Source organism: Primulina eburnea, chromosome 11 (assembly GCF_022965805.1).
Source record: "Primulina eburnea isolate SZY01 chromosome 11, ASM2296580v1, whole genome shotgun sequence".
NCBI lineage: Eukaryota > Viridiplantae > Streptophyta > Magnoliopsida > Lamiales > Gesneriaceae > Primulina > Primulina eburnea.
In genome coordinates, this window is record NC_133111.1 from 23,949,111 (window position 1) to 24,021,199 (window position 72,089).

General features: G+C 38.1%; 1 protein-coding gene across 1 annotated transcript; it reads right to left on the reverse strand.

Annotated features, from left to right (window-relative positions):
• Positions 1-5,749: 5,749 nt before the first annotated feature.
• LOC140804649 (histone-lysine N-methyltransferase ASHH2-like) lies at positions 5,750-47,771 on the reverse strand. Its single transcript, XM_073160729.1, has 18 exons — positions 47,526-47,771; positions 36,869-38,483; positions 36,408-36,615; positions 35,386-35,543; positions 35,188-35,267; positions 18,032-18,163; positions 17,830-17,946; positions 17,456-17,548; positions 16,322-16,399; positions 15,790-15,846; positions 14,616-15,510; positions 14,478-14,533; positions 14,137-14,216; positions 13,936-14,018; positions 13,765-13,844; positions 12,722-12,801; positions 8,136-8,181; positions 5,750-7,017 (listed from the first exon to the last, which is right to left on the reverse strand). The coding sequence occupies exons 1-18, from the start codon at positions 47,589-47,591 to the stop codon at positions 6,061-6,063; spliced, it is 4,881 nt and encodes a 1,626-aa protein (XP_073016830.1). The 5' UTR covers positions 47,592-47,771; the 3' UTR covers positions 5,750-6,060.
• Positions 47,772-72,089: the final 24,318 nt, after the last annotated feature.

The window sequence follows — 72,089 nt, forward strand, 5'->3', positions numbered from 1 at the left end:
ATGATATTGGACTTTGTTTGGTTAATTATTTTCTTCAGATTGCCATTTTGTTTAGCCCAATGTTACCCTATAGGTCCTGTTGATTTGTGAAGGTAAATGTGCCTCAATGGTTTTGCTAATTACATGTGTGTCGAGGAGTCCAGAAATTTTTGAGATAAAAATTTATGAACTTATCGTGCCATTTGGATTGGGTAAACGAGAATAGCAAAACACACACGCACGTGAACTGTGAGTAATGTGGCATGTGTTTGATTCAATATGATGGGGACTGTAATCTCTGAGGCTAGTGGCTATCCTTTTATTCCACAATTCTTGTTCGTTCAGTTACATTCTTTAGTATGTGTTATGTTTAGACTAGATAATGTTGTATTTTATATTATTTTGCTCGAGACTAGCAAATGTTCAAGTTTGGGGGGATTTGATAAGTGCAATTTTTGCACATAAATTATCCTCATAATGCATATAGATTGTTATTTTTCTTGGGCAGAATTATGCGGTATTGTTATTTTTGATGTACTTGCAGGAATATAGGGAAAGCTACTACATGGGTTTAAAAACGATCAAAAATGACGCTTAGAAGAAAATGGTGAAAATGGCCCTCTATTGAAGACAGCAAGACCCGCACATTTGCGCGAGTCAAAGTCGCGCATATGCGCCGGTCTAGGGCATGCATATGCGTGCAAGAAGAAATTTCAGGCGCACAAGACAGAGAGTCTCGCGCATATGCGCGAGAGAAGGAAAGGCCCCAGAAGGTGCATGCTTGGTTTAAAAGAAAAAACAAAATTATGTGAAACGTCCTCATCTTTTATTGCTTTAAAAGTACTAAAAAAAAATTTTTTTTTTAAACCTCCCATAGTATTCGGCCGAACCATAAAATTTCATAAAATATTTTTGACATCTTTTTAAAATAAACAACCAACCAACATTTTTCCAAATCTAAAAATAACATTTGAAAAGTATAGCTCATACTATAACCTCTCCAAAAACCACTCATAATCATGAATAAAAAGTCGTACAATCTTTTAACATAAATCATAACATATATGCGGAAACTAGCGTCGGTACTCGGGTCATGTCCACCTTCAGTCCAGTCGGATCAACCATCAAGACCTCCATTAGCATTATCATGATAACCTGCATCCATCACACCTAGTGAGTCTAAAGACTCAACAAACCATAATCTTGATAACGAGTAATACATAATACAGTCAACATATAACGGTGAAAAATACTTGTACTTAAAATATCGTTTTCATGAAGATGCATAAACATAAACATTTTCGTAAAATACTTTTTTTTTCATGATGCGTAAACTGTAAATAAAAATACTTTCATAATGATGCATCAACTTTAAACATATACATTTTCATGACATGCATAAATAAACCTTAATCTTTTTCTTTTTCCTCAACATGACATGACATAAAACCTTTAACATGATCGTAAACGTTTTCCTTTTCCTTTTCCTTTATTGAATTCAGATCGTTAATTGTGACTTTCCTCACATGACATGACATGACGATGGATCCATCAGAAATATAACCACAGTACTGGGCGGTGGGGGACACCAGCAACACTCTCACCGGTCAACTGGGCCTTGGCCTATCATTATCGAATAGAAATACGATCGTCGGGGCTCCTTCTGGGGCCTTTTCCCATGAATGGGCTCCCTCTGGGGCCTTCTCCCCTCACGATATTCCTATTCTTACCTCAAAACCTCATAACCTCTTAACCTCTTGTTCGTAATAATGGAAACACGATCGTCGGGCTCCCACTGGGACCATCACCCTCACGATATCGCCACTATTAACGAACTAGTCACAATCACTTCACTTCCTTCAACGTATTTCATTCACATCACTTATGAAAATCGTGCATAACATAACATTTTCATTTTGAAATCAAGCATGCAACATGTATTTTAAATGTCTTCTTAAATCATAAAAATCCCATGGACATTTAAAAATCGTAATTTAATCATGAGCATTTCATAAACATTTAAAATGACATTTTAACCTCAAAACATGAAAAATAACATTTTGACATTTTAAATCATAATCATATAAAATTCCATAAATATTTAAAATACCATTTTAACATATAAAATCTCATAAACTTTTAAAATATCATTTTAACATAAAAATTTCATAAACATCCATAACTATAGAAAATAATCATATTAGCACATAAAACAGCCTTTAGGGCACTGCCATGACGTTTACTAATTTCTAGGTGTAAAATGACCGTTTTACCCCTGGCCTCGACATTTTACGTTTCGATTATTTTCTTGATTTCATGACTCTAACATGTCCCAAATAATTATTTAAGCTTACATGAATTTTCTCATATTTTTATTTAGCTTAATTCGATGACTTTTAAATTTATCTTTAAATGTGACGTATTAATGCGTTTTAATCCCGAATTAAACCAAACTTTCATATAAGATTCCCAAATTAAAAAATTAGACTTAGAATAATTAATTAAGCTTAAATCTAATTTTTCATGATTTTATGAAGCATAAAACTAGACTTTTCAATTAACTCGTTAATTAGCGTTTCGTGCGGCGATTAAATTCCGAATAAATCTAAAACTCGTCATTTTGACCCCAAATTTTAAACATAACCTTTTTATGATTTATTCTACCCTTCCAAGTTTTGAGCCACCCCCGTGGACCCTTGGATCAATTTTTCCTTCTTCAATTTCGAAATATGACACCTAAGCGAACCACCCGAGCCATCTCCCAAAATACTCGAGCCGCGCCCGAGCCACCTTGAACCAAAACCTAGCCAACCCATCTATGGACTCTACTGACCAAGCCCAGACCCAAAAACCAGACAATATCTCGCTCAAAAACCTCCTGCCCGTGACCCTTTTTCATGCATGTGTGCAAGTGTGAGACTCCTAAGCACATGAGGACTCCTAGCCAACCTAGGACGCTTCGAGCCTTTAACCACCGAGCCCACACGACCCTAACCTTCCCTAGCCCACGCCCAGACCAAGCCCAGACCGACCCATGTCCTGAAACCAGCACCCCATGCACCAGAATCAGAAAAGCACATGCACGCTCAAACTTTCTGTCATGCACTTTCCTCTCGTTCCTTGGACCAGCAGCCAACCCATCCGTCCCAGCCCTTGAACCCTCATGTTAAGCACTCACCTAGGACCCCAAGGAGTCGACCTAACCCAGCCCAGACCCCCTGGCCGAGCCCCTCTCTTCCCTGCACCAGCAGCAAACCTGCGCTGCTCCTCTTGAAATCTTACGGGTTGGAGTCCTAGCTTGCAAGGACTCCTTCCCAGCCCTGGTGTTCGAGTCCTAGCGTGGCTAGGACTCCACCCAGACTCATACACACTCTTAGCCAAGCCCTGGTCCGAGCTGAACCCATGCCCAGTGGTAAAACCCTTTTGACAGCAGAATCGGGTTCCCCTGATGTGTTGCCTGTTCTGCTGGTTCTTATTTCGTTTTTAGTGAGTAAGGTGAGTAATATAGGGCCTTAACTCATGTATAGACCCACTGGTTCCAACCTAAGTTCATGGCAGCCCCCTTTTTCATAAAAACTTTAAGGATTTTCAACAAGATAACATGTTTCCTCAATGGTGCAAGTAATATTACGAAAATTTCTGAAAAATATTTCATGTTTTCATGCATACAATAATTCAAATCATAATATGATATGATGGATGAGAAAAGGAAGATTTAGGCGTGCCTTTGCGTTTTAAACGCTAGAAAAACCGTTGACGACGAAGAACGGAGAAGAAACTTGGCTAGCTTTTCCTTTAACCCCTTCGAATAATCCTTCCACCTTGCAGTGAGTTTGTGCCGTGTGTGTTGTGCTTTTGGGAGAGAGTTTACTGAATTTAAGATTGTGTGGCCGTGTCTTGTTTGCAAGGTGTAGGGTTTTAACTTTTAAATAATGCTTAGAATCCTAATTAAATTCTAATTGCTAGTTTAGGCCCATTAACAACTTAATTAAGCCCACTTAACCCATTAGTATTTAATTAAAAATATTTAAAATAATTTTGCTTAAATAAGTTTGTGAATTTATTAGCCGGGTTGCCAAAAAGCTCGTATTTTAGTTGAAAAACCAACACCGATAAAATTTACGTCCCGGCGTATAAAATCACCTCAAAACCCTATATTTTCAAAAATTACTTAAAAGCATCACCCATACTTTAAATAATTAAAAAAAATTATTTATTAAAAACATTTTCTATTTTTCCGCCATCGGGCTCCGTTCCTCGATCGCAGCTCGAATAATCCTTAAAAATACATTTTAATGCAACCATGTTGAAAATATAATTTAAACATGCCAATATGCACAACATAATTAATTCAAGCAATTAAAACATTTAATTAAAATACAAGAGAATTTAATAATTGCATGCATGTGGTTTGCGTAGACTTTAAAATTTTCGGGGCGTTACATTATGTATATGCATGATTTTATTAAGTGATGAATATGATGACACGTTTTGAAGGAAGTGATTTAGTTGTGACTAACACGATGACATGATGATATGATTGGAGATATCGTGAGGGAAAAGGCCCCAGAAGGAGCCCGTTTACGGGAGAAGGCCCCAGAGGGAGCCCGACGATCGTATTTCCATTGACATGGTATGATGATATGATAGGCCAAGGCTCAGTTGACGGGTGAGAGTATCGCCTGTGTCCCTGCCACTCAGTACTGTGGTTATACGTAGATGGATCCATCGATAGAGCTGATACGAAAGTCACGACTAATGAACTGAATTCAATTAAAAAGAAAATATATACATATATGTTGACATGAGATGACATGCTTTGAGACGATATGATTTTACACGACACGTATAAGTATATGATGACATGAGATGACATGCTTTGACACGATATGATTTTAAAATACACGTTTACATTGTGCTTTTAAGTTCATGAAAGATATGTTGAGTATGATATTTTTCACTGCTGTGTGTTATGTATATGTACTTGTTATTCCTGGTACAGGTGTGTTGAGTCTTTAGACTTAGTAGGCGTGTTTGATGCAGGTGAGCTTCATGATTAGGAGACTGGAGGTGATGGACTCTGAGTCAGCAGACCTGGTGGACGACACGACCCGAGGACCACATGTTTTCCACATTATGATTTATGAGATTGAGAGGAAATGAATATTTTCATACGTTGATGTTTTAAAGATTTTTACTCATTTATGTTTACGTATGATTTTTGGGATGAGTTTGGGTAATTTAAACTCCATTGTTTTTACTGTCAAATAATTACAATCATTTTTTAAATGTTATTTAAAAAATACGAGCTTTAAAAAAAATATCCAGTACAATTCTAAAAATTAGTAGACGTCACATAAAGTATTGTTAAATAGCAAATCATGTTGGTTGGAAAAATTATCATAAAGATTTGAAATAAAATATTCTCTGTTATATTATAATATAATACAACTAAAGTAGTTCTGAAAAATAATGAAAAGTTTAATTAGTCAGTCATTATATTAGAAGATACGAAAAAATCAAAAATTCCAAAGACACGGCAAGGGAGCATCGTGTTTGCTATTTATTGAATTTTGTAGTAGAATTTGAAAAATTAGTAAAAGAGAATTTTAATGCCTAATGTTATCAATAATTTTTGAAATGTAAAAACAACCAAATAAGAAACCTAAGAACAATTTTCGACCAATAATTCCAAGTCAAAAATCAACTTAAATTTTAACCGATGAAGTTTACATCAAATACAACAAAATCTTAGAATTTTCTCTAGTGGAGAGAGAATATAAATGGCAGATGAAGACCACCATATCCACAAATTAAATTATAACCAATGGAATTAACAAATATTTCAATATTAGTACAACTGTGACTTAAGAATGGTTTCGATAAAGGAGCATCAGAAAATGCAGAAGCTCCAAATAAAAGGCACTACTTTTTCATAAAATACGTTGAACTGCTTGTTTTTTAATTCTCTTCTCCAGTTAACTGACCCTCCAATTAAATGCATGAATTCCTACACCAATGAGCTCCAATTCCTAAACCTAAACTCTAAATTGCACTATTTCTGGTAAAGTTCCCTGCGTATCACCGGCCATTTCTCATTTGAATCCATGGTGGTGGAATGACCTTCGAATTGTTCCACTTTTGCTGCCGGAAGTACTTCCTTCCCATGTTATAAGAATTCCCTCCTTGCATGAAATCAGGTCGCCCATTTGCAAAGGAAATGTTCATTTCTGGTGAGTCAATGTCGGGCGTCTTTGAATGTTTTTTATCAGAGTGAGGAGGGGCATACTTAAGTCTATATTGTCCTGTTTTTCCCTCGGATTCACTCAATGTGGCAGATACAGCAGTACATGATGGCGGGTGTAAATTGCTACGAGGGTATGGGGGTAATGGAGGAAACGGATGGAAAGGCACACCTGGAGCTATAGTCCAACCGTCTGAAGTTTCTGCGCAGACCCCAAATTGATGCATAACAGAAGAGGGAATTCCATAGGAGGTCGACATATATGCATTATATCTCTGCTGAGAACCGCTTAATACCATGTCATACGGTTGCTTTACGGATGCTTCTCTTTCTTGGCGAATAATGAGAGTTGAAGATGGATCAGATGGAACCATAGGACCATTACAGGGAGAAGAAAATCCAGGAGGGATACCATCATCAGTATTAAGCTTTCCATCACATTCCAAGTTGGTCCTAAGACTTGGATTCGGTCGCTCATCCGCAGGATTGTCCCATCGGCTCTTGCGCTTGCGCGTTTTTGTCCGGTCAGTTACACTGCTAACTGAATCAGATATGGGTTCTGGGACAGAGAGATCAATTGTACAGGATGCAGCAACAGGCTGCTCGATACGACAATTTGTTGCTTCTGACAGTTTCCCGCCTTGATTGCTCCAAAGATCATGCGACGTAGAAAGCCTATCATTGCTTGAAGGCAAAGGATATTCCATCCTTGCATCGTCTCGTTCTGTGCAGCTATTTTTTCTGAGAGATCTCGGAATCCATTTATCCCTGAAACTTCGTGCACTTTGATGGACCTGAGAGCAGTAAAGATCAAACTTCAGCCAGAATAAAAAAATAAGCGCTCACTCTAAGTGCAATTTTCTAAACATCTCGCTCACTTTGATGGACCTGAGAGCAGTAAAGATCAAACTTCAGCCAGAATAAAAAAATAAGCGCTCACTCTAAGTGCAATTTTCTAAACATCTCGCTCACTCTGAGTGCAATTTTCTAAACATCTACGGTTGGATAATATTCAAACAGCCATCCAAACACCCAGATAATTAGAAGGGTATCCACTTGCTTGATGGATGCTTGGTAGTTCCTGGATGCAGACAGATGCAGCACACCATAGTCCACAAATACGGTGGAAACCACAAAACATGAAATTAACAATTGAAAGACAACTATATGCAAGTAGAGAAAGAGCCTAGCTTTCTGATTTAAAAAAAAAGGAAATAGCTTAGCTTTTGCCGCCAATCACACGTTGTACCATCATCAGCCAAGCATGGCCATAAAAGCAAGTTAAGGATTAAGGGGCTGGTGGTCGATGCAACACATAAAGCTCTTTTTCGTAGGTCATGGGATTATTTTCTTTACCTCAATCAACAACCAGAAAAGAAAAGAAAACACAAACGCATAGAACAAAGGATTAATTTTAAGGGCAAAAAAAAGGGACTAGATTTACTGCATTATAATAAAATAAAATAAAAAGTCTCAGCCTACAGTAAACATAAATTTAATAATATGAAGACACATAACAATTGTTATAATAATATGAAGACACATAACAATTGTTATAGATAGGCAGAAGATAAAGGGTAGTAAATATTAATCGAGCAATAATATTGTCAAGAATTTTCACAAGCAGAAACGCCATCAAATCTAGATAACCGTCAGAATTATCACAAAATCACAGGTGGGAGAAAACAATTAAAAATAACAACAAAATATAATCTGTCACCGTTTCCCTTTTGCTAGTTGTCCTTGGGACATGGCAATGTTTTCAACCAAGATGCACAAATGCAATAAAAACTGATCACCGTCATGTTGGCAGCAACAATACAAGCAAGCACCAGACTTGTGTGGAAAAGATGACATCAGACACGAGCAAGTAAATTGACAACAGAATGGAAAAAAATTTCATTCATTATACCTGTTTGTCTGCATGTTCTGTCAGTGTTAATATTGAATCTTTAAAACTGCAAATGCAGAACAAGGAACACGTTAGAGAACTACAACACAACCACATAAGGATTACATCAACACCAATTATTTTAGCGAAAACATCATTTTTTTCTTCCTGCTGCAGAGCGAAAAATTCTACCCTTGATTGATTTTCCAAGATGAGACGAATAAATTTGCAAAACTGTGTTCGTTCTCACTAAAGTTTTAACCATCACCAGCCGAAAACTACTTAATTTACCAAGAACAGCGAACGCTATATAACTAATGTAGGTCTAATTCTCAAATTGATGTATTAAAAAGGCTCCGCCAGTTTATTGAATGGAAGTGACATTTATATTTATTGATATTTGAATATCGGAACAAAAAATAGAACACGGTAGAGACTTCAGTTCATTCTGTTTACATTCCACAAGCATCCTGAGTTTAAACCTCACCAATTTAGTGTGAACACAATCAACAAAGGCATAGTTTGGTACATGGGATAAGAGAAGGATTGATAAATAATCGTCATTATCCCAGGTTTGGTACCTTTTTAAAAAGCTCATCATGGGCCCTTGATAAATAATTTTTTAGAAGGATAAAATATCCCTAATAGAAGGTGTGATAATTTTAATTTAATGATAAAATACACTAAAAATGACTTAATTGCCCTCAATTTATAAATGATTTTTTATAAATCTGTGCTAGTAGGTAGAAATTAAAATCAAATAAATATTTTATTTATTTTTATATATTATATAACATGATAATTATATAAATGAATTCGAGATAATTATATAAATAATTTTTATAAATCTCAATAAAATTATTAGTATAACTCGATTAACCTTAAAAATTGATATTTGACTTGACTCACAGAATCAAGGGCTCAATTATCATATTATATAATATATAAAATTAGGTAAAAATAAATAAATCATGCAAGTACTATCGGCACATGAACAGATAATAAATATGAACTCAAGCAACAACTTTGAAATTATAAAATTTATTATGATAAGGTTAATTTTGTCATTACAATCTAATATATAAATTTAATCACTCTTATTAAAATCATACCAAACATTAAATATAATATCCTACATCTTATTTATCCTTAACTTATCCTTATATTATATATCACATATTTATTCTATCACGTGTACAAAACTATGCCAAAAAGAATAAGCTGTCACGAACTCAAATATTAAAGCCAAAACAAGCCCATGAGTCACAAGTTTTAGAAGTATCTAGAAAGTGGGGAGCATATAAAAATGTGAATGGAGATAGTAGATTAGGCATTCTGTAACTTTTGTTTTTGGAGTGTTGAGACTAGCTTTTGCTAGGGAAGGGAGTGATATCCCGTTTACAGAGGATTACCTCCCCGAACATTATTTCCATTACATATCATCATATTTCAGCATATTTCCTTCTCTATTTTGTTCAATTTGTTGTTAAACAATGATACTTGTGGTTGTTACAACTGTTCCGACCTGATGGATCACCAAAGTCAAGGAGTATTGATGGAAACCGCACAGTTCGAAGATAGGGTGGAGGCATGAAAGCTATGTAGCACGGACACTCCTAAAATTTGTTTTTTAAAGTATCGGACAAGTTTACGACACAGGGATACGCGTGTTGGATATGGCAAAATCGGTGTCGTTGACTTTTTGCATGTTCGACCAGTCGGATACGCAATAGACACGGCTTGATTACGCCATGGACACGGCGGGGACACGTTTTTTGATACGTTTCGGAAAAAAAAGATTATTTTTTTTTGCATTTTCTTTTTAAATCACTGTTCTGAAATTTTACATTGTATATATTTACATCTGAAGTTGTACATTGTACATATTTACATAAATATGTATATAGACTTCTACAATATATTTATATAAATACGTATATCTCTACAATTTTTAATACTAAATAAATATTATTTATAAAATATAAATAATATTTATATATTTTTTAATAATTGTCGTATCCTTGCCGTATCGTGTCTTATATTTTCAAAATTTTTCTGTATCGCCATACATGTATTGTATTCGATACGGTACCCGTAACCGTATCATACAACATAGCATTAAAGGAAAGGTATCAGCTTTACAGCAGATCTTTGTATAAGCCAGCAAGTCAACATGATTAACAGCAAATCACAAGAGATTAGTTGGGCAACTGATTAATGGAAGAATGGGGGAAGCACAAGACTCGCTTAGTTGCAGGCAACAGTCAAGTCAGTGGCATTGAGGGAGTTAAGTTATTGGATCTAGCGATGAAGATCGAAATGACGAAAGAGCGGGTTATAAGGCGAGAAATCGGGGATGCAAATAACTAGGTATTGGGAAAGCAATGAAGAGAAAGCAGGCGAAGAAGAAAACCCAGTGGATCAAAATTATGGACTTCAGGCAAGGTTCTAAAATAGCGCCTCATAATAAAAAGTAATAGATATTTATTAATGATAAAAAAATTAGGAAATATGTTTAATAATTTAGTTATTGGGGATTAGACTCTCAAGAACAATGCATGGGTCTGGTGATTGATTGGCCCAAAGAAGAAACCTTGATTTGGGTAAGAAATCATGGCCCGATTAAAGTAAAGAGGAGGAATTGAGTTTTGATGGTGAAGGAGTAACCCTAAAGAAAGGCGTGTGCTATTATATCCATATTAAGATTGGGCTAGAGTGCTAGACTGGAACGGGCTTGTATCCTACTGGCCTAATAGCTGCAGTATAGGCTGGGCACAATCCATGTTTGCTTTAAATTTGAGCGAGGCAAACCCATACACCAGACGGCACACAAATCAGGAAGGGAGAAACACACTATGGAGTCCTCGTTTAACCAAAGGATGGACGCATAACAGTAGAGCAGCGGTCTCACAAAAAGGAATTGAAAAAAGGGAAGACAAGTGTTCAGGGCTTAAAGAAATTGAAAAGAAGCTGGCTGATCAAAGACAGAGAGGATAGGGAAGAGGAAAGTAGGGCTGAAAGAGCTACAAATTTCCGGCGCCAAGGTGACGCCCATGGAAGGGACCAGGGTAAAATCACTCGAACTACCTCCAACTTCATGATGTTATCTGTTGACGAAATAATTGTCCTGGTATCTCATGACAATTTGCGAGATTCGAAGGTCTAATTTTGAGCATACCTGTTTACCCCATGTTTCCTTATAAACCTCCGAAGCTAGTCACCTGGGTTACGGTTAAAGATTTTGGAGGCAGATTGTTATGCTTTCCCTCAATTTTAATTTTGGGAGAAATCGGTGGTATTGTTGTTTGTTTGATGGTCACCAGATTTGCAAGTAACTTCTATGAAGTCAAGAATGTCAAAGAAATCGAACCAGAATTAGGGAAGTCGTCTATCATCTCGCAGCAACCATGGAAGATGGAATTACTTTTATCAGAATCATGGCCCCGCAGTCCTCTTTTACCATATTTAAGTTACAGACGCAGAAAGATATCAAAAGTTTGGCAATTGTTATTGCATACTGTTGTGGTTCATTTGGCAGCCGTGCTGATAGGGCGCATTGTTCTCTATTCGTGTTCCTAGTGATTGAGGAAGGGCATGATGCATTGGGACTAGAGCTGAACCACAAGGCTAATTTTGAAGACGGTGCTATTGTTAAAGACCTGTTATATCCAAAAAGCCCAAGAGTAATAAAGGCTTAGAAGATTCCAGAAAAAAAAACAATAAATAAAAACGTTGGAAGAAGGAGAGTTATTATTTATTTTTTTATTTTTAATTGTGCATAGTAACTAACTGAGCTAGACAATACAAGCTTGTCTCAGGTATTTTTCTTATTGTTACTTCATCATATCAGTATACATACCTTTTACATTATCGTGTTCTTCATTCTCTTGTTAAGCTCGGGTATCGATATGATGAACAAACAGTAAAAAAATATCACAGAGACAAACTTTGTGTTTCTTAGCTCAGTTAGTTACAATGCACAATCAAAAATAACTGAATGAATAATAATTCATCATCTCCCACATTTATTTATTGCCCTCTTTCTAGACTCTTCTAAGACTTTAAAACTCTTGGGCTGTTTGGATCTAGGCCCACCAATAACAGGTCCGTAACACATACTCACATGTAAAATTCCAAACTATTCACAACTGTTTTATTGGACGAGTGAGGCATAACAGACACATCATGGTCCTGGGATCTTATATAATTTCTATTCTTCCTTTAAGCCCAACACATTTTCTGAAGCCACAGCGCATACTGTAGCTGGATCAACAACAAGAAGGAACACTATCAAATTGTTAATGACTCGACTCTTGTAATTGAGACAACAAGTGTGCCTATAAACAAGATACTAGCGATTGCGCTTTACAATAATTCATCACTAATTTAACAGCAAGTACTCAACAACAAAGGTTGAGCATTAATTTTGTTGTTGAGCATTAATTTGTACTGTAAACATGTTCACCTCTCTTTGTCAAATACATGAACTGAGCATTAATCATTTATACCCAAATAATACATGAATATCTTACATACTAAAACTACAGTCTGCAAGAGAATTATAAAATTTAAGTACATCAGTAAAATAGGTCAAAAAATATGCTGACCTCTCCACTCCTGGACGAGGTGGGCCTCCAGTTATGTGTTCCAATTTAAGAATTTCCCTTGTTGCCATATATTCAAGTATCTATCCAAACAACAATATCGAAAACTGTAAAACTCTATTTTATCGAAATAACAATTTGCTATAAATTATAGTTGTAAAGACTATCAGCATTTTCCACATGGCCATCAAAATTTGGGAGAATAATTTTATAAACTATAGTTTCGTTCAACTCATTTGAGTTTGTTGATTTGTTCTGGACCAGTTTTTTACATTTTCACTCGCATAAGTTTCTTCAAAGGTACTCGAAAAAGAATGTGTTCAGTTCTGCCAAGTGTTTAGCATGAGTAGACATTGTCAGCTGGCATTAGTAGATTTTCAATACTTCAATCACGCATTGGAATCCAAAATCTCATCAATTTGAAAAGCCATTTCAACAATTGCTAATTATTCAATTTTCCAGTTCCTATATCAGTTTACTGCATCAAATGGGAAGATTATTTGTATTTATATAGACACGTGGAATTTCAAGTCAGTTCCCAACATATTCTTGATGTAGTCGACACAACCAACACCAACTTGTGTCCCTTCAACTTTGCAATATAGATGTGGATTTTAAAGCCTAAACATGACAGACCTATGAATATATTTATTTACATGACATTTTCAACAACTACACATAAAATCAATTGTTGGCAATCTCATTTTAAAGTTCATGAACTTGAGCAGTTTTCCGTTTCAGTATATGTTCAAATACTGTCTGTTCGTGCGTTTGTCCAAGTTTCATGCATGATCTCATGCGTAGAATATTATCATGTGTTTTGTTTCCTTGCATGTTTATGATTAAACAAGATTTGACCCAAAATAATAGATCAGAAGGAGCAAATTCTTTGGGTAATTAATTATGGTCACACTCAAATGATCAACTATTTGAATAAGCCTAAGTTGATATTAAATTGATTGCCTTGGCTCTTTTTCAAAGTTAATTAACGATTCGTCATGATTCATGAAGTGAAGTAAAAGTTTACTCAGTTCCACCAAATTTACCTTAAGAAGCTTGCGCAAAATCGGAGTTTTGAGGAATTCCCTCCTACACTGCTTCAAAATGTTGTGTAGCATCTGCAAACCTATACATCAACAGTCATTGCTCTGGATAAATTCAACGCACTAATGAAAAGCATCAAGATATATACTAGGAACAACAAACAGAACAACTACCATTCTTGTTAATTACATCAACCAGAACAGTCCGAGATTTCGTCTTCAGAAGTGCATCCAATATCATTGAAAGATCTCGATTGCTGAAAATTTAAAATAAGAACATCAACTTCAGGAAATCTCGGTGAATAGTATGTTTTTACAAGGTGAAATAACAAACAGGATAACAAAGTGATGAGGATGTAAACTACGGAAAATTACCTCTGTATAGCTTCACCATGACCATTATTCCCTGATGCAGCAGTAAGAAAAAGAAGCTTCAAGTAGCCTCTTGATGCATCCTATCAAATTATAGAAGAAATTAAGACAAGAAACAACCATATACAGGCACGAATTAAGTTCAGTTGCACTATATCAATATAATAATATCACCAACCAATAAAAGCATATATGAAGTCAGTGATTACACAAAAATTCTACAAATACTGAAAATTGACAAAAATAGAAAACTGGGAATTAGAAAAAAATACATCAATTGTTCTTTGCAAAATAGAGGGATTCAGAAAGAAAAACAGAATTATAGCACGGGATGAAGAACTTACTTTACGCTTGCTTATTCCTCCTTCAGGATCAAGCAATTCACTCAGTTTCTCCTCAACTGCAAGCATTTGGGTGAGTTATTGCAGAAAACCCCAACCATAACTACCATGAAAAGAAGTATAAAGCAGATGATTGTATACCTGTTTCAAAATGACTATTCAGGAAAAGTTCTGGTAAATTATCAGATTTATGGGGTGCAACATTTGACTTATCCACATTTGGAGTTCCTCTGTCACCCGCAACAATAAATTTAACATTCCCCTTTTTAGTTGAAGTTGAGGAATGATGAGTCTTAGTGAGTGGATGTGCCTTTCCTTGGTCTTTTCTTCCTCCCACAGCAGCATATTTCAACTTGCTCTTAGATTTGACCGCATTAGGCAGTGATTTACTATGTAATCCAGTAGTCGTTATCTCTGGTCCATGAGCAGAACAGGATGGATTTTCCACTCTGTTTTGCGCATAAGAAAGCTCATTCTGGCCTAAAGGCTTCATACTGCCGTCTGATTTAAAGGAAAGTTTCATGAACTCGACAGAATAAGGCTTCGGGGAAACAATGCCCTCAGCCTCAAACTCAAAAGCAGCAGCCGAGGATCTATTCAACAACTCTCCAGTTTCTTTGTCCATGTCCAACTGCCTGACAGCATCAGTTAAGCACCCTTGAGAAGAAGCAAAGATATCACCACCAACATTTTGAGTTAAAGCTTTAGAAGAGTGTGCTTCTTCAATGCTTTCCACAGAAGCATATTCCAGCTTATTCATTTGATATATCTTTTCTCGGGATTCATTTGCAATTTCATAGCCTCTCTCATTTAAGGAATTTGACATTATATCATTCCAATCATCATTCAGCTCTTTATCTTCACAGATCATAAGAGGTTCTGAAAACTCATCATCAGAATCACCTTGAACAATTACTTCAGAATTTGATGGATCACCACCAATATAGCCCCGACAATTATGTGAACCACAGACACATTTTTTCGCAGCAGCACCAAATACACGTACATAGTTGTAATCAAATGTGACCTCTTCACCCTGGATTGCAAAATCGCAAAGAACACACCATGTTCACTAGGAAACAACTAGCATAAATAAGTACTACACCAAGGATGAAAACAATAAAATATTTAACCACCTTTATATCAGGCACTTCTATACTACTCAAAACCAGCATGATGGTAAAGAAGAAGTAGACGAATCACCTCCCAAAAACCCACAAAAAAACCCAACATACTGTAATAAGTTGTCCCAAAAGAAGGATGAAACTTGACTAGACAGAGCAAAGAAACTCAGTTTCATCGCAACAGATATTACCTTCTGAATATCCTTCACAGCAAAGAGTCCAACACAAACTTCTCCATTCACCATCCACTATCAAGAATGCCAAAAGTACGCATAAATTACAAAACTGAAGATATTCCACAGAAAAAAGGCAGGACAATGAAGTTGGTCGAAACTTATTTTGAGACATAACTTCTTAAAAAAATAAACATGAGTAATCAAATATATTTGTGAAAAGAACCGAAAAAGTGAATAAATGAATGAAAACGATGGGCCAAAAAAATTGAACCCAGATACATCTGAAATTAGCACGTAAAATAGCATCATAAACTGATGTAGCAAAAATGCATAAGAACATCACAGAGTGAATATTACAAGCACTCAGTGCACTGAATCAATAACAAGACAGCTTGCTAAACAAGGGCAAATGGCACATGCCCAAGAAGGTAGAACATCAAATGCCCCACAGGGTGCATGAAAGGTCCTGCAAAATTCCACACGTTTAATTCTATTCCCCACATTCTAAAAATTACAACTGCATGAAAGGTTAGCTCCCACAAAGTACCTTCTCAGTACGGCAGTTAGGATCACAGCTGTGATTTATGAACCGGCCCAAGTTTCCTTTAGCACAAGCATCAATCACCTGAAAGAGGCATATATCGACAGTATTAGAAATTTAGAAGTATACATAAAACATAAACTAACAAAGGTAACAGCCTAAAGAAAATGAAAACACTAGACACCCTAAAAGGGGGCTGGGTGATAATAGTATGGGAACGCAGTGGAAAATTTCCCTTAGTAATTTCAAATACGAAGAGATTTCGACCAGAGTTTATTTAGTTGTTACATAATAAAATTAGCCACATACATCTACGCCAACTTAACAGAAAAGTGTGGTCCTTTACTGCAAGACAACATATTAAAACCTAAAACCAGTAGATGACATTAAACAAAATAATTCAGTCCATCTTGAACAAATTTCTCTCGCAACCTACACAAGTAAAAGACAAGCGCTGGTTCCTTTTATACCATTTCCAACCATCCTCAACCCCTTTGGCCTGTATAATCTATTGTCCACAGACAACCCAACCAATTTGTGAGCCTCCTTACAGACATTCGATCCAAAACCAAATTTGCAGACAGTTCTAGGTGGATGGATATGTGGGGATCATAATTCTGACCATACTTACAGCGTAGTCAATCAATGGCGGGAGAAGAACAATAAAGTTAGTAATACGATCATGGTTTATTTGTAATTGAAGACAAAACTGAAAAAACTTCACCAGAAACATAAGCTGCAGCCAAATTACAGTCAGCTCATTTACATTCGCATTCAAGCTAAAATGCTTTGATCAAGCTAGTAAATGGTTCCGTACGATTGCCTTAGAAGATTAATAAAATCCAACGCACAAAGAATCACCAAACTTTGTGTTACAAAGCTTAAAATGAAGCCCCCTCATTCACAAATGAAAGAAACATATGAGCAATGTGTCACTGATCAAGCCAAGTCAATTGGTGAAATAAAGTGAGACAAAATCATCACTGGCTTCTCAAATAGTTAAATATCCACGAACAATTAAGTTATCAATGAATTTGCTGAAGATCCTGAAGTGGCCTGATACTAAAATAATGAGCACTATAGCATTGGAACATGTGGAAGATTTTTCAAATTCACAGAAAACAAATGCTGATGGTAAACCTCGCTGCCATTCAAAGTCATGAAGTAAAAATGTTTGTGGCCCTTCGAAGCATACTGTCTTTGCCTTGCTTGATAAGCATGCACATCTAGTACCTGTAAATTAACCAAATACCGATGCATCAAAACTGCAGTTTCATTCATGTTTCAAAAAATATAATCACAAACAATGAAAAGTTTGGAATCAACGCTTCTTCTCACAGCATCTCTTGGTTGGGGATATCAATTGTGGAAACTTAATCCTTATACTCACACACAGTGTGTATACCTACTAGGCTACTAGCTCTCTCTAACAAACAGAATGTCGACTTGGAGTAACATTAATTGACATCAATTGCCCAGATAACAAGTAAACAGAGGTTCTATTCAGTATTAACCTCTCCAACGTATTCGATAAGGAACTGTCCTTCAGGAATGTCATCAAGTGCCTGAAGACCGTACCCCTTCTTTCCACACCTGAACCACTTCAGTTTCGCATACTTGCGTCTCTGAAACTGCAAGCAATTGCACATGGAGAATTCACTTTATAAATAACAACAAAAGATCCACACATATGTGAACAAACAGAAGTTAATGTACCTGTTGATTGGAACAAAGTTCACCGCACGGACAAGTTCCTTGAACACACTCAATGTTGAGTATTCTGTTTAAACATTTATTTCCACAACCCATTCTCCCATCCGAAGGTGGTTTGCAATGGCAAACCATTACCTGTTACGCACAAACAGAACAAGCAACAAAAAATAATTTAAGTGGATAACACTTTGAGTTCAATAATTTAAATGGGAACATAGGTGTACGAATTAAAATATACTGTCAACGCCTGGAGCTCAAAAAGTGATAAACACACAGAGACACATAGACTTGAGATGTGAAGACCTTGTAATTATAAAAGGAATAAGTGCAGCGAAATTATTATCGCAGCAACTGGCTATCCATGGGTGTCAACATCAGAGGGTGTAGTCATCGAAAGGTTGAGGAAAAACCATAGAACAATCATTTCACATTTATCGTATCCTCATCTCCAGTAAAGTTGTCAGAATTTTCAACAAAGCAAGAATAAAAATCCATTGCACGTTACTTGGAGAAAGGACAACGGTGATGAAAATCGTGAGTGTCAGGGAACACTAATAAATAGTTATGAAAACACCATGGAAGTTGAACTTAATTTTCTGGCAGCGAAGGATATCTTCATGGTTTGTTTCGTGGAAAAGGATGTCACATGAATGAAATTTTGTTGTTGGTAAAGAAGATTTTATTGATATTTCAGGCAAAAAAAACATTATAGATTAGAATGTTAGCGAATATGTTGAGAGTAAAAACATTCATTAGGTGTGTACATTATAAGCAGCAGAACAAAATCCAAAAACAAATTACAGAAACCAAAGAAAACAAAAACCGGTGGTTTCTCAACATTGAGTTTTGGTTTTAAAGAAACTGAAAAATGTGACGTGGTTTGCATTTTGAGATTTCTATGGTCTAAACCGAAACCAAAATATATGCATATAATACGGGTAAAATCAGATTAATTTTATGATGTTATCACATATATAAGTGTGTTGTCTCTGGAGATAAAATATTGGAACTTATATGTGTGTGTGTGTGTGTGCGCACGCTTATAAATGATGGATTATTGGTAATACGATATTGCCATCGGTTAGCAACTACAACTCATGGGAGAGTTCTGTCAAAAACAAAAACAAAATTTAATTTAAACATATAAATATTTGATATCGGCAACCATAGAAGTGCCACATATATATCATGTATATCAATTTTTTATCTCATTATATTTTCAAAAGTATGTTAAATTAATTAATTGTGAAATCTTTTATTATTTCAATTTTTATTTAACAAAAATGTCAAACAAATTAAGAAAAATCTTCAGCTTTAACCAAAAACCATGGGTTTCAGTTTGGCTTAGCTTTTTACTTATTTCTATAAAACGATATTATATTAGGATAATAAAATATAATAGTTACAAAGAGCGGACAAGATATTCGCAGGTACGCCAGAGAAATTTGAAGCTCTTATTACATCAAGAGCATATAAAACCTCAGTCTCTAACTAGATTTGATGTCGAAAAATTCTTAAATTTTGAATACTTCCTAATCCAAACTGAAGCCGTGAATCTGACTCCGCTGATTCTTCTATATCATCGATAATCCCGTTTTTTATACAATGGATTGTAACACTCCAAAAAGTAATGTCTCTCTTGCCCATATCACGACCAAAATCTAAGTAAACAACTCACGTGCTGATCTTGAAGCAACCCACACCAAACCCAACTCCTCCAGAACTTTGGACCAAAAACTAGTCGTGAATGGACAATGCATAAGCATATGATCTTGAGTCTCCTCCTCCTTCTGATAAAGTACACACCAATTCGGACAAAGTGTACCAGAAGGCCATCTCTTTTGCAACATATTAATACTTGAACCCTATGAGTGATCGGTATTTTCCAAATAAATTGAAAAGGAATACAGGAAAGCCACTGATCGAGAAGAAAGATTCATTTAAAGATTTAACAGAAAAATACCCTGAAAAATCCCTCTCCCAAACCTTGATATCTACACCGTCCACATCCAACCTAACATTATCTAAAGAACTTAACTCAATCACTTCCTCGACACTGTAATCCCTTCTGAAGTGCAACACCGATGATAAAGAAGAACAAGCTTCTTCTTCTTGAATGGATTGAATAATATGATTGTTCTGAATGGTAGAAATCTGAAATAAAGATGGGTCCCCACTCCCCACCACTTATCCTTCCAAAATCTAATAATATTTCCCCCTTTGGCACCTGCCTTCACTAATTGATGAAAAGACGGGTAAGTTCAATAAATAAATTTTCAGACTTCTGAATGTAACATTTCTTGCTAAACGTACATCCCATCCATTTTTTCAATCTCATATTTACTCACAATAATCTTCGTCAATAATTGTTCCCTCCCTCTCGACAGAGCATTTCCACCACCATTTCCCCAAAAGTGCTTTATTTCTCATACATGTCTTCCCAATACCCAAGCCCCCTCGATTAACAAACATTTCCCTCGTGACCGAACGACAATTGGAATCTCCATCTACTCCTTCCCATAAAAAATCCCTCATGATCTTCTCCATAACCTCCGCGATCCCTTTTGGTACCCTAAAAAGAGACATGAAGTACATTGGAAGGGTCAAAAGGCATTAAACTGCAGGAATCAAAGTTAATCAACCCCCCTCCCCCGATAAAAAGGTTTTCTTCCAACTCGTTAACTACTTGACATCTTAGACACGACAAGTTCCTAAAAAACAGTTTTCAAAGAATTACCACCATATGGAACCCCTAGATATTTAATAGACCACTCATCCTTGCCACACCCAATCTATCTAGGTAATTCTTCCATTTCTGTTTTTGTACAATTAACTCCCAACAACGTGCTTTTTTCCAAATTGATCTTTAATCCCGATATGCAGCAGAATGAGTTCAGAATCTCCATCAAAAGGAGCATATGACTCTCACTCTTAATAAAAAAACAATGTATTGTCCGCAAATTGTATGTGTGATACCTCAACTTTATCTCTACCAACTTCCATTCCCTGGATCAGGTTCAGTGCCAATCTACCCAATACAACAGTTACAAGATTAAAAGGGAAAGGAGAAATTGGATCCCCTTGCCTTAGACCTCTCGACCCCTTACATTTGCCCCTTGGATTACCAATTATAAGGACTGAAAAAGAAACAATCGAGATGCATCCTTTTATCCACTTTCTCCATTTCTCTCCAAACCCTTTCTTTTGTAAAACAAACTCCAAAAAAGTCTAGTCCAAGTGATCATAAATCTTATCTAATCTACATTAAACAACCATATTTTCTTCTTTTTGCATCTCATATCCTCCACCACTTCATTGGCTATAAGACAACAATCAAGAATTTGTCTCCCTTCGATGAAAGCACATTGATTTTCTGCTATGGTGGTACTTAAAACTTTCTTCAATCTTGTCGATATGACTTAAAAAATAATCTTATACAAACTAGTTATCAAACTAATAGGCCAAAAATCCTTAACCTTAACCGCGTCTTATTTCTTCGGGATTAGGCAAATGTAAGTCTCATTGGTGATACCATTTAGAAGATCCCTCTCAAAAAATTCATCGAAAACTTTCAACAAATCTCCTTTGACAGTATCTCAACACTCTTGGTAAAATGTCATTGCAAAACCATGTGGATCTGGAGTGTTCGATCCATCACTCTCGAACACCGTTTTTTTATCTCCTCCTCTGAAAAAGATCTCTCCAATTCATCTCCAGCCTCACCATCAATAGGACTCCAATCCACTCCTTCGATACCCCAGCCCCCATCCTTCGATACCCCACCCTCCCAACCTCAAATACATGTATAATTACTGAAAAACCTTATTATTGAATATTAGATCTGCACATCATCTGAAACCATCCACACATCCTCTAATTCCAACCTATTTATCAAGGATCTGCTCCTACTCTGATTTAGTAATGAATCAAAAAATTGTGTTTTGGTTCCCCCCTCTCAACCACCACAATTTTGCTTTTGGGTATTGATCTGATTTATTCGAAACAAACACTCTTTCAATTCACACTTCGCTTCTCTTTTTTCTTTTGTTAATTCATCTGTCCAGTTACCTCCCAATCAAATTATCCTTGACTGAAACCACTCTCGATCCCACAACACCAATATTCTTCCTGCCCTTCCAATAGTCGGTAAAAACCTATTCAAGAAATCTTCTTTTCCACAAATATGCAACAAATCTACTGCCCACCTAGTCTCTTTTGACTTCAACTAACACCTACAATGCCCGGTCGCCCCTTCTGCAAAACTGTACGCATTACGCCTCCCTTAATGTTCCGCGAGCAAATCTTTATTGAATCACTACATAGCCCCTATGAGATGATATTTTCTCATAATTTATCCCGAAAATCAAAATTTTGAATTCTCTATATTAATTATTTCTTGATGCACTCCCCCCTTTGTTCACTAGATTCACTTTCTCAAACTGGAACTTCGATGTTGTTCTATACTCCGCTTCTGTGGTTGATAGTGACACCGTCGGTTGTCTCTTGCTGCACCAATAGACTGCTTCTTAACCAAGCCTGAACCTCCTCAACTTGAGACATTTTCCCCTGCACAACCCTTCTGAAATTATCCTCCTTACTCGGCTTAACACCCAACAACGACCGCCCTCCCTCACCTACTATACCTTTACAAGCCCAGAACAGAAAAAGAAGAAGGCAAGATAGAATTAAGGCGGAATGAGTGTTTTAGAGTTGAGGACTGAACGCAAGAAAGTACCCCTCCCAATTTAGGTGTGTGGTAAATTCTTGTTGACGTAGCCGACATATTTTCGAAAGACCCTTTATTGATGTGTATAGCCCCTTTATATTCTCCAAGACCTCTTCATCCGGTGTTGAAATGTCTAATTTAAAGGATATATTACTGACACATAAGACTTAGACCCTTCGTCAAAACAATCTCCTTCTGAGTCCATATCTGTTTTGTCTGTACAAATGCTAGAACCCACTCCACCATTTACTTTTTTACAACCATTCGAGTTCCCCCCGCCCCCCCGACCCATTATCCTCACACAACTGACCACCACCTGGGCATACGACCGACGTTCATGAGTCTCATAAGTTGCAATGTCAAAAGAATCAACCACTAATTGGATATCTATTATGCCAACTTGGGATGAAACTTGCATCACACTGATAATTAAGCCCCCTTAAGGTCCTTTCACTTTAATCTTAGCTGCCGACAAATCCTTAAGCCATGTAGTGTTATTGCTTATTTCCAACAAGCCACCACATTCGTCCCCGATATTCTTGAAAAAATAAGTACATGTGTATAAGTTACATCCCCAATATTCTTCAAAATACCTTTTGACCACGTTCCAAGGGAGTCCAAAAATCCTGACCCAACTATTACACCATTCATACACCAACTCCATTCTATTAATTTCCTGGTGACCCTCTTTTCAAGAAAACATATCCTCAATTTCAGTTTGGCTAAGTTTCAACTTACTATATTCTCTGTTTGATTTATATTTGTAAATAAACCAAAACCGAAATTGATGTTTTCAATTTTTCCATTCCAAAAATGCTCACATATTAAACATGTACACCCCTGATGATCATAAGTGTAAATGGAGATATTTTCAATGCATAATAGCAATTAAAACAGGCTTCAACATTGTTAACAGATGCTTATATAAACCAGTTTCCACATAAGGGTCAATAATTCAACATAAATCCAGGCAATCAGAAATTTAAACTTTCAATCTACTAAAGTTCAGAAACAGCAACCACAAAACACCAACAAATATACACTGGTTCTTGGGAAAAGGGATCATAACTAAGTTGAGATACAGTTGTATGAGTGAATTATGATCATGAGCTAAAATGTTGTAAGCCCTAGAGAGAGAATTTTTTAAAAAATGATCTCTCCTCTTTTGCGCTCCATCGTTCCTTTCCCGTTTCCTTCTTTGAAACTCTGTCGCTGAGGAATGGCGGCGCAGCTACACCCTCTATCACCAGCGCCGGAGTTTTGAATGCCGGCGGGTCTTCACCTACCTTTCTTTGTTTGTTCCCTTTCTTCTTAAAAACGCTCCGCTTCTTTTCTTCGTGCATGTCAATCCCAACTTGCACGAGAGTTCTACTTTTCTTATAATCATTTCCCTTTCTGCTCTGTTGTCCAGTCCAAGGGTCGATTTTGGCGTTTTTTGTCAGCAATCCAGTAGGCACCAGTGGCCTTCTCGCCGGCAACAATATGTACAACAGAAATTTTTCAAAAGCGCATCTTGTCCTTAGGAACGCTACTAGGGATGAAGTTATTATTGAACATAAGGTTTCAATCTGCGATTGGGTAATGGAGGATCCTCTATTTGGTGTTCTGAAAAAACTAGGAACGCTACTTATCTGTTGGATTTAGACCGAGAAGAGGCTAACTGGCTCAGTCTAAGATTAAGGAATTCATCAACAATCCAGTATCGGGCTCGGACTTCTTTCGGTTTAGGGGCAGGAATGCGGTCTTCACTATACAACAATTTTCAAACAAACCTGGAAGATTCTTAGAAATTACTAAGTTCAGTTTGAGAGGTAGAAAGCAGATCACAATTGTTCTTAGCGGATATAATCCAGGTGGCTGGAAAAAAATCTCGAGTACTTTGGTACGTCTACAATCAGGGAATTCTCAGAGGATCGTGCATCAACCAACCTTCGGATACGGGTCAGCAAAGACAAGAGATAATACAACAATCCGAAATAACAGCAAAAGCATGGAGGATGGTAGCCGAGGATCGATGAAAGAAAAGGAGGATAGTGATAGGCCAATGATGGGAAGGAAGTGGAATGAAGCACTCATTGTTACTAGGGGAAGAGTGAACAGTTTGTGGGATCAGATTAAGACCGGCCTAGCCAAATACACAAACAAGAGAGTTGAATTATTTCCATTCCAAGCTCAGAGATAATTTTATGAAGAAGCTCAGAGATATCAAAAAAGAGATCAAGAGATGGAATTTTGAGGTATTCGGCATTGCCAATAACAGAATCACTGAGTTGCAAAATATAATTTCAGTATTGTACACGAAAGAGGAACAGGGACAATGGTCAGCAGTTTTAAAAAATGATAGAAGAGAGGCAAGATGCGAGCTGGAAACCTTAAACATACGCAGACTCCAAATTCAAAGTCAGAAGGCCAAATTGAAATGGCTAAAGGAGGGAGATCAAAATTCTAATTTTTTCCACTCCTTATTGACTGGACGAAGAAACAGAGCAACGATTGAAAAGATAGAGTTGGAAGACGGATCGGTTATAACGGAGGAATTAGAGATCGAAGATAAAATTTTGGGTTTCTACAAAAATCTTTACAGGTCTTCAGATGGGGAAGGAAAGGGCATCGATGATTTGGAGTGGACACCCTTAGTTCCGTCAGAGGCATCACGATTGGAGGAGATTTTCTCCGAGTCAGAAATAAGGAATGCAGTTTTCGATTGTGATGGAAATAAAGCTCCGGGGCCGGATGGTTATACAATGGCATTCTACCAAAAAAACTGGGATACTTTGAAGTCGGATCTCATGAAAGTTTTCGCTGAGTTTTACGAGGATGGAATTATCAACGGAATCACGAATGAAACATATATTTGCCTAATACCAAAGAAAAGAGAAGCTATGAGGATTAAAGATTTCAGACCCATTAGCTTAATCACGAGCTTGTACAAAATTTTGGCAAAAGTATTGGCAAATAGATTGAAGACGGTGATGAGCACCACAATTGCGCAAAACCAATGCGCTTTCGTCAAAGGAAGACAGATAACGGACTGTTGTCTAATTGCAAACGAAGTTGTGGAGGAGCATCGAAGGAAAAAGAAAGAAGGATGGGTTTTGAAAGTGGATTTGGAAAAGGCCTATGACAATGTCGATTGGAGATATCTAGATTTCGTGCTTCTTAAAAAAGGTTTCGGGCAAAGGTGGAGGAAGTGGATTAAAGGATGCATTTCAAATGTCTCCTTCTCGGTCTTCATTAATGGAAGACCTAGGGGGAAGTTTAGAGGGGAAAGAGGACTTAGACAAGGAGACCCATTGTCTCCTTTTCTTTTCAATCTCGTGATCGATGGTTTAGGCAGAATGATAGATAGGGCCAAGATAGACAACAGCTTGAGAGGTCTTGTAGTTGGAAGAGACAAAATCGAAATTTCTCATATCCAATTCGCGGACGACACACTCTTTCTGGTACAATCAGCTTCACATTTAAGGGAAGCAGTTGGTCTGCTGAATTTGTTTTGTCAGCAATCGGGACTGAAAATCAATCTTGAAAAATCATCGGTGCTAGGAATTAATATATCAGAAAATGAGGTTGACGATATGGCGAGTGAACTTGGATGCAAGCAAGAACAATGGCCGATAAGGTACTTGGGGGCACCTTTGGGAGGGAACCCTTCGAAATCTGAATTTTGGGAACCCGTTGTCTCAAAAATGGTCAAAAAACTTGCAAACTGGAAGAAGTCTTTCCTTTCAAGAGGAGGGCGTTTGACATTGATTAAATCTGTGCTTAGCGCAATGCCGACTTATTTCATGTCTCTTTTTATGATACCCTCTCGAGTCGCAAACAATATGGAAAAAATAATGAGAAACTTCTTGTGGGATGGAGCGGATGGGGAGAAGCATTGTCATGTGGTTGGTTGGAAACAAGTGTGCAAGCCTCTGCAGAGAGGCGGACTTGGTTTGGCAAATATAAGGTTCAGGAACTTGGCTTTATTAGGAAAATGGTGGTGGCGTGGGGCCGTCGAAGATAAGCCTTTGTGGAAAACAGTTGTGGGCAGCATATATGGTTTCCAGCTCAATGGGTTTGATTTGAACATTGCTAAGAACTCTACCTACAAAAGCCCTTGGAAGTTCATCTCCCGTGCTCACTCGACTTGTCACCAGTTAATAGGGTCGGTGCTTAAGGGGGGGAATTTACTGCGTTTCTGGGAGGATAGGTGGGTGGGTTTGGTATCGTTTCGAGAGTGTTTTCCCCGTCTGTTCCGTCTTTAATCTTTAGTTAACAAACCTATCAACCATTTTTTCACAACTCTCGAGTCTCAGGGTGATCCTAATTTTCAGTGGGATCTTAGGTTTAGAAGGGATTTAAACAATTCCGAGTTGGAGGAATTCAGTACTCTCTTAGGTGTCTTAGACTCTGTTAGATTGTGTGTGGGTTCCGCAGATGTCAGGGTTTGGTTAGGTGATCCTTCTGGAGTCTTCTCCGTCTCTTTTCTTTATGATTCACTCACTCAGGGCAACTCTTCTGGTGTCTTCCCCTTTCATTCTAATATTTGAAAAGTACCGATACCACTAAAGGTTAAGGTGTTCTCTTGGATTGTGGCTTTGGGGAAATTGCAGACATGTGACGTCATGCAGAAGCGGATGCCGGGTTTCGTTGTGTCCCCCAATTGGTGCACCTTATGCAAGAAAAGCGAGGAAACTCAAGAACATATTCTGATGCATTGCTCATTCACGAGTAAAATCTGGTTTCAAGTTATGCAACATTTGGGGTTCGAGTGGGTTTTTCCTCAGCGTCCGCAAGACATGTTTATCATCGAGCCGGGATTTTTAAAAGGAAAGAATTTGTCCAATTTCTGGTACCTACTCGTGCATTGTATTTTCTGGTCTATTTGGATGGAGCGTAATAGCAGAATTTTCAGGGAACTACTTGGGAAGAGCTATGGGAAACTATCAGATTCAGAGTGGCTACTTGGACAGTAATCTTACCTCAGTTTCAACATCTTTCATTATCAGATTTAGTCCGGGACTGGAATTTCGTGTCTAGTTAGCATTTAAGACAAGACGAGATAATAGGATTTTTGTAGTCACTGATTAATTACTATGATCTGATGTTTGTGGGTTTCTCACCCACTGTAATTGTATCAATCTTTATTATTAATAAAATAATAAATAGTTTCTGATCAAAAAAAAAGAATTATTTCCATTCCAAGCTAACAAAGCAGTATGGTGGCCCTCCGACTCTTCCGAGTATGCATACTACCTAAAATTGAAGAAAGGCTTCTTTGACAATGGGGTGACTTTGAATTTCGAGGCATGGAATCCGGATATCAATTCTTATTCAGCGGACACGGTGGACAAATGTTGCAACAGCTGGATTCGGATCTCCGGATTACCATGGAATCTATGGTCGAAAGAAAACTTCATATGTCTTGGGGATCAGTGCGGGGGTTTGATCGACACCAGCGCGGAAATATTACAACGTACAGATTTAGGGGCCGCAAAGATCAAGGTGAAAGGCACGGAAGGAGGGTTTGTTTGCACAAGGATGAAAATTCAGTTGAAGGGGGAGACTTTAGAGATTCGTATTCGGGTAGATTCCTTTGATCTAACAGCTTACGAGAAGTACGGAAGACAATCATACGCACAAGTGGTGATTAATGGAACAAAGACCATGGCGGGGTGGGGTAACTCAAATTTGCTACGGAAACAACTCGAAATTAAAGAACTCAGCAGCGACCTTAATGAAGGGAAGATTGATCCATTGGTTAATGAGCATCCAGTTGCAACAACGGAAGAAGGGAGGCTGGGAGGTGGGTCTGGAAATAGAAGGGTGAGGATGGACGAAGGGCGGGGGAATAAGTACTTGAAAAAACGATTACAGGCTCAGCAGAAAAGAGTGTGTCGTCAACACCTACTTCGGGGGGAAAGGCAATCAAAATTCTGAGGAAGATCAGACCAAAGGAAGTAACAAATTTTAGCAGCTCACATGTTAAATCATTGAATAATATACGAGCCGAGGAGCAAGATACGAGGGTTGATAAAGAGAGTGACAAGTCACAAATGCCTTCATATGGGAAAATGTACACTCGAAGACGGAACAAAGACAATCCAGAATTTAAAGATGCAATTGACAAAGGCGGATTGCCAAGTGCAGATTTCTTGAATATTGAGGAAGCTAGCAAGATGGGAGAAATAGAATTGGATGACAAAGAAGATTGTTTCCTCAATGAATCACAAGATGACTTTCTGGAGGTAGAATCCGAATCATCCGACACAGCCAGCTTTGTTTCTGAAAATTCATGACTCGGGTCACACAGAAGGAGTGCTAGGCGATATTGAGGGGCTGTTTTCATCAGCTTATGATCCGCCAGCTAAAACCGAGCCACTTCTTCCACATGAAGATGCGAAAATTTCAGCGGGACGGGTATTTTCTGGATTCCAATCATCAATTCTTAATCATTCCTTGAAACTTCATTCCATTTTTCAAGCTTCTTTTTCTGTCCTCGGGCTGTCTAGTGGTCTTTTAGGTGGAGGGTTTTTGAGGGTAGAATAGAAGTCGAGTATCGAGGGAGAGATTTTTAAAGGGACTTCGAGGGCAGACAGTTTGGTCACCGACAGTGAGGTTCAGGGAAGGATTTCGGAAGTGAATTGTTGGGGAGGTGTTGAGAAATCTTCTGGTCTGTTGAATAGAGAATTACAAAAATTGAGTTTTGGGGTTAATTACGAAAGAGGTTCGACATCGAAGGGTCCTAAAAAGTTATTATGAAAATTTGCTCTTGGAATATTAGGAAAAGGGGTGCAGCAAGAAAGCGAGAACTAGTACGAACTGTCATTCGAAATGAGAAACCGGATATCGTTGTAATCCTAGAAACCACGCAACAAATGGTAGACAGAAGATTCGTTGCAAGCTTGTGGAAATCTAGATTCGTGGATTGGGTCTGTCTACCATCAATTGGGAGATCTGGAGGTATTTTAGTGATGTGGGACCCTAGAGTCGTGGGGGTGAGTGACAATTTGATCAGGGATTTTTGGGTGTCAACTGAGATAGAAGGAAGTGATCAGATCAAGTGGTGGTTCTCAGCCATATATGGACAGGTTCGATCAAGACAGAGAGAATTATTTTGGGATAAAATAGCATGATTGCATTCTATCTGTGGAGACAATTGGTGCTTGGGAGGTGACTTTAATGTGGTCAGAAATCTGGGAGAAAAGTTGAACAACCTTTCTAATACCATGAGTATTTCATTTTGATATGTTGATAGGGGAGTTGAGATTACATAAGCCGCCATTGTTGAATGCAAAGTACACGTGGTCGAATTTCAGGGCTAAACCGACATGTTGCCGACTTGATAGATATTTCATTTCAAAGGGTTGGATGGACATTTTTCCAAACTACAGACAAACGGTACTACCCAGAATCACATCGGATCGTTGCCCAGTCTTGCTTGATACCGTTAAGTTGAGGTGGGGTCCGGCTCCGTTCAATTTGAGAATACTTGGCTAGCACATCGTAATTTCAGGGATTTGGTTATGTTGTGGTGGAATCATGGGGTAAAACGGGGGTGGGAAGGATATAAGTTCATGACGAAACTCAAAGCAATGAAAGTCGGAGTTTCTAAATGGAACGAGGAGGTTTTTGGATATGTGGGCGTTAGATACACGGAGGTGATTAATAGGATTAATTGGTTGGATGAGTTGGAGGCTGGGGGATCTTGGTCTGAAAATCTACTAGAGGACAGAAAGAAATTGAGGTCGGAACTAGAAGGGTTGGCGTTTACAAAATTGCAAATGGACGGTCAAAAAGCGAAAGTGAAATGGCTGCGAGAAGGTGATCAGAACTCAAAATTTTCCATGCATTACTCAATAATCGTAGGAACATATCAATTATAGAAAAAGTGGAGTTGGATGACGGGTCTGTGGTGACGAAAGAGAAACAGATCGAGGAAAACATTGTCCGTTTTTATAAGCACCTCTACAGGAAATCTGACAGGGAGGGTGGTGGTTTCGACGGATTGGAATGGAGTCCCTCAGCTACGACTGAAGCAGAGGAGTTGGAGATTCCATTTTGTGAGGATGAGATTAAAAAGGCTGTGTTTGAATGCGATGGGAACAAAGCGCCAGGGCCAGATAGGTTTACAATGGCATTCTTTCAAAATAACTGGGATACGGTCAAAGCCGATTTATTTAAGGTGCTTGCTGAATTTTTTGATGGTGGCATTGTTAATGCCATTACTAATGAAACCTATATTTGCCTCATCCCAAAGAAAAAAGATGCAACCAGGGTTAAAGATTTTCGACCAATCAGCTTGAAAACGAGTTTGTATAAGATTTTGGCTAAGGTCCTGGCGAACGGATTGAAAAATGTTTGCCCATATGATTGCAGAGAGTCAGTGTGCTTTTATTAAAGGAAGAAAAATTTTGGATTGCTGCTTGATAGAGAATGAGATAGTAGAGGAATATCGTAGGAAAAAAAAAAGGGATAGGTGTTTAAGGTTGACTTACGACAATGTTAATTGGAGATTTTTGGATTTCGTGATGCAAAAAAAAAAGGTTTGGGACAAGATGGAGGTCGTGGATTAATGGTTGTGTCTCGAATGTTTCTTTCTCCATATTCATCAACGATAGACCTCGGGGAAAAATCCAGGGGGAAAGAGGCATTCGACAAGGGGATCCACTATCCACTTTCCTCTTTAACCTTGTAATTGATGGTCTGGGGAGGTTGGTCGATAGGGCCAAGACGGTGAATGAGATAAGAGGTTTGGTAGTAGGGAGAGAAAAGTTCTAAATTTCACATATCCAATTCGCAGATGACACACTGTTTTTCGTACAGACCGAAAGACATCTAATGACACTATTGGAAATTCTCAATATCTTTAGTCTAAAATCGGGATTGAAAATTGATTTTGAAAAAAGTGTGGTCTTGGGATTAAATATATTAGAAGATGAAGTTGAGGGTATGGCACTAGCGACTAGGTGCAAAAGAGAGAATTGGCCAATCAAGTACCTTGGAGCTCCGTTGGGAGGTGATCCTAAAGCTGCTGAATTTTGGGAACCCTTGTTATCGAAAATGTCGAGGAAACTTGCGAGCTAGATGAAATCGTTTCTTTCAAGGGGAGGTCGGCTTATGTTGATTAAGATTGTCTTAAGTGCGATGCCGACCTACTACATGTCTCTTTTCAGAGTGCCAATTAGGGTGGCGAAAAAAATGGAAAAATTGATGAGGGATTTCTTGTGGGACAGAAAAGATGGGGAGACACATTGCCATTTAGTTGGGTGGAAACAAGTTTGTAAGCCAAAGGATAGGGGAGGATTGGGGTTGGGGAATATTTGCTTGACGAACAAAGCACTTCTTGGGAAATGGTGGCGGAGATGCTCGTTGGAAAATGATTCATTCTGGAAAAAAGTTTCTAAATGGAACAAGGAGGTTTTTGGATATGTGGGCGTTAGATATACACGTAGGTGATTAATAGGATTAATTGGTTGGATGAGTTGGAGGCTGGGGGATCTTGGTCTGAAAATCTACTAGAGGACAGAAAGAAATTGAGGTCGGAACTAGAAGTGTTGGCGTTTACAAAATTGCAAATGGACGGTCAAAAAGCGAAAGTGAAATGGCTGCGAGAAGGTGATCAGAACTCAAAATTTTCCATGCATTACTCAATAATCGTAGGAACATATCAATTATAGAAAAAGTGGAGTTGGATGACGGGTCTGTGGTGACGAAAGAGAAACAGATCGAGGAAAACATTGTCCGTTTTTACAAGCACCTCTACAGGAAATCTGACAGGGAGGGTGGTGGTTTCGACGGATTGGAATGGAGTCCCTCAGCTACGACTGAAGCAGAGGAGTTGGAGATTCCGTTTTGTGAGGATGAGATTAAAAAGGCTGTGTTTGAATGCGATGGGAACAAAGCGCCAGGGCCAGATAGGTTTACAATGGCATTCTTTCAAAATAACTGGGATACGGTCAAAGCCGATTTATTTAAGGTGCTTGCTGAATTTTTTGATGGTGGCATTGTTAATGCCATTACTAATGAAACCTATATCTGCCGTATCCCAAAGAAAAAAGATGCAACCAGGGTTAAAGATTTTCGAACAATCAGCTTGACAACGAGTTTGTATAAGATTTTGGCTAAGGTCCTGGCGAACAGATTGAAAAAGGTTTGCCCATACGATTGCAGAGAGTCAGTGTGCTTTTATTAAGGGAAGAAAAATTTTGGATTGCTGCCTGATAGAGAATGAGATAGTAGAGGAATATCGTCGGAAAAAAAAAAGGGATAGGTGTTTAAGGTTGACTTACGACAATGTTGATTGGAGATTTTTGGATTTCGTGATGCAAAAAAAAAGGTTTGGGACAAGATGGAGGTCGTGGATTAATGGTTGTGTCTCGAATGTTTCTTTCTCCATATTCATCAACGATAGACCTCGGGGAAAAATCCAGGGGGAAAGAGGCATTTGACAAGGGGATCCACTATCCACTTTCCTCTTTAACCTTGTAATTGATGGTCTGGGGAGGTTGGTCGATAGGGCCAAGACGGTGAATGAGATAAGACGATTGGTAGTAGGGAGAGAAAAAATCGAAATTTCACATATCCAATTCGCAGATGACACACTGTTTTTCGTACAGACCGAAAGACATCTAATGACACTATTGGAAATTCTCAATATCTTTAGTCTAAAATCGGGATTGAAAATCGATTTGGAAAAAAGTGTGGTCTTGGGATTAAATGTTTTAGAAGATGAAGTTGAGGGTATGGCACTAGCGACTGGGTGCAAAAGAGAGAATTGGCCAATCAAGTACCTTGGAGCTCCGTTGGGAGGTGATCCTAAAGCTGCTGAATTTTGGGAACCCGTGTTATCGAAAATGTCGAGGAAACTTGCGAGCTGGAAGAAATCGTATCTTTCAAGGGGAGGTCGGCTTATGTTGATTAAGATTGTCTTAAGTGCGATGCCGTCCTACTACATGTCTCTTTTCAGAGTGCCAATTAGGGTGGCGAAAAAAATGGAAAAATCGATGAGGGATTTCTTGTGGGACAGAAAAGATGGGGAGACACATTGCCATTTAGTTGGGTGGAAACAAGTTTGTAAGCCAAAGGATAGGGGAGGATTGGGGTTGGGAAATATTTGCTTGACGAACAAAGCACTTCTTGGGAAATGGTGGCGGAGATGCTCGTTGGAAAATGATTCATTCTGGAAAAAAGTTGTCAAGAGTACTTATGGTCTACATGATAACGGTTGGGATGTGAGGTTGGCAAGGAACACAACTTTTAAAAGCCCTTAGAAATTTATCTCTCGGTCATACTCGACTGTTCTTCTATTGATTAAGGCGGTTTTAAAAAGGGGGAATATAATTCGGTTTTGAGAACACATTTTTTTTTTGGGGGGTGGGGGGAGGGGTATTTCAGGAGAGCTTTAAATGAGGTAGAATTAGCAGAATTCATTGATCTTTTAGGGGTCTTGGACACGGTTAGTTGCAGAGGGGTACTGATGATGTTAGGGTATGGCTGGGGACTCGTCGGGGTTGTTTTCTTTTCGGTCATTCTACACTTCTTTTTTCCCGGTTTCAGTTTTTCCTTTGTTTCCGTATGATAAGAATATTTGGAAGATACCGGTCCCGTACAAGGTTCAAGTCTTCTCCTGGATAGTGGCGTTGAGGAAACTCCCAACTTGCGACTCATTGCAAAAAAGGTGGTCAAGCTGCGCATTATGTACACAATGGTGTAGTTTATGCCGGAAACATGAAGAGAACCAGGACCATCTTCTGTTGCACTGTTAGTTCTCGCGTGAAATCTAGGACAAGAGTATTGCAAGAGATGTGTTTCGAATGGACCTTTCCAAGAAAGACCTGGAACTTATTTATCATGGAGACGGTTTTCACCAACGGCGGAAGGAATAAAAGCTTTTGGTTTATGGTTGTCCACGCCCTCTTTTGGTCGCTTTGGTTGGAGAGGAACAGTAGAGTATTTTTGGATTCGGCAGAGTCTTTGGATGAAGTATGGGCAAAAGATAAAATTCCGTGTCGCGACTTGGACAACAGTGTTGCCGGAGTTTAATCATTTACTTGTTGCAGATTTATTTAAGGGTTGGAAGTTTGTTTTCTGCTGATTTTACTTTAGAGTCTATATTTTCATTATGTAATCTTCTTCTTAGGATTATTATCCTTTGTAATCCATCTTCTTATTTTAATATAATTTAGCTTCGTATAAAAAAAACAGTTGTATGAGTGAGAAGTGTTAGCATTAAGCTTTTTTTGTATAGAGTTACCATCTTGGTCTTGTCAGCCATGAGGAAACTGAAATTGTAGTTAATTACGTACATCAAATGAATTCGATTAAGATAAACACAAAATTCATATTAATGAAGACAATAAATTCAATTATAAAAGAAAATCATAGAATAGAAGTCATATTAATTCAAATTTTAAGCAAATAGTGAAATTGAACTAAGCTAAGTATTCACCTCGTCCACAGATTGAGTTTTGCGGCTTCGGTGTAGAAACAAGTTTGACTTAACAAGTGACCAAGATGACTGTTGAGAAACTGAAAAACATATAAAACAACATTCATGTCCCAAGCAAAGCATGTCAATCAAGAAATACTTGTGAAATTCAAGTAAGCCAGTATATAAATGTTGCCATATCATCAGGTGAAAGAATACCATTTGATTGGTTTTGATTAGAGTTAAGGGAAGTATCACAACCATCTTCCTCACAAGAAGCATCGGATATTTCCAGCTCAACATTGATTTCTGCATTTGATTTCTCTTGAGGAACTAAGCAATCAGCAAAATCTTTATCTGTGTTGTCTTTGCAGGTCCTTTAGCAGGAAAAAATGACAATGTATTAGTTACCACCAAATTCAATCATCAAAAGGCATATACTAGTGCATCACAGCAAGTCATGTTGCACAATGCTTTATTTCATGATGATTAACGCTCAAGTGTGGTGGTCCTCGATGTTTTAAAACTAACTGTATTCAGTACCTTGAGTTACTTCTAAGCATGTGAATTTTATTTTTAGCTTCTGGCAAGTATGGAAGCAGACCAATTTATTCAATGAGATCAACCTTCTATCGACCAACATTATGCTAGCATCTAGCATCCATCATCTTTTTAACATCAATCCTACTCAACAATAGAATAAAAGAACTATATTTCAAAATCCTATAATATTTGAGCTTTAGTATTAGAGCCACTTTTTAAGGCAATTGGCTCGGTTTTCAACCACTTCCAGCTTGGAAACTTTATTTTTAAAATTAATAGTTTCTTTTGTGAGGTGATATTTTTCTTATGTGATGTTAGAAAAATTGAGAAAATGTTTATTACAAACGTGTACAAAGATATTTTTAATTTGGTAAAAATTATGAAACAAATTAAATGTCTCAGAAACATTAAGAATATGCAGTTTAGCAAAACACATTTTCAAGAAAAAAATTGGTCAAAAACAACTCTTGGAGCATCAGATTGGGAAGTATCAAAAAAGAACCAAACACCATTTCAATTGGTATCAGCTTAAACGACTGGTGAGTTAGCTAAATAAATATCTGAAAATTGTTAGGTAGAGAAAAAAATCAAATTCAATCAATGCATAATATAAATGTTCCTGCGTGTGAATGGACAATAGAAAATAAATTGTTGAAATCACTCTTTGAAAACCAACAGTAGCGTTCATTATGACTTACCATTCACAGTTAGTTTCTTCAATTTGATCTGCAAGTGTAGCCGGAATTCGACGCCACTTTTCGCAATCATCACAAAGCACCCAAGCATTCTTCATTGGAACATATTGTTCCCTTACCTCACCCACTGAAAAAGGCAAGCTGTCTATTGGCCCACATGAACCTTTGTTTATGGATCCAGTTTCTCCAAAATCAGCTGATACTCGATTTCCTACAAGTTAAAGATTGCATCAAATATAAATGAGACAGGAGGACTGAAGGCAATGCTAAATGTCCTAATATGTACTACCGACTACGTGTGTTTATATACACACACATATATAAGGGGATATTCTTTTTCAGAGATTATTATGGAGAGAGGAGATTTTCTTAAATATACATCAAAATAAGCGAACTTAAACAACTGCATGCATTCAGATGACTTTTCACCAGAATAAGAATTCAGCTACGATCACTTTTCTCACCAGGTTTAGGCTTATGACCGGTCTTGTTTTGAATTCCTTTTTTTTTCGAGACTTTATCTTTTTGGCCAAGTAAATCCAAAATTCTGAATGTGCTCTTGCTCCTTCCATTTGCGCTAGAAAACTTGTGCAAACTTTGCCCATCAGCAGATGGAAGCAATGTGTCGCAGACATGTAAATTAGATGGCTCAATTCTAGATGAAGGATTCTTTTCGGTCAAGCAAGGTTTTGAAAATGAAACAACAGACGCCTCGTTACATGAAGTGGCATAACTCACTTCATGTTCTAGTACAGCTGCTGCAGGCATGTCAGCATTTAATTTTTCATCCTTAGGGAACTTATCGTTCTTTTTTCCTTTCTTAGATTTGCTTTGCCATACTTTTAAACGTGAAAAATCTTCAACAGAAACACAATCATTTGACACAACTGAACTACCTTCCATATTCGATATAACCTTTCGAGAGAGTAGACAATCAGGTTCCGAGTTTATGACTTCTGAATCAGGCGAGGTTCCAGGATCCAAACTCCTGTTCTCAATAGAAGCTTCCAACCGATGAACCTCCAATTGGTTAACAATTAGTTGTTGATCCTTTGAAGTACTTAAGCTTGACTTTTCAACAGTGTCCCGGACATCAAATTTCGTTCTCGAAACAGAACCATCAGATGACATCATGTCCTCTAACTTTCTTGTTGGCGATACCATATCTCGAGGCACTTCTTTCTCCAACCTGATTTCCGGAGCATTAAATTTTTTAGTAACATTCACCAAGCTGCAGATTTGATTGCCAAATTTAATTTTCAAAGAGAAAGGACCAGGTGGAGGAGTGCCAGGCTTTCCTATTGATTTTTTACCTTTCTGGTTGCTCATAGATTTCCTAATCCCTTGGCCACCTGTTACTCTTCTCGGTTTTCTTTCTTTATTAATATTTAGCTCAAGACCACTGTTTTCGTTAAAATCTGGTAAGATATTCCCCGTAAATCCCCAACCGGAAGATCTAGATCGCGTGGCCAACAAACTTCTTTTTCTTCTTGAAATTTGCAATGAGGTAAAATTCAATACTCTTCTTTTGTTCGATTTCCTCTTGTAATTTCTAGGTGGTTTAAGAGTATCATTGTTCATATCTGATTTAGCGTTGTGTGCGCTCCTCCGAGAAGATGTGTATACAATTAGAGGATGGTCTTGTTTGCAGGTCTCGTCACTTTGGACCACAGCCTCAGTTTCACCATCCCTTTCTGTAGATGGTTCAGCGATATTTGCGGAATCAGAAGGATATAAATTACTATCACATTTCCCATTGTCAAGTCTCTGCCCAAGCTGGTCAGCATTTCCAATGGAATCAAAAGCTTCAGTTTCAATGGTATATTTCGCTGCATCAGCCATTTTCTCAGGACTATCAGAAAAACTGATGGCATCGAAAGCCGGAAGAAGAAGATCGGCACCTGAAGCATCTGGTTTAACCATGCTCACGGATGATTCATCAGTTCTCACGTAGGAGGATTCATTATGTACCGTAGAAACGGATAATTTTGCAACAACTATATCAAGTTCGATCACAGATGACTTCTCCTTGATGTCACCAATGCTTTTACCAGACAATGTCTCGTTAAACATATTACCCTGTACAACAATATTTACATACGACAAGAAACCTTGATGTGCATTTCGTTACAGACTCTTTACCATAGATTGACAGCATAAATAATTTTAAACAATTATACGAACAAATGATTGTTGAAAAAAATACTTTAACCAAATGATTTCAATATATAAATAATGAAGAACTTACGAACCGATTCAGAAATTTTCAAGAAACAAAAAAGATGAATTAATAACTACTTGTTGCTTGGTCACATGCATGGGTGTGTAAAACACATTTTTATATTATGATGATTTCCAATAATAGTCGAAAAACTGAAATTGGCATATGGTTTCAGGGTTAAAAAACAATATCATATCACTCCAAGCTATTGAAACAGAAACCCCAGACTGCATATTTTATTTAGTACAATTTGTATATCAGCACATCATTCTCTATCAATATGAATTTATAATTAGTTGATATTGGACATTAATGTGGCTGAAAAAAAAACAAAATGGTAAAGTACTCCCTATAAATACAAAATAAATCTAAAACAAACAAAATACATGCCAATAATGAAGAGACACAAATTTGGCCACAAATTAACAGAGTAAATAATCAACCAAAGTGTAACGGAAAACATGTGCATAATTCACAATCTTTTGGTATCACCTTAAAATTTCTCATTGTCCTTGTATGCATCAAACCACATCAGAGCATATTGATTAATTTATATATGAGAAGCTTAGGTTCAAGCTATAAATATTTTGTGTATAATTAATTGGATGAAGTAGACGATTTTTTATAAAATAAAACTTCGACAATGAGGGAAGAAAATATAGTTTTGACAGAAGTGTAATTATATATTAAGATCGATTAAAATAGTTAAGATGCGTTAAAACCTTTCACCAGTGTACACCCAAAAAAAAAGAAGAATAACATAATGGGAATGAATAAGTTCACCGTACTGCAATGCAAAGAAGTCTATCTACATAAAGGAATTGATTTAAAATAATTAGGAGTGAACATAGAAACGAAGCAGCATTACTAACAGTATTTGTTAAAAGGAAACTGGACCAGATCAAAGCATGAATTTAGTGGTAAGATCAACAAAAAAGGATGGTAAACTAATAATGAATAATGAAAAGTAACTACAAAACAGAGACAATAAACCGATTAGTGGTGGTAAGGAAAACAAATGCACATCATAGGACAAAAACTTACAACAAAACTATATCAATTCCACCAAATTTTGCCTTTGCAACCTCAATGATAATTGACAACAAAGGAACCAAAATTGTCAAAAGTATGAAAGAAGAATAAATTTGTTTCCACCGTGTAATTAGCAGATCAGACAACAAAGCATTGAATAAAGGCAATGAAATATATAAAGTGGCACAACAGAATGAAAAGAAGTTAATCTGCCCAAATTACATACAAGACTTCCAGAACCCTAAAAAGGTGAAAACCACTTAAAATCACAAAAGACCGGTAGTTCTTACCTTTATGTCTTCTCCTCTTCACTATCATAGAGGCAAAAATTTCCAAATAATATGAGAAAATAAGCTAATTCTGAAAAAAGTGCAAAAGAATTTACTTAAGAAAAACTACGGCATAACGTATAAAGAAATCAAGATGTCACCCCATGACTTTCTCACAATCTCCATTGTTCTTTATAATATTTTTCCATGCTTTAACCACAATCTAAATGCAAACTGAAAAATAAAAAAAATTCCTGGTACGATAAATATGCAAAAATAATGGGTCATTAAAATATACATGTCTCCGCACCAATTTATTTTAATTGGAAGGAGTTTGACTCTTTAAATTTGGTCAAAGTGAGTTGACTTAAAGGGCAAAATGGTCTTTACATATGTTTGTTAAAATAAAATAAAAAAATAACATCACATGTTCACCCAATCCAAATTCAAACCATGTGTTTGTCCCTAACACAACATTTTACCACTACACTATATCATGTTTGATTGAATATTTGCGTAAATAATTAAATACATATTATATCTGGGTCGAGCTTTTTCACATTTGGGTCGAGTAGGTTGAGTTTTTCATATTTTGGATGATTTTTTCATATTTGTTTTGACCTTTTCACATTTTGGTCAACATTTTCTCATTTGGATCGAGTTGTTCTTATTTGGGTCCAGCTTTTCACATATGAGTCAATGTTTTCATATTTGGATCGAGTTTTACACATTTAAGGTGAAGTTTGGGGTGGAGTTTTATGTCTGAGTTGAGTTTGAGGTGGAGTTTTTATTTTTTATCTGGGTCGAGTTTTTTCATGTTTAGGTTGAGTGGGTCGAGTTTTTCATTTCTGGGTTGATTTTTTCATATTTGGGTCGACTTTTTCACATTTTGGTCAACATTTTCACATTTCGGTCGAGTTTTACACATTTAAGGTGAAGTTTGGATTGGAGTTTTACGTCTGAGTTGAGTTTGTGATTTGAGTTTGAGGTGGAGTTTTTACTTTTATTAATGTAAGTTTTTATTTTTATGAACAAAATAGTAAAATTAGGATCACTGTCTTTTTTCGATGAGAACTTTATTGACTCCCAATTACCTCGTCTCCCCCCAAAAATAATCACTCAGCACAACTTGTTTTAGAGAAATTTAAAGGTTGAAAATTTGTTCATATGCCTTGATACCCCAGGGGGTGATACCCCAGGGATGAACCCATCAAGATCCGGCCCAAACTCCCGGCCCATCTCTGAGGCCCACAGGTGACTGGCCCATGACAAGCCCAGGTATTCTCCTATAAATACCAGGTTTGAGCGTATGATAATGAATTCAATATTGTTTTCAGCAGCACCCTTAGCTGCTCCCCCCATATATCCTCAGTCACTGACTTGAGCGTCGGAGGGGCTACGCCAGGACACCCTCCTGGCCCCCTCTTAACGGTCTTTTTCTTGATTTCAGGCTCAGGGTCATCTTAAAGCCCACGTCTGAACTAGTGACGCTCGTTGGGATCGGACTCTAGATTTCCCGTGAGTATCACTTGGCGCCGTCTGTGGGAAGTTTGAGTTAAGACGTAGATATGGTAGGTAAGAGAGGGAGTGGAAGAGCTACCTCAGCATCATCACGTCCTCGGAGAGGACCTGAACCATCTCGTGCTGAGACAATACAGGAACAGCCGCATCTTGATACGAGACAGGAACAACCTCGTCAAGAGACAAGAACCGAGCAGCCCCTTCACGAGACAAGGGTCGAGCAACCCCGTCCCAATGAGATTGTGGGGAACTTGACCCTAGAACAGTTGGGTCAATTTATCACCCGAATAGTGGATGAGGCCATGAAGAGGAATCAAGAGTCTATGTTTGCGGAAGATCAGACCGCTCGCCAGGAGCGAGAGGAGAATGTGGAGGGAAGTCAGAGTAGGGTGGAGGAGACGCGACCCCGCCCAAGTGAGGAGAATCCGGAGATGGAAGAGATGTGGAGGGAAATACGGACGCTGAGGCAGCAATTGGGAAACAGAGATGCAGCCCCCAAGAAAGGAAGTCCTTTTTCCCTCGCCATTTTGGAAGAGGGGCTTCCTCCAAATTTCCGACAGTCAAACGTTGGAGAATATGATGGACATACGGACCCCGAAGAACACTTGGGGAGGTTTGAGAACACAGCTCTGTTGCATCAGTATTCAGATGGAGTCAAGTGCAGAGTGTTTCTGGGCACTTTGGTGAGGTCAGCCCAGCAATGGTTTAATTCCTTGCCGCCCAACTCCATACGCTATTTTGAGGATTTCTCAGCTGCTTTCTTGCACCGATTCGCTAGTAGCAAAAGGCACCAAAGAAACTACTTGAGTTTGTTTGTAATGAAACAGCAAGAGGGTGAAACTTTACGGGAGTTTGTCCAGCGCTTCAACAGCGTAGCGTTGGAAATACCAGCGGTCACTCCTGACATCATGATAAGTGCCTTTACCCAGGGACTTAGAGGAGGGGAGTTTTTCAAGTCGCTGGTCAAGAAGCCTCCGTCGAGCTATGATGATCTGTTGGCTCGAGCTGAGAAATATATAAATCTTGAAGATGCCCAGCGGCATAAGAGAATGGAGCAGCGACCTGGGAGGAGTGGAGTTGAGGGAGCGGAGAGAGGAGGAAGGAAGAGGGGCGCAGGGGAAAGAGAGGAGATTAAAGCTAGGGACAGAAGACAATTCTCATCACATGTTCCTCTGGATAGGAGTCGTGACGAGGTGACGGAGGTGAGGGAGCCCGAGGAGAGCTGGGAGAAGTCGCGAAGGGCTAAGAGCAGTGCTAGATTGCCTTCGCGGGATAGACGAGAAGGATCCTCATCCAGGAGTCGACAGAGGTCTCGCTCGTCTCCTAGACGTGGTCAAGGCCCTCCATGGATAAATCAGAGGGTCGGGGAGCAGAGAGGGGAAGGTCGAGGTCAAGATGTTCCTCAGGGACCCGTCGAACCGAGGGGGGGAATGAATGAGGATAACCACCCTACGAGAGGAATGATTCATATGATCTCGGGGGGTGCTACTGATGGAAACTCTGGGTAAAGCTCTAAAAGAGGCCTGAGAACGCTTACCACCTTAGAGAATATCTTTACTTCATTTTTGATGTATTTCGTTCCTGAATTTGTCTTACGTTATCAGTTGAAATTTAATAAAGCCAAGTTCTTATATTAAGTTCGTGGATGTTGTTGTATGGTGATGATGAAATGAATTAAATTTTCCTGCTAAGGCATCGCCTAGCAGAGGAGCAGAGTGGAGGAGAAGAATGAAATTATATTTTTCCTGCTAAGGCATTGCCTAGCAGAGGAGCAGAATGTAGGGGGAGAGTTAAATTTTATTTTTCCTGCTAAGACATCGTCTAGCAGAGGAGCAGAGTCGGCGATGAGAAAAATTTATTTTCCTGCTAAGGTATCACCTAGCAGAGGAGTTAGAGGGTGGAGGTGTTGAAATTTTATTTTTCCTGCTAAGGCATCGCCTAGCAGAGGAGCAGAGTGGAGGAGAAGAATTTTATTTTCCTGCTAAGGCATCGCCTAGCAGAGGAGCAGAGTGGAGGAGAAGAATGAAATTATATTTTTCCTGCTAAGGCATTGCCTAGCAGAGGAGCAGAATGTAGGGGGAGAGTTAAATTTTATTTTTCCTGCTAAGACATCGTCTAGCAGAGGAGCAGAGTCGGCGATGAGAAAAATTTATTTTCCTGCTAAGGTATCACCTAGCAGAGGAGTTAGAGGGTGGAGGTGTTGAAATTTTATTTTTCCTGCTAAGATATCACCTAGCAGAGGAGTTAGAGGGTGGAGGTGTTGAAATTTTATTTTTCCTGCTAATGCATCGCCTAGCAGAGGAGCAGAGTGGAGGAGAAGAATTTTATTTTCCTGCTAAGGCATCGCCTAGCAGAGGAGCAGAGTGGAGGAGAAGAATGAAATTATATTTTTCCTGCTAAGGCATTGCCTAGCAGAGGAGCAGAATGTAGGGGGAGAGTTAAATTTTATTTTTCCTGCTAAGACATCGTCTAGCAGAGGAGCAGAGTCGGCGATGAGAAAAATTTATTTTCCTGCTAAGGTATCACCTAGCAGAGGAGTTAGAGGGTGGAGGTGTTGAAATTTTATTTTTCCTGCTAAGATATCACCTAGCAGAGGAGTTAGAGGGTGGAGGTGTTGAAATTTTATTTTTCCTACTAATGCATCGCCTAGCAGAGGAGCAGAGTGGAGGAGAAGAATTTTATTTTCCTGCTAAGGCATCGCCTAGCAGAGGAGCACAGTGGAGGAGAAGAATGAAATTATATTTTTCCTGCTAAGGCATTGCCTAGCAGAGGAGCAGAATGTAGGGGGAGAGTTAAATTTTATTTTTCCTGCTAAGACATCGTCTAGCAGAGGAGCAGAGTCGGCGATGAGAAAAATTTATTTTCCTGCTAAGGTATCACCTAGCAGAGGAGTTAGAGGGTGGAGGTGTTGAAATTTTATTTTTCCTGCTAAGGCATCGCCTAGCACAGGAGCAGAGTGGAGGAGAAGAATTTTATTTTCCTGCTAAGGCATCGCCTAGCAGAGGAGCAGAGTGGAGGAGAAGAATGAAATTATATTTTTCCTGCTAAGGCATTGCCTAGCAGAGGAGCAGAGTGTAGGGGGAGAATTAAATTTTATTTTTCCTGCTAAGACATCGTCTAGCAGAGAAGCAGAGTCGGCGATGAGAAAAATTTTATTTTCCTGCTAAGGTATCACCTAGCAGAGGAGTTAGAGGGTGGAGGTGTTGAAATTTTATTTTTCCTGCTAAGGCATCGCCTAGCAGAGGAGCAGAGTGGAGGAGAAGAATTTTATTTTCCTGCTGAGGCATCGCCTAGCAGAGGAGTTAGAGGGTGAATGTGTTGATTTTTATTTTCCTGCTAAGGTGCTACCTGGCAGAGGAGTTAGAATGTGGTGGGTTGAATTTTTATTTTCCTGCTAAGGTGTTACCTAGCAGAGGAGTTAGAGTGTGGTGGGGTTGAAATTTTATTTTCCTGCTAAGGTGTTACCTAGCAGAGGAGTTAGAGGGTGAATGTGTTGATTTTTATTTTCCTGCTAAGGTGCTACCTGGCAGAGGAGTTAGAATGTGGTGGGTTGAATTTTTATTTTCCTGCTAAGGTGTTACCTAGCAGAGGAGTTAGAGTGTGGTGGGGTTGAAATTTTATTTTCCTGCTAAGGTGTTACCTAGCAGAGGAGTTAGAGGGTGAATGTGTTGATTTTTATTTTCCTGCTAAGGTGCTACCTGGCAGAGGAGTTAGAATGTGGTGGGTTGAATTTTTATTTTCCTGCTAAGGTGTTACCTAGCAGAGGAGTTAGAGTGTGGTGGGGTTGAAATTTTATTTTCCTGCTAAGGTGTTACCTAGCAGAGGAGTTAGAGGGTGAATGTGTTGATTTTTATTTTCCTGCTAAGGTGCTACCTAGCAGAGGAGTTAGAATGTGGTGGGTTGAATTTTTATTTTCCTGCTAAGGTGTTACCTAGCAGAGGAGTTAGAGTATGGTGGGGTTGAAATTTTATTTTCCTGCTAAGGTGTGACCTAGCAGAGGAGTTAGAGGGTGGAAGTGCTGAATTTTTATTTGCCTGCTAAGGTATCACCTAGCAGAGGAGTTAGAGGGTGAACGTGTTAAATTTTATTTTCCTCCTAAGGTACTACCTGGCAGAGGAGTTAGAATGTGGTGTGGTTGAATTTTTATTTTCCTGCTAAGGTGTTTCCTACCAGAAGAGTTAGAGTGTGGTGGGGTTGAAATTTTATTTTCCTGCTAAGGTGTCACCTAGCAGAGGAGTTAGAGAGTGAGTATGTTGATTTTTATTTTCCTGCTAAAATATCACCTAGCAGAGGAGTTAGAGGGTGGAGATTTTATTTGCCCTAGCGGGTTGATAATATCAGATATAAACTCGGAAGAAACCATAAATGTGAATGCAGAATACTCAAAGCAATAAAATCGCAAGGATGGCGCGCTCGTGCGGGGCGAGGGACGCACCGGGCGAGCTGCTATGCGCGCAGTGGACGAGCTGGGGGCGAGGGCGAGCTTCCGTGGGCGAGCTGCTACTGGCGCACCGGGCGAGCTGCTGTACGCGCAGTGGGCGAGCTGGGGGGCGAGGACGAGGGCGAGCTACCGTGGGCGAGCTGCTGGCGGGCCGGGCGAGCGTGCGGCGAGGCACTCTCGGCGAGCTGAGGGCTAGGGCGAGCTGCTGCCGGGCGAGCGTGTGGCGAGGCGCGCTCGGCGAGCTGGGGCGAGGGGCGAGCGAGGGGCGAGCTGGCGAAGGGCGAGGCGAGCTTGTGTCTGTTGGCGAGCTTGTGTCGATGGGCGAGCGTGTCGGCTGGGGCGAGGGGCGAGCTGGGCGAGAGGCGAGCGGGCGAAGGGCGAGGCGAGCTGGGTGAGGGGCGAGCTGGCGAAGGGCGAGGCGAGCTTATGTCGGTTGGCGAGCTTGTGTCGATGGGCGAGCGTGTCGGCAGGGGTCGGGCGAGCGGCTGTGCGAGCGCTCGAACGAGCTTATGGCAGGGGGGCGCTAGGCGAGCGTTGCTCGGGCGTTGGGCGAGCGTGGCGGAGGCGCGCGGACGTTGGGCAAGGGCGAGATGAAGGTGTGGCGCGGGTGCGAGAGGGCTGGGTGGTTGGGCGAGGGCGTGAGGGCTAGGTGATGCGAGTGTATGTGGGAGCGTGCGGTTACCAGGTGATGGAGAGCTGGTGAATGAATTGCAGAAGAGTCGATCCCCGCGACCTGACCGGGCAGGTCGATCCCCGTAATCGCGGTGAACATCATTCGTCAACGGCAAACAAAATTAATTTTTCTGACACGGTCCGTCCTCATCGTCAAGAAACCAAGAACAACACAATTAATCGAACTTTGAACCTACGATTCAGTTCGACTCGGGAGGGGGAGACTGGTGATACCCCAGGGGGTGATACCCCAGGGATGAACCCATCAAGATCCGGCCCAAACTCCCGGCCCATCTCTGAGGCCCACAGGTGACTGGCCCATGACAAGCCCAGGTATTCTCCTATAAATACCAGGTTTGAGCGTATGATAATGAATTCAATATTGTTTTCAGCAGCACCCTTAGCTGCTCCCCCCATATATCCTCAGTCACTGACTTGAGCGTCGGAGGGGCTACGCCAGGACACCCTCCTGGCCCCCTCTTAACGGTCTTTTTCTTGATTTCAGGCTCAGGGTCATCTTAAAGCCCACGTCTGAACTAGTGACGCTCGTTGGGATCGGACTCTAGATTTCCCGTGAGTATCATGCCTTATTGTGAAGAAAATATGCAAATGGACGGTATGCATCGGCACTGCAACTACTTAATTAATGAGATTCTCAAACTACTTCAACAGTGATCCCTTTTACTTTTCCATCTCTGACATCCCAAAATAAACTAAAATCATTGAAAAAGAGGATGGGCAGGGCAAGAGGTATGTTACGAAGACGGGTTAAAACACAAAATTTATCATTGAGATAGCAAATTAAATATCCACTGCAAAACCCAGAAACTAAATTAAACATCATTGAATCAAAATAATTCACCCCATCAAACCAAAGACCTGCGCTAGTAAAAGTAGGAAATTAATATCACAATGTTCGTTGAAATCAAAACTCGGGAAGAAACAAAGAAAAAGCGAAAAATTACCTCTACGATTCCAAGGCCATTGAATACGAAGTCTCTGCGAATGATTTCTCCTTCAATTTCGTCCATTTTCTCCTTCGAGACGGAATCTTCCGCCAAAATTATTTCAATTGAAGCGGGGGAAGGGGCGACGAAAGCAATGGGGGTGAAGATTTCGAGGGAAACGGAGGCGTGGCGAGAGGGAAACTGCTGCCCACGAAGAAGAGGAAGAAGAATAAGAGGGAGAATGGAGAACTTGTTTTTAAGAGGGAGAATGGAGAACTTGTTTTAGCCACGCTAAGAGATCCAATCAAATAGAAGTAGGGTTAACTTTGCGAAAGATTTGGGTCAGAGACCACATAATTTTCATTTAAATTATACCTCTTAATCATTAAACTATTAAGTTAAATAATAAAAAATTAATATATACATTTCTGTTATGAAAAATAAAAAATTATGATAAAGAAATAAAAATATCAAACTTTCAAAATTATCAAACTATACACTTTATAATATTTTTCTCTCAACTCAATTGTGATTTTCTTCACAAATGAGAGATCTATTTATAGAATTTCTTTACAAATAATCCAAAAATAAATTCATCATTACATATATCATCACACACTAATTTTCAATATTTACAAATCTTATTTTCAACATTCAAATATTCAACTAATATTTTTCAACATTCAAAACATATTTTTCAACACTCCCCTTGTGATGATGATCATGATATATTGATTGTCTTCATTACATGTTTTATACTGTCTCGTTAAAAACCTTACTAGGAAAAACCCATTGGGATAAAAACTATAGTTAGGGAAAAAGAGTGCAGTTACGTAAACTCCCCCTCATGTTGACACGAACAATTTTCCGCAAATTTCGTAGATTGCGCATCCCAATATTATATATATGTTTTCTGAATATTGTTGTAGGAAGTGTCTTTGTGAAGAGATCTGATTAGTTTTCACTTGATTTAATGTGACGAACATCATTATATTTATTCTTCTCAAGCTCCTTGGTGAATGCGAAGAACTTCTGAGGAATATGTTTAGTTCTGTCGCTTTTTATGTATCTTTCTTTCATTTGAACAACACATACAACATTATCTTCATATAGTATCACAAGCTTCTCGTCAAATGATAATCCGCATGAGATTTGGATATGTTGGGTTATTGATTTGAACCACACACATTCACGGCTTGCTTCATGTAGTGCAATAATCTCGGCATGATTTGATGAAGTTGTTACGAGTATTGTTTCTGTGAACGCCAATAAATTGCAGTGCCAATAAGAGTAAATACATATCCAGTTTGGGAACATGCCTTGTGTGGATCAGATAAGTATCCAGCATCGGCATAACCAACTATACTTGGATTAGCATCTTTTGAATACGAAAGTCGTAAGTCTATCGTTCCTCGTAGATAACGGAATATATGTTTAATTCCGTTCCAGTGTCTCTTTGTTGGATATGTCCTAAATCTTGCCAATAAATTTACGGCAAAAGATATATCAGGCCTTGTACAATTTTTAAGATACATAAGGGCACCGATAGCACTTAGATTTGTCACTTTTGGACCAAGAATATCTTCATCATCTTCACATGGACGGAATGAATCATTTTCTAGGTTTAATGATCAAACAACCATTCTCGTGTATATATTGTTTACAACTCCAAAAGATATGAAAAGATAATGTTCCCAAATTATCTATTGCACAAAATAAGGTCAAAATCTATTTTGTTCCGCCAAAGACACGGACCCGTGTATGGGTCCGGAGTAGGGTCCGTGTAGGCACTGTAATTTCCGCCTAATTTATCAAAGTGCACGGACCCCGTGTACAAGTCAAGGGAAGGGTCCATGTAGACTCGGTAATTCTCATTTTCAAGGATGACTGACACGGACCTCGTGTACAGGTTCGGGGTAGGGTCCGTGTAGACTCGTTCGTTTTCCTCCTTTGAAAGATAACGATATTCGTTTGGCCTTCAACCTCACTCCCATGCATCGCGACTCCTTCAAGGCTTGGAACCTTGCTTGCAAGCCCTTCTCGATCACTCATGAGACCATGCAATGCATCCTTGAATCTTCTTCTAACCATTAGCACATCATGTCCGGCTAGATTCAGATCATACCTTTTCAGTGGATGGTTTTGGATGCTTTTTTTAGATGAGTTATAAAAGTAACTATCTCGAATATTTTCAAAATCACGTCCGCGTCTACAACCATGACCACTTTCACGTCCACGACCTCGATTTCGTCCTCGACCATAATCATGTCTATAACTTTGATTTTGGTTTCCAGATTTAAATTCATTTTTGCTTACGACATTTACTTCAAGAAATGCCGTTGAACCAGTGGGTTGTGCCTGATGATTTCTCATTAACAGCTCGTTATTCTTTTCCGCCACAAGGAGACAGACGATAAGTTCATAATATCTCGAAAATCCACATACTCGACATTGTTGTTGTAGAGTTATATTCGATGCGTGAAAAGTGGAAAATGTTTTTTCAAGATTTTCCAATTCAGTGATCTTGTGCCCACAGAATTTCAATTGCGAGATTATTCTATACATCGCCGAGTTGTAATCACTGACTTTTTTAAAATCTTGGGATCTCAACGTATTCCATTCATCCCGGGTGGTCAAAAGTATAACTTCATTATATGTTCGAATCTTTCTTTTAGTCCCTTCCACAAAGACATGTGATATTTTTCAATTAAACATTCATATTTTAATCCGTCGTCGAGATGTCGACGCAAAATATCATGGCTTTTGCCTTTTTTTGTGATGTGGATATGTCATTTTATTTTATGGTCTCATTTAGACCCAATGACTCAAGATGCATTTCTATATCGAGAGTCCATGGCATATAATTTTTCCCCGTAATATCAAGAGCAATGAATTCGAGCTTTTCCAAGTTTGACATGGTGGTACTAAAAAAAATTACGATGCATTTTATTAGTTAATGAATATCGCAATACAAAGAAATGGATAAACAACAAGTACAAGCATTCGTAAAAATAAAGAAAACACACGAGGATGATATTCTCCGATAAATACAAGACTCGTGAGTATGATAACCAAAATAATTAAAAATAACCTTGAGAAAGTCATCTTTTTTTCTCTTCGAAACTTTGATGAAGAATAATTGTTTAGAGAAGAAGAGAAAGTTGGAGTGATTGAATGTGTTTGTGAGATCATATTTATAGGGAAAAAACTAGCCGTTTTGTTACCGTTTATGACCGTTGGTGTACAAAAAATATAAATGTATGTATTTGTATAATTTTATGGTAATAATATTGTGGGGACCCAGACGCTAATCATCTTCTTAATCGTCATTGGGACTAATTTAATCAATTATAAGGTCTAAATTTTTTTTTTTAAATGCGGAAGGTAATGGCATCAAACTCCTATACAGATAAGTATAAAAGTATAAATCTGATACAATATAAAATCATACACATCTCAGGTTCAACAACTAACTGTCAAGTGTTTAAACCCTATCTCTAGTCCAAGTCCGTAGTCTCCACTCTACTCGATCTTTCTTCACCTCTGTGACCCTGAACCTGTCCCACCTGTTGCCATGCACACATACAAACAAGACAACAGCCGGATAACTCCGGTGAGATATAAATATCCCAGTATAAACAATGTATCAATGCAATCATATAAAACATATATAAAAGCATAAACAATCATTAAAAACATGTATCCAATATGACTACATGAATTAATACGAATCTGTATTTAAAACAATGTCTTGTTATCTTATCTCAACTTATTTCTAATCTAGGGATCCCAATCTAATTTAGACTTTGGTATGCTGTATCGAATGTCTACAATAGACGTCGATCTACATCTAAGCTCATCGATACACCGTAAGTCTAGAGTCTCAGCGGTTCTGACAAAGACTCGGCGGTTCTGCCCTAGCTAGGCTGATCTGCCCTAGACTCAAACTCTGACTCTGCTCTAAGTCAATAGATTAACATATCAATCTGATAATCTGCAAATATCAATGCAATAAAATAAAGTATGTGATTTAGGAAACTCAAGTCAAACCTAACTCGAGTTGTGCAATCCCGAATCAACATTTATTTATACCTTTCTTGTTGTCGATCTGATACAATCAAAGTCTTGATTCAAAGTCTGTCACTGTTCAATCTGGCAATGACAATATCAATATTCTGTATCAATATTCTAATCAAATCACAACATCTCTGTTTTATCAAATTCTGACAGTACAACAGTACAATCTTGCGATACTGATAATACTATATCAGTCTATACCAATTTCAATAATTTACAATCAACCACTGTACAAATCTGATATCAATTTTAGTCAATTTCATTCTGAAATTCATAACAATTCCATATTCAGTCTGTTTCTCAATCTGACTTCGATTCTACGCTGTCTAACATGTCAAGAACAACATATATGACGTGTATTCAGTTCTAACAACATCATAATTCCAAACATGTCAAAACGTAATAAAACTTACGTCCTGTAGTAACCTGCGTTGCTAGGAACACAGTACCGAAGTCGGATTTAAAATCTAATGGACAGATTTCTCACAAAAGGCGTAAGGATTCCTGTAGTAACCTGTGTTGCTAGATGGACAAGTGGCTCCATCTTTGTAGCACACGTCTCGTGCATATGCGCGACATCAACCCGCGCATATGCGCGAGACCCTAAGTCTCGGCGCGTCCCCAGCACGGCAACTCGCACATATACGCGCACCTCTTCCGCGCATATGCGCGAGGAATTCTTCACAACTCTCGGGTTGTCTCGCGCATGTACGCGAATCCAAGTCGCGCATGTGCTCGAACCTTTCTGGACTTCTCGCGCATGTGCGCGCATATAGTCGCGCATGTGCGCCGATGCTACTGTCCTCGCACATCAATTTTCACACGCGATCTCATTTCGTGTCTCGGTTAGTCCTTTCATAATCGTCTCGATTAAAATCAATAATCGTAATTTAACATGATATAAAATCTCGGGCATTACATCTCCCCCCCTAAGATACGATTTCGTCCTCGAAATCACAAGCATTCAATCGTATTTATAAGGAGTATATAGATACAAAACTGTATAAGAAATTTACATCATCGAAATAACTCTGGGAATTCTTGTCTCATATCTGATTCAGTTTCCCAGGTTGCTTCTTCAGTGCCATGACGAGTCCATTGAACTTTCACAAGTGGAATAGTCTTCGTTCTGAGCTGTTTTTCTTTACGATCAATAATCTGAATCGGTTTTTCAACATAGCTCAACGTCTCATCCAGTTCGGCCTCGTCTGGTTGGATAGCATGTGAAGCATCAGGAAGGTATTTCCTTAATAACGATACATGAAAGACATCATGTATTCCGGATAATGAAGGCGGTAAAGCGAGTCGATAGGCACGATCTCCTACCTTCTCGAGAATCTCATAAGGCCCAATGTATCGTGGAGACAGTTTCCCTTTCTTGCCAAATCTGACAACTCCTCTAAAAGGTGAAATCTTCAGAAATACTCGGTCTCCTACCTCAAATACCAATGGTCTACGTCGAACATTGGCATATTTGGCATGTCTGTCTTGTGCTGCCTTCATTTTCTTTTGAATTAGCTTCACTTTTTCTGTCATATCTCTGATCATATCTGGTCCAATCTCAGACACTTCAGAGATATCATCCCAATAGAGAGGGTATCGACACTTCTTTCTGTACAATGCTTCAAATGGTGTCATCTCAATACTCGTCTGATAGCTATTGTTGTACAAAAACTCACAAAGAGGCAATGCATCTTGTCAATTAGTGCTAAAATCTAGCACTACTGCTCTCAGAATATCTTCAAGTGTTTGGAAAGTCCGCTCTGACTGTCCGTCGGTCTGTAGATGATATGCGGTACTCAGATGTAACTTCGTACCGAGAGTTTGCTGCAAACTCTGCCAGAGGTGCGAAGTAAATCGAGGATCACGATCTGATACAATCGACTTCGGCACTCCATGCAATCTGACCACTTCTCTGACATAGATATCTGCCATCTGGTCACATCTGTACGTCATCTTGTACGGAATAAAACATGCGGATTTGGTCAATCTGTCTATTACGACCCAAATCGCATCACAACCTTTGCAGGAACGCGGTAGCTGCGTCACAAAGTCCATGGAAATATGATCTCATTTCCATTCAGGAATGGACAAACTCTGTAATAAACCTCCTGGTTTCTTTCTTTCTGCTTTCACCTGCTGGCAATTCAGGCATTTGGAGACAAATTCGGCAATGTCAGTCTTCATTTGTTTCCACCAGAACTGTCTTTTCAAATCGTTGTACATCTTTCTGTCACCAGGATGAATACTGAATCGACTGTTGTGCGCTTCTGACAATATCTGTCGTCTCAAATCTGAAAAATTCGGCACAACCAGACGATTATTCACATACAATGCGTTATCTCGTACCTGATACTCCGATCGATGCCCTGTTCTGACCATCGCTACTGATTTTTGTACATTCTGGTCAACTTTCTGAGTTGCCTTAATTTTTAAGATCAGCTCTGGTTCTACTTGTATCGTATAGAGTCTCAACGGTCTATAATCTGTTTCAAATGCTAATCCAGACAAACAGCAGTCTTCTATCAAATTTGAAATACCAATCGTCGATAAGGATAAAGAACATACCTTTCGACTTAATGCATCTGCTGCTGCATTAGACTTTCCTGGATAGTATTTGATTTCACAATCAAAATCTTTAAGCAAATCAAGCCATCTTCGCTGTCTCATATTCAATTCAGATTGTGAAAACAGATATTTCAAACTCTTATGATCAGAATATATCTCAAACTTTTCACCATAAAGATAGTGTCGCCATATCTTTAATGCAAAGACAATGGCTGCCAATTCAAGGTCATGAATTGAATAACGGGTCTCATGTGGTTTAAGCTGTCTTGAGGCATAAGCAATAACATGCCCTCGCTGCATCAGAACACATCCCAACCCTATATGAGAAGCGTCGCAATAAACCACAAAATCACCAGTACCTGAGGGAATAGTCAATACCGGGGCACTGGTCAGTCTCTTCTTCAACTCCAAAAAACTGGTCTCACATTCTTCAGACCAAACAAATGGAGTATTCTTCTGAGTTAGCTGAGTAATTGGTTTAGCAATACTCGAGAAATCTTTAATAAAATGACGGTAATATCCCGCTAAACCCATGAAACTGCGAATTTCGGGCACTGATGTCGGTCTTGGCCAAGATATCACGGCTTCCACTTTACTGGGATCTACTGATATCCCATCTCCGGATATAATATGACCCAGAAATACTACATGTCTTAACCAAAACTCACATTTCAACAGTTTAGCATATAATTTCTCAGCCCTTAAAATTCGCAACACAATTCTTAGATGCTCAGCATGCTCACTCATATTCTTTGAATAAATCAAAATATCATCGATGAAAATAATCACAAAATCATCGAGATATTTCTGGAATATACGGTTCATTAATCCCATAAACACAGCTGGAGCATTCGTCAAACCAAACGGCATGACAATAAATTCATAATGTCCATACCTGGTTCGGAATGCTGTCTTTGAGATATCAGAATCTCTGACTCTCAGCTGATGATATCCCGATCTTAAATCAATTTTGGAATATACTGAAGAACCCTGCAACTGATCGAATAAATCATCAATACGAGGCAAAGGATATTTATTCTTTATCGTTGCCTTGTTCAGTTGCCTATAGTCGATGCAGAGTCTCATCGAACCGTCTTTCTTTCTTACAAACAGGATTGGAGCACCCCAAGGAGAAACACTCGGTCTGATGTACCCCTTGGCCAGTAAGTCTTCTAAATGATCTTTCAATTCTTTTAATTCTACTGGTGCCATTATGTACGGAGCTCTAGAGATCGGTACTGTACCTGGCATCAGTTCAATGCTAAAGTCTATCTCTCTAACTGGAGGCAATCCCGGAATCTCATCTGGGAAGACGTCAGCAAACTCACGTACCACTGGCAGGTCTGCCAATGATGGACTCGACTTCAGTAAATCTACTGAATATACAAGGAATCCCTCTGCTCCTTTCTATAACAATCGAGTCATAGACAATACGGATATTAAAGGAATTCTCGATCGAGAACCCTTACCGTAAAATTTCCACTCTTCAGCCATATCTGGTATGAATCTCACTATCTTGTGGAAACAATCAACTGTAGCTCTGTACTTGGTCAGCATATCAATATCAATAATACAGTCAAAGTCAGACAACCCAAGTACGATGCAATCTAACTCAATCTCATGCCCGTCATACTGTAGCATACAATGTTTTACAGAGTTTACAGATATCAAACCTGTCCCCAAAGGAGAAGAGACAGACACTACAGTAGCTAAAGACTCTACAGGCAATGCATGACTTAATGCAAATCGTTTAGAAATAAATGTATGTGAAGCACCGGTATCAATCAGTACATAAGCAGAGTAACCACATAAAGAACAGTTACCTGCCACAACGTCATCTGTTGCTTCCTGGGCCTGCTCCTCTGTCAAAGCGAAGACTCTGGCCTGCTGTCTAGAAGGCTGACCAACTGTCTGGCTTCCTCATGGCCTCTGCTATGACTGAGCTGGCGCTGGCTGGAATGTATGAACAGCAGCTGATCGTATCTCAGTCTGTGCTGGTGATCCCGATGACTCGGCCCCCTAAGATCTTTGGGAACCTCTCTGGGGACACACTTTAGCAAAGTGTCCCGGCTGTTTACAGATGTTGCAACTACCAGTCACTCCCTGGCATTGCTCGGTTGCATGTCTTCCTCCGCAAGTCTTGCAGTGAACTCCAATGTAACTCTGGCTCTGTCTGGAACCACCGGAGCTGGAAGAACTACTGCCAGATTTCTTGAATTACTTTCCCCTGGCTTTCAAAAATTCTTTCTTTCCTCCACCGCTGCTGCCACTCTCAAATCTGGTAGGTGGTTGTTGTGGTCTCGGTGCTGGAGGCACAAATGAAGCCCTTTTCTGTCTCATCAGACCGGCTTCTGCTCCCTTAGCTCTGTTCAGGGCGTCAGTAAAGTTATTCGGTCGCCTTGTGTTCACCAATGTGAAAATATCGGGGTTCAGACCATTGATGAACTGGTCAGCAGTAGCTTCTTCGCTGTCAGCCATATGTGGAGCAAATTTCAGCAAGGAGGAGAACTTGGACACGTATTCTTCTATGTTCATCTGTCCCTGTCTTAGATTGGCAAACTCCGCCCCCCTGTCCTTTCGATACGACACTGGAAAGAATCGTTGATAAAATTCAGTTCTAAATATATTCCAGGTAATAATCGTACCTCTATGCTCCATGGCTCTCTTTCTCGTAATCCACCAGTCTTTTGCAACATCGTGTAACTGGTGTCCAATTAATTTCACTCTCCTCTCGTCTGTATACTCCAAGGAGTCGAACAACATTTCTATATCATCAAGCCAACTCTCGCACTCTACAGCGTTCTCTGTTCCTTTCAAGGTTGGCGGATGAAATGACTGAAATCCTTTCAGTAACGTTTCCATTGGGGTCAGGGTGACGTCCATTGGAGGATTTGATGTACTTCCCTGTTCTGGTACTCGTCTCGGAGGCATATCTGATAATCAAATAGATTAGTAACAAATACCACAATTCTGTTTCAATCCTCCTCTGATCATCTTACTGCTGATCTAGAATCAGTACTGATCCAATCTCAATAAAACATATTACTATATCAAATCAGATAAAGAAGTAACATGTATTAAAGCAGTAAGACATGTTAGCATTCAAAATCAGGAAAGAAAACCTCAATCTACCCCGCTCACTAGCCTCTTCTATCTCAATCTAAAGGATCTATTGCTCTGATACCACTTGTTGTAGGGACCCGGACGCTAATCATCTTCTTAATCGTCATTGGGACTAATTTAATCAATTATAATAAACAGGGTCTAATTTTTTTGTTTAAATGCGGAAGGTAATGGCATCAAACTCCTATACAGATAAGTGTAAAAGTATAAATCTGATACAATATACAATCATACACATCTCAGGTTCAACAACTAACTGTCAAGTGTTTAAACCCTATCTCTAGTCCAAGTCCGTAGTCTCCACTCTACTTGATCTTTCTTCACCTCTGTGACCCTGAACCTGTACCACCTGTTGCCATGCACACATACAAACAAGACAACAGCCGGATAACTCCGGTGAGATATAAATATCCCAGTATAAACAATGTATCAATGCAATCATATAAAACATATATAAAAGCATAAACAATCATTAAAAACATGTATCCAATCTAACTACATGAATTAATACGAATCTGTATTTAAAACAATGTCTTGTTATCTTATCTCAACTTATTTCTAATCTAGGGATCCCAATCTAATTTAGACTTTGGTATGCTGTATCAAATGTCTACAATAGACGTCGATCTACATCTAAGCTCATCGATACACCGTAAGTCTAGAGTCTCAGCGGTTCTGACAAAGACTCGGCGGTTCTGCCCTAGCTAGGCTGATATTCCCTAGACTCAAACTATGACTCTGCTCTAAGTCAATAGATTAACATATCAATCTGATAATCTGCAAATATCAATGCAATAAAATAAAGTATGTGATTTAGGGAAACTCAAGTCAAACCTAACTCGAGTTGTGCAATCCCGAATCAACATTTATTTATACCTTTCTTGTTGTCGATCTGATACAATCAAAGTCTTGATTCAAAGTCTGTCACTGTTCAATCTGGCAATGACAATATCAATATTCTGTATCAATATTCTAATCAAATCACAACATCTCTGTTTTATCAAATTCTGACAGTACAACAGTACAATCTTGCGATACTGATAATACTATATCAGTCTATACCAATTCCAATAATTTACAATCAACCACTGTACAAATCTGATATCAATTCTAGTCAATTTCATTCTGAAATTCATAACAATTCCATATTCAGTCCGTTTCTTAATCTGACTTCGATTCTACGCTGTCTAACATGTCAAGAACAACATATATGACGTGTATTCAGTTCTAACAACATCATAATTTCCAAACATGTCAAAACGTAATAAAACTTACGTCCTGTAGTAACCTGCGTGGCTAGGAACACAGTACCGAAGTCGGATTTAAAATCTAATGGACGGATTTCTGACGAAAGGCGTAAGGATTTTCAACACTTTCACAGCAACATCTTTCGATTATATTCTGAGGATTTCTGAAGAATTACGTTTGTATATATACATATATATATATATATATATATATACGTTGCATGTAGATGGACGAGTGGTTCTATATTTGTAGCACACGTCTCGCGCATATGCGCGAGACCCTAAGTCTCGGCGCGTCCCCAGCACGGCAACTCGCGCATATACGCGCACCTCTTCCGCGCAGATGGGAGAGGAATTCTTCACAACTCTCGGGTTGTCTCGCGCATGTGCGCGAATCCAAGTCGCGCATGTGCGCGAACCTTTCTGGACTTCTCGCGCATGTGCGCGCATATAGTCGCGCATGTGCGCCGATGCTACTGTCCTCGCACATCAATTTTCACACGCGATCTCATTTCGTGTCTCGGTTAGCCCTTTCATAATCGTCTCGATTAAAATCAATAATCGTAATTTAACACGATATAAAATCTCGGGCATTACAAATATGATGTATATAATATTAGTCATGTTTAAATAATTATGTATATCATATCATATTATTATAATGAGGTGTCATAAGTTATTTTATTTAAAAATTTTATAGGCTTTTTTACTTGTTGTATCCCTTACCGGGAGTGTGTTAATATGATTACTTGAAATGTTTAAGAGTTTCATGATGTTGATTTTAAAAACGTTTATGTTTTTATGATTTTTATATGTTAAAATGTTTATGTTAAATGTTCATGGATTTTTATGGATTAATCTTTGACATTTAAAAGATATGTTGCATGCTTGGTTTAAAAAATAAAACGATATGTACATACATGATTTTTATTAAGTGATGATAACATGTTGAAGGATGTGAAGAGATTGTGACTACTGAATATGTTGAAAATGTCGTGAGGGTTATGGTCCCAGTGGGAGCCCGACGATCGTGTTTCCTTGGATACGGGTACGAATACGAATACGTGATACAAATACGAATATGTTAATACGTAGGCCAAGGCCCAGTTGACCGGTGAGAGTGTTGCTGGTGTCCCCGCCGCCCAGTACTATGGTTTTCTAGATGGATCCATCGCCCATTAAGATTAAGAATACGAGTCACAATCACGATCTGAATTCAACAAACACGAACATGAACATGAATACGAATATGGATATGCATATGAATATGAATACGAATATGAATATGAATATGTGAATGTTTTTACAAAAATGTTTTTATGCATCATGAAAATGTTTACGAAAATGTTATGTTTTAAGTTTATGCATCTTCACAAGAACGATATTTTTAATTACAAGTATTTCTCACTGTTATATGTTAACTGTATTACGTATTACTCGTTATCAAGAATATGACGTGTTGAGTCTTTAGACTCACTAGGTATGATTGATGCAGGTTATATTGATTATGAATATGATAATGGAGGTCTTGATGGTTGACTTGACTGGACTAAAGGTGCACATAACCCGAGGACCGACGCTAGTTTTCCGCACTAGTTATTATTTATGATTTTAAGTAATGTTAAAGATATTTTTACGACTTTTATTTATATTATGAGATATTTTGAGAGGTTATAGTATGAGCTATACTTTTCAAATTATGTTTTAGGTTGGTAAAATGTTTGACGATTTATGCTTTAAAATATTTTTTCTTTAGATTTTTAAATGACAGTTGGATGTTTATTTTTAAAATGATGTCAAAAATATTTTGTGGTTCGGCCGATGCTATGTGAGGTTTTGAAAAAAAAAAATTCTAGCACTTTTTAAGAAAACGAAAAAAGGCAGACGTTTCAGTTGGTGTCAGAGCAATGGTTCTGTAAAGGGTTGTGCCACCATCAGCGTCGGGAAGATCAGTCGTCAAGCCTCAAACTTGTAAGTTTAAATGCTTTATATGTTTATATGATGTTACCTGCATAATTATATGAATCATATGTTTACGTTACATGTTTAATAACCTAATGAGGATATGTGATTTATATGCTTTAGAATTTTTATACGTGTTACGATATGAAATGGAAAATTATTATTATTATTTTTTAAACGCATGTTAGCTTTGTGGTGGAATTGGACGATGTTGATTTTTGGGTTTTAGTATTGACGTTCTACTTTTTGGGCTATAAATTAATCGAGAATATTATGAATGCTTTGGGACACGTAGATTTTCTAAGACAGTTTTTATGATTCATGGTTACTAGTCGAATTAATTTTTTGGAATTACTCATAAGTAATAATGATTCGAGGATTTACAACGACTTTGAGAATAAGAAAATATATAAATTGGGATTTTAAGTTGATGAAAAGTAAGATTGGTTATAGAAATATATTTTTTGGGTAAATAAGTTTAAATTTATTGAAATTATGTTATGGGAAACATGTAGAAAGAAATTAAGAATGCCAAGAACTTATGGGTTAATCGTAGTATTTTCAAAATTAAAGATCAATTAGGATAATTTTTGAGGAAATTAAGAAATGATTTTGTAATTATTACGGAATTTGGGGACTAATTTTAGCAATAAGCGAGAATTGAATGGGTTAAATGATAAGAATTTTGAGGATTTAGATTTTTAAGAATATTCAGAACCTTGGGGTATATTGGTTTTAGTATTATAAGGAATTTGAATCAAAGGTTTTTAAAGATGAATCGATATTAGGCTTGAAAATCTAAGCGTTAGCAGATGCGTTTGGGATTTTAAGATTGAAATATGATAAGTCGACGAACATTTTGGGCATAAATTAAGGAAAATAATTTACGATAAATATGGTCATCCATATTTTATATTGGGAATTTTAAGAAAAGTCGAAATTCGAGGTAATAATAACATAGCGCTTAGTCATTATGGGTCTTTTTAAGTTGCGATTTGAAAATAAGGATTTAGAAGATAAATTTAATTGGGATCATGGAGACGTAAGGACATTCTAGAACTTAAGTTTGATCAGAGTAGCGTAGCGGAAGCGTGTATTTTTGGGATATTAGAACTAAGCCTAAACTTTGAGTTATCTAGGATAAACGAATTTCGAGGATGAAATTCAATTTAAAGGGGGAAGATTGTAACACCCCGAAAATTTTAAAGTCTACGTAAACCACATGCGCAAGTTATTAAATTCTTTGTGTATTTTAATTAAATGTTTTAATTGCATGAATTAATTATGTTGTGCATACTTGCATGTTTAAAATATATTTTTCTACATGATTGCATTAAAACATATTTTTAAAAGTTATTCGAGTTGCGATCGAGGAACGGAGACCGAGGGCTGAAAAATAGAAAATGATTTTTATTAAATAATTATTTTTAACTATTTAAAAATATGGGTGGTGTTTTTTATTATTTTTGAAAATATGGGGTTTTGACGTGATTTTATACGCCGGGACGTAATTTTTACGATGTTGGATTTTCAACAAAAATACGAACTTTTGGGAAACCCGGCTATTAAATTCACAAACTATTTTTAACAAAACCATTTTTATATTTTAATTAAATCCTAATCTAGTACTAATGGGCCTAAACTCATGCTTAATAGGCCTAAAGCCTTGTTAGGACATAATTAACTATATATTATAAGTTAAAACACCCCAAAACCCTACACTTCCTACACAAGACACACGCCCCACTTTCTGAAAATCCCACCCATATACACGACACACACAGCACCTTATTTGGAGGAAAAATTTCGGTAGAAAGCTAAGGAAGGTGATAGCCGCGGTTCTCGCCCGTTCTTCGCAATCGTCAACAAGTTTTTCGTGCGTAATTACGCAAAGGCACGCCTATTCTTTCCTTCAAAAACCATCATCACATCATATTATTCTTTTATGCATGAAAATTATGAAAAACAAGTGACACTTTATGTATTTTTCGTTTTTGCATGTATCATGAAATTTTCAAGCATGATTATTGATCCAAAGTGTGTTGTTTTTGTGCATAAAGGGGCTGCCATGGCTAGGTAGTGTTATGATATGCTTTTACATGAATTTAGACTCCTAAAGAACCACCTAAAACACCACAACCGAATATGCACGTTTTTTTTTTGGCAACTTGCTGTCATGGGTTCAAGGGGGTTCGTTTTTTAGTGTGGTGGGTTGGCTTGGTTCGGCTGGGACCAGGGGCTCGCCATGTACGCGGAAGAGTCCCGAGTAGAGTCCTGGCTAGGCTAGGACACGAGCTAAGTGGGTGGGAGGAGTCCTTGTTGACAAGGACTCCTACCTGAGAAATTGATAGGAGGGGAGCGCAGGTTTGCGGGTTTGTGCAGGGAGTTTAGGTTTGGTCCAGGGGGCCTGGGCTGGGTTAGGTCGACCCTTTGGGGTCCTAGTTGAGTGACAATAGGCTGGTTCAAGGGTTGGCTCGGTTGTTGGGGACCTAGCAGCAAAAACATGGGAAACGTGAGTGTTGGCAGCAAGATGGGCGAGGAAGCTGCTGTCTTGTTCAGGGAGTTCGCTGCTCGCGTCTAGGGTGTGGGCTGGTCTGGGCAGGGCCTGGGCGGGGTCCGGGGAAAGTTAGGGTCAGGGTGGATCGATGGTTAAGGGTTGGGAGGAGTCCTAGACTAGGTGGGAGTCCTAATGGTCAAGGGAACTCACGTACACACACATGCAGGAAATTGGGTTGAGGGGCAGCAGGTTTTTGAGCGGGCCAGGGCCGGGTTTATGGGCAGGGCTTGCACAGTAGGGTCCCTAGGTGGGTTGGCTAGGTTTTGGCTCAAGGTGGCTCGGGCGTGGCTCGAGTAAATGAGGAGATGGCTCGGTGTGTTCGTCGGTGGGTCAAAAACGAAATTAACAAAGCTAAAATTGAACCCATGGGTCTACGGGGGTGGCTCATGACTTGGAAGGGTAGAATAAATCATAAAAATGTTATGTTTAAAGTTTGGGATTAAAACGACGAGTTTTTGATTTATACGGGATTTAATCGTCGGTCGAAACTCTAATTAACGAATTAATTGAAACACCTAGTTTTAAGCTTTATAAAATTATGAAAAATTATATTTAAACTTAAATAATTATTATAAGTCTAAGTTTTTAATTTGGGAATTTTATATTAAGGTTTGGTTTAATTCGGGATTAAAACGCATTAATACGTCACATTTAAAGATTAATTTAAAAGTCATCGAATTAAGCAAAATAAAAATATGAGAAAATTCATGTAAGCTTAAATAATTATTTGGGACATGTTAGAGTCAATGAAATTAAGAAAAGTGAAAAACGGAAAAATTATACGTCCAGGGGTAAAACGGTCTTTACACCTAAAAATTAGTAAACATCATGGCAGTGCCCTGAATGCTGTTTTATGTGTTAATATGATTACTTGAAATGTTTAAGAGTTTCATGATGTTGATTTTAAAAACGTTTATGTTTTTATAATTTTTATATGTTAAAACGTTTATGTTAAATGTTCATGTATTTTTATGGATTAATCTTTGACATTTAAAAGATATGTTGCATGATTGGTTTAAAAAATAAAACGATATGTACATACATGATTTTTATTAAGTGATGATAACATGTTGAAGGATGTGAAGAGATTGTGACTACTGAATATGTTGGAAATGTCGTGAGGGTTATGGTCCCAGTGGGAGCCCGACGATCGTGTTTCCTTGGATACGGATACGAATACGAATACGTGATAAGAATACGAATATGTTAATACGTAGGCCAAGGCCCAGTTGACCGGTGGGAGTGTTGCTGGTGTCCCCGCCGCCCAGTACTGTGGTTTTCTAGATGGATCCATCGCCCATTAAGATTAAGAATATGAGTCACAATCACGATCTGAATTCAACAAACACGAACATGAACATGAATACGAATATGGATATGCATATGAATATGAATACGAATATGAATATGAATATGTGAATGTTTTTACGAAAATGTTTTTATGCATCATGAAAATGTTTACGAAAATGTTATGTTTTAAGTTTATGCATCTTCATGAGAACGATATTTTTAAGTACAAGTATTTTTCACTGTTATATGTAACTGTATTATGTATTACTTGTTATCAAGAATATGACGTGTTGAGTCTTTAGACTCACTAGGTATGATTGATGCATGTTATATTGATTATGAATATGATAATGGAGGTCTTGATGGTTGACTTGACTGGACTGAAGGTGCACATAACCCGAGGACCGACGCTAGTTTTCCGCACTAGTTATTATTTATGATTTTAAGTAATTTTAAAGATATTTTTACGTCTTTTATTTATATTATGAGATATTTTGAGAGGTTATAGTATGAGCTATACTTTTCAAATAATGTTTTTAGGTTGGTAAAATGTTTGATGATTTATGCTTTAAAATATTTTTTCTTTAGATTTTTAAATGGCAGTTGGATGTTTATTTTTAAAATGATGTCAAAAATATTTTGTGGTTCGGCCGATGCTATGTGAGGTTTTAAAAAAAAAATTCTAGCACTTTTTATGAAAACGAAAAAAGGCAGACGTTTCAGATCACAATCTCAGCTGTGTCAAAATCAATCAGTATACTAACTTCAGATATCGTATATTCTGAATACAATCTGTTTCAATCAGGATTTATATCTGAATAATTTCTGTATACAATAATCACAGTTCCCAGAATATTTAATACAATCTTCAGATATTCGATTCAATCAATCAGATGTTGCGAATATATCAAAATATCATAGATACAGCGAGCATGAAATCATCGGAATATCTTTGAACATACTAAAACATGCCAAAGAGAAACACTAAATCATATGTAACTCCTGGTCGGTACTCTTCTACTGGTCTTTCAATTCATTCTGTATCATTCTGTACATTCAATGTTATTCTGTGCTGAATTCTAAAGCACAATCAGTACCTGATCTCAATTCAATTCTGGAATCTATCTTTCTGATATAAAGCAAATATTAAATCTTATCTAGGCAAACATCAACCAACTCGTACATCATTGGCAAATCTACCAATGCTAGGCTCGATTTCAGTACATCTACTGAATACATAAGGATACCATCTGTTCCTTTCTGTATCAGTCGAGTCATAGATAATACAAATATCAAAGGAATTCTAAATCTAGAATCCATACCGTGAAATCTTTACTCATCAGCCATATCTGGTCTGAATTTCATACTCTCCTGAAAGGAATCTATAATAGTTCTGTACTTGTTCAGCATATTAATATCAATAATGCAATCAAATCAGAATCACAAGTACATAATAATATAACTCAATATCATTCTCATCTTACTGTAGTATTGAATATTTTACAGAAATCTTTGATATTAATCTTTCTTTCCCAAAACGTAAGGGAATCAATACTACAGTACAACCAGACTCAACAAGTACAACATATATCAATGCAATTCAGTCAATGCTAATCATAGAAAATGCATTAGTATATATATCAATACATATGCAACATACTCGTAAAAGAACAGTACCTGTCACTATATCCTCAAGTGCCTCTTGGGTCTGTTCCTCGGTCACTGCCACCAGATGATTCTGCTCCCTGAAATCTTCGGGAACCTCTCTGGGGACAAACTCTAGCAAAATTTCCCGGCTGTCGGCAGATACGACAACTACCAGTAACTCCCTGACATTGCTCCGTGGAATGTCTTCCTCCGCAAGTTCTGCATTACACGCCAGTATAACTTGGGCTAGAACCACTGGAGCTATATGAACCGCTCAGTCCGCTCCCTAACTTCTTGAATGGCTTCTTTCGAGCTTTCATCAAATCTTGCTTTCCACTCGTGCTGCCGTGATCAAATCGGAGAGGGGATTGCTGTGTCTGGGGTTGTATCGCACACACCCTTTTCAGTTGTCTAATCAGACTCGCCTCCGCTCTCTTCGCTCTACTCAAGGAATCAGCAAAATGGTGAGGTCACTGCATATTCATCAATGCAACTATCTCCGAGTTCAATCCTCTGATGAACTGATCCGCTACAGCTTTATCATTCCCCATTACATGAGGAGCAAAACGCAATAGAGTAGAGAATTTAGCAACATATCCTTCAATATTCAGTTGACCTTGTCTCAAATTTTCAAACTCTGCTTTCTTGTCCTCTCGGTATGAAACTGAGAAAAATCTTCGATAAAATTCAGTTCTGAATATTTCCCACGAAATCATTGTACTTCTCTGTTCTAACATCCTTTTACTTGTAATCCACCAACTCCTGGCGGCTTCTCGTAACTGGTTAGGCACCACCTTAACTCTTTGTTCATCTGTACAATCAAGTAAATCGAACAGTATTTCTATGTCATCAAACCAGTTCTCACAATCTTCAGACGTCTCAATACCACTCAAAATCGGCGGCTGAAATAATTGAAACTCTTTCAACTTTATTTCCATCTGAGTTTCTGAAACATCTATCTGTTCAGTCGAAGTACTACCCCTTTATGGAATTCTCCGTGGAGTTATATCTGTTTATCAAAACATTAGTACCCAAATACTACAAATCTGTTCAAATCTTTCTCTGATCATCTTACTGCTGATCAAGAATCAAATCTGATTCATACTCAATAATACATATTACCAATTCAAATTAATAATTAGATAACATGTATTTCAAAGCAGTAAAACATAATCTCATGCTAGCATACACCATGTCAATCAACATTAAATAAATCTCATGCTAGCAATCACATGCAGGGAAAGAAAACTCAATCCACCCCGCTCATTCTCTTCTACCTCAGTCTAAAGGATCATCGCTCTGATACCACCTGTTGTGGGGACCCGGACGCTAATCATTTTCTTAATCATCTTTGGGATTTAATTATCAATTAAGATAAATAGGGTCTAAAAATTTTCTTTTTAAAATATAACTGCGGAATGTAGTGGAATATAACTAATATACATCTCAGTATATAAGTACAATAATGTACAACAATTATTCAAATTAATCTAAGGTTAAATTACTAACTGTCAAGTATTAAATTAAATATATAATAAGTCCGGAATCACCACTCTAAACTCGTCTTCTCTCATCATCTTCTTGACCCTGATCCTGTCCCACCTGTTGTCATGCACACATACAAAACAAGACAACAGCCGGATAACCCCGGTGAGATATAAATATCCCAGTATAAACAATGTATTAATGCAATCATATAAAACATATATAAAAGCATACACAAACATTAACACATGCATCTAATCTGACTACATGAATCCATACGAATCTGTATTTAAATCAAGGTCTTGTTATCTTATCTTAACTCATTTCTAATCTAGGGATCCCGATCTAATTTAGACTTTGGTATGCTGTATCGAATGTCTACAATAGACGTTGATCTACATCTAAGCTCATCGATACATCGTAAGTCTAGAGTCTTAGCGATTCTGACAAAGACTCCAATTTAGACTTCGGCATGCTGTATCGAATGTCTACAATAGAAGTCGATCTACATCTAAGCTCATCGATACACCGTAAGTCTAGAGTCTTAGCAGTTCTGACAAAGACTCGGCGGTTCTGCCCTAACTAGGCCGATCTGTCCTAGATTCAAACTCTGGCTCTGCTATCATTCAATAGACTAAACATATCAATCTGATAATTTGCAAATATCAATGCAATAAAATAAAGTATGTGATTTAGGGAAACTCAAGTCAAACATAACTCGAGTTGTGCAATCCCGAATCAACATTTATTTATACCTTTGTCTTCCCGGTCTGATGAAGACGAAGTCTTGTATTCTGATCTGTCCATACCCGATCTGGCAATGACAATCATATAATTACAATATCAGTAAATAACTCAATTCAAAACCTGTTCTGATCACTACTCAAATCAGTATATAATCTGATCCATATCTGAACAAGATACAATCTAATTCATATCAACGATATCATGATACAATCGAGATCATTACTGAATTTGATCAATCTAAATCAACTGATGTTTCGACGGCATAACAATACAATCTGAATAACCCCGTCAATCTCAACATCACAGATATAATACCAGAATTCATAATCAGTATCATTACAATTCATAATCTGAATATTAACACAACTCTGATATCAAATCTCCACTAAATCAATTCTGAATTCATAACAATTTCACAAACAGTCTGTTCTTTAATCTGACTTCAATTGTACAATGTCTACTGTAGCAGAAACATCATATCTGATTCGTATTCAATTCTGACAATATCATAAATTCAAATCTTGTCTAAACGTAACAAAACTTACGTCCAGTTGTAGCTGTCGACGCTAGGAACTCAGTACTGTACTCGGATTCAAAAACAGACGGACGGATTTCTCGAAATCATGAATCTATGCTTAACAATCTGAAAATTCCTTTGGCCCTCGTTTTCTTTTTTTCTTTTCCAGGAATTCGCATGCTGATCTATATATATATATATATATATATATATATATATATATATGCATTGCATAATACAAGGGCAAGTGGCGTTGTGCATGTTCTGCACGTTTCGTGCATATGCGCGCACAAAGTCGCACATATGCGCCAGTTATTAGAACCAGCGTTTTGTCTTCTCGCGCATATGCGCCAATCATTCCGCGCATATGCGCCGAACCTTCTGTCCCTCCCGTGCATGTGCGCCATCTACGTCGCGCATATGCGCCGATGCTACTGGACGTTCCGCGCATGTGCACGCATTCAAATCGTGCATGTGCGCCAATCCCACTCTTCACACATAATGTGAATCCTCCTTTTGGATTTTCTGGTTCGATCCGTTCCGTCTATATTCATATCAATTATCATCCCAAATTATAATAATCATTTCCAAATCTTTTCAGATTAACCGGATAAATTGCTCGGGCCTTACAATTATATAATAACATTATATTATATATTAAATATATACACAATAAATAAATAAACAGTAAAGGCGTCAACCAAATCCTCGTTTCTAAGACAGATATGAAGAAATTTGAAGCTTATTCGAAGGTAAAACGTAATAAATTACAGTCTTGAAGCTATTTGTGATTATTGATGTTGCATCTGATGCATAAAGCCTTTGACATAGCATAAATATAAGGAACACTAGCCACTGATGAACAATTTCTTGTTTTCTGTTTTCGATTTTTGGTACAAATGTATTGTAGAAACTGAATATTGTTATGTTGTCGTTTTTTTGGTGTCTTCTTGTATTGTACTGAGAACTTTTATTTTTTTAAAAAAATATCCTTAAAAATTTTGCTCATGCGAGATTGTAGTAGACATTTGTTGTAATTTTTTCTTGGGTTGTTGTACAACAAATATCTCAATTTGTAACTTGTAGAATATTTTTGTAATGCTACAGATTAAAATGATATACAAGAGTTAAAAATTTATTAACTATTTTTTTGAGATTTGTTAATTTATGTATTGGCTTGATCTAACTTTTCTTATATTTGGTAAGTAAGTGTGCAAAATGGACTGTAGACGTCATAACATTAGAATTTTCCTGCTACTACACCAAATGATGATCCATACATTTTTTGTGGTATGTCTTTTAACACGACATCGCACGATACTACTCGCCAAACAACGTCTTCGAGAACGTAGAACGCTAGCTTCGTACAGCATGACGGAAAGAATGAATGCACAGATAAACCATTTGAGAAGAATTATTGAAACCGAAGATGTTCAATGTGTGGTCAATTTGAGGATGAATAGAAATTCATTTGCATAACTATGTTACTTGCTAACTCATGTCGGCAGGCTGGACCATTCTAGATATGTTAGGACCGAAGAAAAAGTTGCTATGTTTTTGTCTATTTTGGTGCATCATAAAAAAACCGAGTCATCGGTCATGATTATCTACGAAGTGGTCAAACAATCAGCACACATTTCCATGAAGTGTTGGGGTCAGTACTGAAGCTATATACTATACTGCTTATGAAACCTTCCCCTGTCGATGAAACCTGAACAAACGAGACGTGGAAATGGTTCAAAATAATATGAACATTTGCTGAATACTACTTATTACAAATTCTATTTATAATGTTGTATGTACAATACCTTTTATTATACATCCTGATGCATATTATTCATAATTTTTTAACTTATTTTGCAGGGATGTGTTGGTGCGTTGGATGATACATATAAAAATGATAATGTGCCTATTTTAGAGAAGGGAAAGTACATAACCAGAAAAGGAACCATAGCAGTGTATGTTTTGGGAGTGTGCAACCGAGATATGAACTTCATTATGCGTTGTGTGGGTGGGAAGGATCGGCAGTGGATGCCCGAGTTCTTCGTGATGCATTATCACGTGATGACAGACTTAAAGTTGAAAGAGGTTAAAATATTGTTTCATATTTTCATGTTATTTCACCATACTTTTTATTTGGATTCCCGTTTCATTATTGTTTTAAATAGAAATTTATTAACAAAATATATGAATTCGATAGAAGGTTGTGATTATTTGTGCGACATTGGATATGCAAACGTCCAGAGATTCTTGACTCCATATAGAAGAGTACCATACAATAGGGATGCTTGGGGCAACAAAACAAATGCTCCACATAATTATAAATAACTCTTCAATTGGAGACACAACAAAGCTAGGAATGTGATTGAAAGAGCTTTTGACTTGCTTAAGAAAACATGGGCTATTCTTCGAAGTCCTTCTTTCTACCCACTTAAAACTTAGTACAGAATCATAGTGGCTTGCATTTTGTTACACAACTTCATCCGATCTACAATGCTAGATAATCTTGTTGACGAGATTGAAGAGGAGGAATTAAGCCCAACGCCCGGGAATGAGAATTACTTTATTGAGGATTTTATTTCCTCCGATGTATGGGATATGTGGATAGATAACTTTGCAATGTTGATGTACCACAACTAAGACAAGTGTTATATGTTATTGTATTTGGATTGCAAATTTTATTTTCTTTGGTAGTTACGTACTACTGATGTTTGTCAGAACAATTGTTTTGTGAATTATGTATTAGATTAATTATTGTATTTTAAAATATGTTTTCAAATGTGTTTATCCCTTTTGCAATATAATGTTGCATCTCCCGTTCTAACTTCTCACATTAATGTGTAACAGGTTAACATAGCAAACACATTCAAAGCAATGGATAGCACAAGTGTGACTTCGAAAGGTAGAAAAATAGATAAGTTGCATTGTAGTTGGACAACCCCTGAGGAAGAGGTTCTAATTGTGGCATTGAAAGATATAATAAGCAAAGGATATAAAACGGAGAACGGATTCCGTAATGAATATTTACTGTTATTGGAATCTGAATTGAGGAATGCTTTCAAAGATTCAGATTTACGTGGACATACCCACATAACTTCCAAAATACACGTGTGGAAGAAACATTATGGATGTTTGACATCAATGCTAGTAAAAAGTGGGATTGGTTAGAATGACACATAAAACATGATTGAAACTACAAATGAGGCATGGGATGCGATACTGAAGGTCATAATTTTAAATTTCATATTTCAAATGTATACTCGATTAAAACGAAGATATTTCAGGTGGACAATAGTGTTCGAGTTATGCGTTACAAGCGGTGGCCACACTATAAAGATTGGTGCGAAATCTTTGGCTATGAT

Excerpts from the sequence above, each read along its gene's own strand:
- LOC140804649 (XM_073160729.1), bottom strand. The coding sequence starts at position 47,591 with ATGGACGAAATTGAAGGAGAAATCATTCGCAGAGACTTCGTATTCAAT. Across the intron at positions 14,217-14,477 it reads GAGGAATAAGCAAGCGTAAA|GATGCATCAAGAGGCTACTT; the intron begins GTAAGTTCTTCA and ends ATAATTTGATAG. Across the intron at positions 13,845-13,935 it reads TGATGTAATTAACAAGAATG|GTTTGCAGATGCTACACAAC; the intron begins GTAGTTGTTCTG and ends GTTGATGTATAG.